Genomic DNA, 63940 nt, shown 5'->3' with positions numbered 1-63940 from the left:
AAAGGTAATTCTCTTGAATGCTGCCTTCAGGTACGGCATGGAAAGATGGCATTTTCATTTCTTTCACCATAGTGAAAACGGCATTCATGGTCTGGAGAGGGCACTTTTTACCGACTGTTAAAAGGGCAGGGGCTCAAGCCACCTTTGATGTCTGTGTGCACGTGCCTGTTCTTGTGTTTAGAGCTAAAGGTTCCTCCGATTCCTTTAATTTTCTTTAATGACCAAAGAAATCCTGAATTGCACCAGCTATAGATTGATACCTCAGGAACTGATATATGTTTTTAATGTCTATTTATATTTTTTAGACTATATGTACATTCCATTGCAAGCTGAGAATGTGGGCTGCCTTGAAATACTTGAACGATATTTACTTTGGTCAGGGTAACATGAATGTGCCACTATATTGTAATATCATCTTCAGGGATATTTGTTCCCAGCTGCTTTGTAATAATGGTCTTGTTTTTATAAAAGTGTTTTTCTTTTTTTTTTTGTAATGCGAAAAATTACAACTTGATACTTTTGAGCCTGTTTGCTTTGGTGGTTTAATACAAACATCCTGTAATGTTATTGTTATTTTTAGGGGTGAAACAGTTAATCGATCTAGTTGATTTATTCGATTATAAAACATGAAATATTTGAATAAAATAACATTATTGTTTTCTTTTCTTTTCTTTTAAATACAGTAGCACAACACCAGAAAGACCAAATCTGCAAGCTCACGCCTTATATTATGATTTGATATTTTTGCGTGACACTGTTGTACGAGGCTCTTTAAAATTTGGTGGTTTATCAGACAAAAAAATATAAATACCTTTTTTGTATTTATTTTGAACATTAAAATAAGTAAGGAAAGACAAAGGAAATAGATGGAAGTGGAATTCGATTTTTTTTATATATTTTATATTTACAAATATAATTATATTTGGTTGATTCGTTAATATATGAAAAAATGTAAATACATTATATATATTTATGTTTTAAAAAACGTCTCAATTACTTGATTCATTGAAAATGTTATGCAGTAATGGTCTTTTTGCGTTGGTCTTAAAAGTCCTTACATTTCACTTCACTGTAGGGGTGTAACGATACATTTTAATAGCGATTCAATACATATCATGATACATGGTTAACGATACGATACAAAGACGATATTGGTTCATTCATGGCGAAACGATACGATTCAGTGATTTAAAATCGATATAGTAACTATTTAGCAAAGAAATGAAATCTGCGTGCAGGTTTTTAAGGGAAAACCAGTGTAGCTATATGGAAAGGAAAAGCAATTAAACCCCTCCTTTTCATTTTTTCTTCTTAAAAATGCTAAATACAATGCACAAGTAGGTAGCATCGATACAATCGATTCTTTGCACTGCCGATTCGATACAATTCGATTTTGGCTGTTTTCATTTCGATATACTTCAATTTTCTAAGTTAAAAATGATATTTCCCCACCCCCAAAAAATCATGTGCCCTGGGTGTCCTGACCCACAGGTTAAGAACCACTGCTTCATAAAAACTCAAGGGTGAAGCTGTGCACACTTGTTTCAGTGCACACTTGTTTCAGTGAACAGATCACAACGCAAAACATCATCGTTTTTATCCAATTTATTACAAAAAGAGCACATACAAAAGGATAATATTACAAGCCATGAAAAAAAAAATTCAAACATAACAGTTTGGGTTTAGCAATGCAAATTTTAAAATCATTATTATTAGTAGTAATAAATAAAGTACAAAATTCCACCAAATGTGAATCTAACATTTACCCATAATAATATGCTCATCCAGTTCTTCAACATCACACGCATAATCATTAACGAGCTATTGCTTTAATATTAATGATAAATAGTTCTATTTCGAGATAAAATATCCTATATTGAAAACCATCGCGCAGTCACAACTAAACAGCAGAGTTTCATACGAAGAAGACGGTGGCAGCCCTGTCACTGGCACTTTTTGGGATATTTTCTCTTCCATTCGGTTGTTTTTTTTTCAGATTCAAGCAGCAGCGAAAGTGAATAATCTTCTGATTTGTTATATTCTTTGTATAATATTTTCACCATATACTTATATACCATTGCGACTATATTGACACCTGAGAGAAAACATGCATTTTTAGAAAGTTTGTGCTTTAAAGATCCTCTCGTCTGCCCTTTGCTTTCGGTAGAGGATTGTGTGAAGAAGCAATGGATGGAGTCTTCATGAATGGACGGTTAAAATCAAATTCTAATTAAAGCCTGAGGTATGGGGCTTTTAAGCCGTGACATCATTTTGTAGTCAGACCTCCAAGCAGATTTATTATCAATATATGTCCCTCGCTATTTCAACAGATCCGAGACAAAAATAACGACTAAAGTATAATTCTACCACTTTCCTTTCAACAACAAAGAGAAGAAAAATTTGTAAATAGTAAAACTTGTAAAAAGATTCACAGGTTTTGGGGCCAGTTGGCCCCAAAAGTTCTCCTCTGCCTACAAAATGATGTCAGACTTAACAGCCCCATAGCTCGTCATAAGGCGGTGTCTTGCGTCGATAATAGCAAACCTACAACTACAAGCTGACACGATGTGGCACGTGATCTTGTACATTAGCTATTTTCGGCGCTTGACCCCGCCATACAACTGATTATAAATGAGTTATATGTTCAGAGACACAAACAGAAACAGAAGGAGAATATGGGTCATGGAAATATAGACGTGGTGGATAAAGAAAACAAAGAACTGATATAAAGTAATTATGTAGCCTACTACACACGACACGTGAAAAATGCCTCTTTGTAGTCAGAAATATTTCCACAATATTAACATTTTTGATCCAAGTATTAGCAAAACAACCGTGTGTGACAAATGCATTATCCCAATTTAGTTTGATTTGTAACCATGATTATAAAATATAATAGGCCTATATAAAGAAAAATGATGCATCACGCTTTTTTAGTTGAAAATATTTTTTTGGTGAGCAACGCAGACTAAGAATATGGCTTAAGGATGCTACCTTTGATTCAACAATTCTCAAGATTTCTATCATCGTTTCTGTCGGGTGGAAACAGATGTACAAGCTCTAAACGCGTCGCTTCCCGCTGAGTTTCGAGCTTGTCGATCTGCTACAGTAGTACTTTTGATGCTTTTGTGTGACACTGTAGTGTGATCAAGAAGGGCATAATAGGTTTCTGTTCAACAGCAACGCTATGTTAATGGTTTAATAAATATGGAAATATCTCTTGACACATGGGGCTCTATTTTGATTGTCTTAGGCCTAAGTACCAGCTCTTATGCCTTAACTTAAAGGCCTGTCCATACTGTCTCCGACCACCAAACTTTTCATCGGAAATGTCCGGATCAACTACAAAATGACTTCTAAAAAGCATTACCCCGAATTAGAGTTCGGAAAGCTGCACGTCAAAAAGTCGGAACTCTCAGGCGGAAATGTTCGGCGGTCGGAGACAGTATGGACAGGCCTTCAAGTTAAGGCATAAGAGCTGGGTACTTAAGACAATCAAAATACAGCCCTAGACGTGAGGCACTTATTATACGAGATATATCACGCAGGAAATGTTGATGGTGAAAGCAGAAAACAACTTCACAGACAGAGGGAGAGAGAGAGAGAGAGAGAGAGAGAGAGAGAGAAGGAACATCCTTCAGATTCTTTGCGATGGTGGTGATGATAATAAATATCGACTGTTTAACTGCGTTATGCCAGTGAGAGGGTTCCCTTATTAAATCTATGAGTGCAAAAAAACACGGAAGAACCGATGAAAAACTAAGCTAAAAGCAACAAACTTTTTCGCCGTAGTTTGTTCACTAATAGATCACAGCATAGAGGAGGAGGGGATTGGAGGAATTGCATTCAAAGGAATGTAACCAATATCCACAACAGCACCAGAGAGGAAGAGAGAGAGAGAGAGAGAGAGAGAGAGAGAGAGAGAGAACTAACTAACTACTGTACTAGTAGGGAGTAGAGTAGGGATGGGACGATATGAACATTTCATATCACGATTATTGTGACAAAAGAAATCTACGATTTACGATATTATCACGATAATCAAAATCCATTATCCTGGGGCGGAACATTTGCCAACAAAATAGCAGATCTACAAGCTCACAACGCGTCACAACGTGACGCGTTGTGAGCTTGTAGATCGGTTTGGCAAAGACACTTGATAGAGCGTGAAAAAAGACTGCATCAATTACGTATATCATAAGTACCTTTTATCAATTATAGAGGGTTTAAGTGGTACCGGATATGCAGCTCGGCAAATAAAAGGTGAACTGATCCCAGTGCATGACTGGAGGACGATATCACGATAAATTAAATCTCCACGATACGATTATCGTGATAAACGATAATATGGTGTATCGTCCCACCCCTAGTAGTGAGACAGACAAAGAGAGGGAGACAGAGATAGCAGGCTCAGTATCATAGCCCAGGACAGTAAAGCGTGATTTATCCTTAGTTACAGTACCCTGGTGTGGCGCACCGAAAATAGCAGATCATCAAGTTCACACTGTGTCGTACCGCGTTGCATTGTGAGCTGTTAGATCTGCCATTTTTTTTGGCACGCAACACAACCACCGACACTCAACTGAGAATGAATCAGGACAGTAAACATCACACAGCCGGCTCAGGCAGATCAAACAGCAGGTTTTTGTTTTTCGTTTTCTCAACATTAGTCTTCTGAAAAATACAACTGCATGCAAAGCATTCCCATTTAAAACAATGCAAAAATGAGGTAATAGTTTGTTTTTTCCCCCAAATCACTTTGTGTTATTTCTAAATAAATAAATATGATTCAATTGCAAAAAAAAGAAAACTAATATAAAATTAAATATGCACCCACAATATCTACAGTTAGTAATAAATTATGATTGTTAAATACTTAAGGCATCTCAACTGACAACACCCTGTGTAAACTATCAAAACGTTCCCACAAACAACTCCACTAACAGCAGGAGGCAGTGTCAACACTGGCAGTGCACAAGACAGCAAGATGGTCTGTCTTAATTCGTCCTTATTAATTGATCCCTATTGGCCCTCAAGGCTATCAGTGTCTTTGGACTTAGTCCCAATCTATTTATTCCTTTATTTATGTATTTATTCAGTGCGTAGGACAGTCAGAGTCCTAAAGGAATCTCTCAACACAAATCTGTGACATTGAAAAGATGGAAAACAGGGCATAAAAGATCAAACAATTTGCAAGAAAGAGCAAATGTTGTTACTGAAACATCAAGGAAATCAGGTTGTTAGCGGTCTAAAAGTGGCTTTCCTGGCATAACGATTGCGTGCCATCGAGTCTATATACACTGTGAGAGAGATACTGCCTCCGTCAAACAACATTCTACATTGTTGATCTATCAATACAGCATAGCAACCAGCATAGCAACCACGGGGGAGAGATCCGTCACACATGAACAAACACTAGGTGAATACGCAAGCGTCTCGCTCTTGATTCAAACACTGCGCGTTTCTATACATAAACATACTGGAAACCAACGCAAATGCAATACCAAAGGGAAGAAAAGAAAAAAAACGCTTGTTGCTATATCTATCATCACATGTGCTTAATTGTTCTTTAGGCAATAAGGTAAACATCACAACAGGACTCGTCATCGGTGGCGCCACCAAGAGGACACAAGGATGAACACGCGCGCTACGGGTCAGCGATACGATACAGCCGCCAACATCGTGCTCCAATTTAGTTTGCTCGTCAGCGTCGAGGAGATAGTCACAGGCGTAGATCAAAGCCTAATTTAAACTGTGTCCGTACGTCAGTTTCGCGTTGCATTTTTCATTGTCGTTTTCAGATAGCGACATTATTGTCGACAAGTAAGTTAAAAACGTGTACGTACGTAATATAAATTAGGCTTAATTAACTCATGCACAGACAACCGTGCACCTTCCTCGTTTTAAAGGAATGGTACAGAAGCCAACAACAGCCCATGTCTACGATGAAACATGCATTTACTACGTTTATCAGCCAGAGCACTTCTTTATATCAGTCGGGACGGCATCGAAATCCTCCTTTATCCTTACCGTACCCTGTTACTGTAGTGAATGATGGGAATGGGCCCTTAAAATGGTTCATACTGTATAATACATTTTCCTTTTTTTTAAGTCCTTATTTGGCTTTGGATTATTATAAGCTCTCGGGTGGTCATGTAATTAATCTGGCCACAAAAACCTCTAGATGACGCCTTGAAACACACTTAAATTCATACTTCAGGATTTGTTTTGCGCGCACAACCACGCTTTAGTTAGACATACAGTACACGCACACACACACACACACACACACGTCAGGCCAGGCTACGCTATGGTGAAATGGTATTTTGTTAAAACACTTTTTACCTGCAGCGTATTTTAACTTTGAGCGCGGAAACTCGATCCCTGGCCCTCACAGCACAGCAGTGACGGAGACCTTCTCTGCGTGACACCAGCACTAGTTCAAATGTGAACAACGACTTTTCAAAAATAGAAGATCTACAAGCTCGCAGTGAGCTTGTATTATCTCCTATTTTTCAATAGGTAAAGTATCAAATAATTCCGGGGCTAGTGCTCTCCTCTACAATGTGACAGGACCACTGAATATCACTTGTTTGGGACACTGCTACTGTTGCTAACGACTACTGCTATACCACCAGGGATGATCTGGAGACAAATATGGCAGCAGGCCATTTACTGTAAGATCCTATCAAACACATTAACCCTGGTGGTGTCCCTATTTTGGGCATGTCGTTGTACAGGCAACAATTCTCAAAAAAGTAGCCTGTGCTTATTATGCATACGCATCCAACATAGCAGATCAGCGAGTTCGCTTCGTGCCGCAACGCAACGCTCTTCGAGCTCGTATGGGTTATTTTCGTCGCATGCCGGTGCCTGGCTTAAAATACACAACGCTTGTGTGTGTGTGTGTGTGTGTGTGTGTGTGTGTGTGTGTGTGTGTGTGTGGGGAGAGAGAGAGAGAGGGTGAGAGAAGGTTTCTCGCCGGAGGTGTGGGTCACGCACGCGTTCTCTGCGCTCAAAGAGTTTTGAAATCATGGCTTTTTTTAAGAACATGCTACACTGCCCAGGCTGCCAACACAGTACAACACTACACAAACAACACCCCACTTATAACAAGCAAGCTACGAGTTAAGCCCAGTGCACATGAAAGTGAGTGTGTGTGTGAGTGTGTGTGTGTGTGTGTGTGCGTGCGTGCGTGCGTGCGTACAGTACACTGTATGTACGTATCAGAGCCTTGTATACAGAGAGAGTCGCGTCACTCCCGTTCACTTCATGGGCCAGGTCGCATAGAGGGTATGCGCATGCATCAAGTGAATGGCAAATCGAGTGGCAAAATGAGTGGCAAAGTGAGTTCAACGTCGTTTAATGCAATCAGATAGGACATTTCTGTTTGGATGTATGGGCTGTCAAGGCCAGAAAGTAGTTTTTTTTTGCCATTCAGTAGGCGTTCCCACATAACTTCCAGCTATGATGATGATGTCACGCGCATACCCTCAGTGTTTCTCAACCACTGTGCCAGGGGACCTTTGGTGTGCCCCTGAGAAGGGTCAAGTGTGCCCCTTGAAACTGCTTGAAAGCCAGTATTGTATTTATCATTTTAAAAATGATTTAAACTAGTGAAAACAGCCGATCTACAAGTACACAACGCCTCGCGGTGCGAGGCATTGTGTGCTTGTAGATCTGCTGTTTTCACTACTGTTGTGAGACAGCCTTGTATGATGAAGCAGAGCTTTAGTTTGCGAAGAAACGTACACATTTGAAACTTGGAGATACGAGGTTTCTTCCTGACAGTGACGATATCTACACCCCCGTATTGTGTTGGTGTGCCCATAGATTCTTGGGACATGAAAAGTGTGCCCATGCAGAAAAAAGGTTGAGAAACATTGCTCTATAGTGACAAAGTGTGAACCGGAAGTTTACAGAATGCATTGGAGTCTATGGGGGGAAAAAGTGACTTTTCCGGCGTATACACGAACCATGTGACCAGCGCTGTTTCTGACCCCGCACTGGCGGAACTCTCTAAGTCTCTAAGGCTCTGGTACGTATGTTTGCATGTTTTTTTGTGTTTCGAGGGGATGCATGTGCTTCTATTATACCTCCAGCAGCCTCTTTAACATATTATTATAACGTTAACAATCCTGGCTTCATGGCTCAGTAAAGCGTGAGTCAGAGTGATAGTAGTGGTCATGGTCACATGTGGCATCTGGAGAGACGTTTTGGCAGCGGAGGACCCCCCGGCGAGGGGGAGGGGCCAGCCGACCACGTGGAACAGGGGGGAGGCCGGGAGGGGGTCGTCCATCAGCTGTCGGGGTTCAGCTGTGTCTCGATGTCAACCCGGCATATGGGACACTTCCTGCTGGTCACCAGCCACTGGTCCACGCAGCCCTGGTGGAAGAGGTGCATGCAGGGAAGTCTCCTGAAAGGGAGGGGGGAGAGAGAGAGAGAGAGAGAGAGACCATATCGTTGTTGTGGGGTGGAAACCTTGTATGTCCAAAACCGTTAATTTTGTATTTATTTATTCACTAGTTTTGTGAGAAGCAGGGCTTTACTTTACTTTAGGCGGCAGTGGCTCAGGGGTAGAGAAACCGTCATTAGAACACCTGAGGGTTCCCAAAGGGTTCCCAGTTTGATCCTGGGCTCCCCCAGAGTTACTGCAGTGTTGAAGACACCTTGAGCAAGACTCTGAACCCCTAGTTGCTCCCGGTGAGCAGGTTTGTGCCTTGCATGGTTTCCTCCGCCATCAGTGTATGAATGTGTGTGTGTGTGTGTGTGTGTGTGTGTGTGTGTGTGTGTGTGTGTGTGTGTGTGTGTGTGTGTGTGTGTGTGTGTGTGAATGAGTGAATGTAATGCACAATCTCTTGGATAAAGGCGCTATATAAATGCACCATTTACCATTTACTTTACAAAAAAAACATACAAATTTTAAACTTGGAGATACAAGGTTTATCATGTTTATTCATCTTGGAATTTCTGGCCCTCGGACCAAAGCCCTTGTAACGTAAGAGGGAGACCTCTAGTCTCAGCTGTCTTGAGGGGGTCCGGGAATGCTGACGTTAATCAGCTGTCTGAGGAGGGGTCTCTCTCCACATTTTAAATGCTTGTGTTGGACTACATCAACTTACATTTCGGCATAGGGGCGGCATAGCTCAGGGGTAGAGAAACTGGTATTAGAGCACGAAGGGTATAAATCCCGAAGGGTTCCCAGTTCGAATCCGGGCTCCCCCTGAGTCAATGTCGAAGGGTCCTTGGGCAAGACTCTGAACCCCTAATTGCCTCCGGTGAGTAGGTTGGTGCCTTGCATGGCTTCCTCCGCCACCGGTGTATGAATGTGTGTGTGAATGGGTGAATGTAATGCACAATCTATGTAAAGCGCTTTGGATTAAAAGCGCTATATAAATGCACCATTTACCATTTACCATTTACATTTCACTTATAAGCAAATAAATAAAAAACTAAAACAGAGACAATAAAAATCTAAAAGAAATATTTGTTTTTTTAAAGAAAAAAAATGTAAAGGTAAATAAAATCTGGACACATTGGGTGCATAATTGCTATACCGATTTCGTCAACAAAGTCAGATATTTTGCGATATGTATCGACCAAACCGATATATCGGCCGGGCTCTAGACTAGCCTAGGCCTATATGCAGTGCCTACACTCAGGGGCGTCACAAGGGGTAGGAAAGTGGGACTGAGTTACCAGGGCCCAAGGTGGAGGGGCCCTAATAACTTTATCTATTGAAAAATAGCAGATATACAAGCTCACAGAGCGGCACCGAGTGCCGTGCTGCGAGCTTGTAGATCTGCTATTTTTGAAAAGTTGTGAAAATGTGTGAAAATCTTTGAATATGTATTTTTTAAGCGAACATTTCTAACTCAAATTTTGCTTCTGGGGTCCCTGGAACTAAATATTTTGAGATCGGGGTCCGTGGGCCAAATACATATCATCTTGGGGGTCCTTGACATAGGTTTCTTGCACACATTTTCACGATTTTTCAAAAATAGCAGATATACAAGCTCGCAGCGCGGCACTCGGTGCCGCGCTGTGAGCTTGTATATCTGCTATTTTTCAATAGTTAACATTCATGGGGGGCCCGCAGTGAATCCTTGTACCCAGGGCCCAGAATTTGGTGTGACGCCCCTGCACACCAGTGGTGGCAAGCTGACACAGACAGGCTCATTGGAGGCAATGTGGGGCTCAGTGTCTTGCCCAAGGACACTTCGACGTGTGGATGGGTCGTCCAATGACCCACGGATCACTGGACGACCTGCTCTACCTCCTGAGCCGCCCATAAATTATATTATATAAATAGCATACTGGTGTTGTAGTCAAGTCCACTTAAACTAAAGCGAGTCCAAGTCAAGATCAAGTCCGAGGTGAGGGCGGTGTTGATTTCGTCGACTAAAACTAAACTTTGTCGACTGCGTTTGTTTCACTGACGAAAAACGAAATAAAAACTAATCTGTGTGACTAAATATATTGACAATTTCGTCAACAAAATAAAAACCAGACTAAAACGTTAAGGAGGGACTAGTGGAGAAGAGAGTCATTTTATGTGTGGTTGCTCTCAGGTGTTGCTCTCAGGTGTTGCTCACAACGCGCCACGCTGCGACGCGTTGTGAGCTTGTAGATCTTCTATTTTCAGCACACAACCAAGTTGTAAAATCAGTCATTACGATGCCATCAAGGCCCGCCAAAATACGTTTCAGTTGACTAAATCAACCGTAGATTTAGTCGCCTAAAATCTTATGATATTTAGTCGACTAAAATTAGACTAAAACTAGTACTTTTCAGGTGACTAAATTATGACTAAAACTAAATGACATTTTATTCAAAAGACCATGACTAAAACTAAATCAAAATTTGCTGTCAAAAGCAACGCTGGGTGAGGGAATAGAAAATCCTCATTTGATAGGTACTGAGGTGTGGTCAGTGCTCAGTGGGTACTATCCCTTTTCATTGCATTCATAAGTTAAATGTATTGCTCTGGTGCACGTTGAGAGCAAAATGAAGAAGATAGATCTATGTATAACGTCTCAGGACATAATTTAACATCTTGACAATTTTATAGTTCCTGCTATTATTTGCACCTTTTGACTCATTTTCCAGACTATGGGTTTTCTTACTAAACCATTTACACACATCATCTTGTAATTCATCAGTGAAAAGCACCAGACAGCTCTCTTATAATGTTAATGTGAATGGGCTCCTCTTAATATACAATTATTTCATTGCTTTGTTTTGACTCTCAAGGGGACTCGGTGGGGGAAGAGTCCCGAGTCCTTTAGTCTGAGTCAATGAAAATTTGAACTCGAGTCCTGACTCGGGACGAGTGATTGACTACAGAGTACTACAACACTATAGGATACGGGGAGAAAGAGTCAGAGACAGTATAGCCTCGGAAACCCAGGCTTATTTTGCCGATCGGAAAGGAAAATAAAGCCTGGGCAAGCTGTGCTGGTTCATGACATTTTAATTGTATATAAAATAAATGTAGCCGTTCAGATATCTTATTTTACATCAGTATTGTTCACGTGAACTGTTTTGTTTAGGCTTATCCATTACAATGGCTATGATTTATCACTCGTTTTCCACCGCGGATCACTTCCTCATTTACTCAAAGCGGAACAGCAGCAGGAGTCATGTCCCCCTCCGCGTCATTTCGAGACGCCGGAGGACCCGGTGAGATCTGCCGGGCCGCATAGAATGTCTGCGTTAGGTTAGACTAGAGACGGTATAACCTCGCCTACCAGGCTTTCTGAGAAAAAGCCTGGTGTTTGTTCACAACAGCCCGTTTGGTTTCCGCCTAGAGCGCGGAAACCACTAGAAGAAGCGGCGTCGATTTGATTTGGTTCCCTCCGTTTGTTTCCCCAATACCATTAAAATGCTCGAGTGGCCTAGTGTAGTCTTGCCAGTCGCTAAAAGTTGGACTAAAAGATGCATATAGCAAACGAATTTTTCAAAAGCAAAACTACTCCGCATCAAGGAGTTTATTAGGTAGGCCCTAAAAGTATGTCCTTGAGCGCAGGGGAATATTTTGGGTTAAAACTGAATCCGGTTTGATCTTTCCGGCAAATTGTAGTCCTTTGAGTACTACAACGTGACGTTTTGGGGTTTCCGCTCCAGACCGGTTACAAACCCGAAAAGTGAAGTGATCCCAGACTAGAGACGGTATATTCCAGTGAAAACGTGGTCTCACCTGACGTCCTCTCCGTCCTCCAGCATGGACAGGCAGATGGTGCACTTCTCATCCACGTCCGTCTCCTCCTCGTCCTCCCTGATCTTCAGCTCCAGGGGCTTCCTCTGAGGGCCAATCAGAAGGAGACAATCGTTGTTGTCGGGCGGAAAAACCTTGAATGTCCAAAACCGTTCGTTTTGTATTTATCATGAATGATGATGAATGATTGAAACTAGTGAAAATAGCCGATCTACAAGCACACAATGCCGCGCGGTGCGCGGCATTGTGTGCTTGTAGATCTGCTGTTTTCACTACTTTTGTGCCGGCCTTGTATGATGAAGCAGAGCTTTACTTTGACAGAAAAAAAAGAAAAACATACAAATTTGAAACTTGGAGATACAAGGTTTCTGCCCGACAGTGATGATATGGAGGTCAAACAGCGTTTTTTATTTTATTTTTTAGAGCAGCTGGTTCTCAATGTGAGGTTTCAGGGGAACCCCAGGGGGTCCTCTGAGGGCTTTCCAGGGGGTCCCCAGCTAAATGATGAATAGTTACGAACAGAAACCAAGTGGACCCTTACTGGGTCTGTTACTCATAGAGTGTACAAATGTTTTGCAACATAAAGTAGCATGAAGCATTGGAGAACATTTTCAAACAACTAATGAAAATAGTTATCGACAAGCTCTCGCTTAGTGACGCGTTGAGAGCTTGTAGCTCAACTATTTTTGCTATTTTAGAAATGGGGCTATTATGTGTAACTTATTTTTTGCCACCCCCCATTTCTTTCTGAAATCACGCCTCTGCTTACGGGTCCATTTGGTTCAATTTGTACACTCAGAGTTAAATGTTTACCTTTTTATATTTGTGCGGAAAGGTGAATCTTTCTATGGTCGTCTGGACGGCGCCTCTGCTGACACTTCCCAGACGGTCTTCAAGTTGCAGCAGCTCCTGGGCCAACAAAAACATCAAAACACAAAGAAATGCAGTACAGCACAAGTACAGTCAAAACAACCTGTCAAAACACCCTCCCCAAAAAGTCCTTGGTATTCAATTCATCAACATATAAAGCCTATGGGAGAAGTGATAACTACCTCTGCCTTTGGCTTCCTGAAAGATTAATTCTCAGGGCAGTTTTGAAGGAAGCCAGTGAACTACATGTTTTAAAGGACCATTTCACCTCTGCACCAACCAGATCTTATTTTATTGTTGTTTGGGACACGATCAACACAATCCTGAGTTCAATTTGAAATACAAAAATATCGAAAAACACAGATAGAACACAAAAAATAACTGTGTTGATCGTGTCCCAAACAACAATAAAATAAGATCTGGTTGTCCCAGAGGTGAAATGGTCCTTTAAGGGAAGGGGTCAAGGAATTCCACATTCTGGTGGCAGTGCTGTAGAGGGAGAATATTGTGGCTGTGCGTGTTGCTAATTTTTTGGAGGTGTTTAGTCAGAGATGCAGGTATTGAGGGAATTGAGGGCAGAGTCGCATTGACTATTTTGAAAGCCAATCCCCATTTTTTTGTTGTTTAACCCTGTCCTCTACCCTGAGCCATCTTAGGCTAGAAAATGCGTGGGGAGAAAAGGTGGGTCATCATGGCCCCAGGTCGAGAAGTAGTCGAATCAGTTTGTTTTGGGAGGTTTGGAGCTTAGTCTTTAGTGACATTTTGATGTTGGAGTACCAGGAGGTGCTAGCATAGTCAAAGAGGGGCTGAATGAGGGCCCCGCCAAGAGTCCTGAGGGTGGAGATCCTGCCCAAATATCTTGTTCTTGATTAACTTTTTTGATTGGCATGCTATCACCAGACAGACAGCATATACTAAATGTATTATAGACACTAGAGCATTAATAACAGGTCTTCAGAAACAACTTTGTGTTATTGGAGCCAAATGAACAACTTTGAGTCACCATATCAGTGGTTCTCACTGTGGTGTCCGGGGACCCCCAGGGGTCCTTTAGGAGGGGCTCCGGGGAGCCCCCAGCTAAATGTGTCGCATCACAATCATTTGAACCTCTTTATCCATATTTGATACGTTGGCTCACAGCCAACGTATTCTGTACATCTGCTATTTTTGAACATCTTTGAAAATGTTGAATATATAGGCTATATATTCTTCCCCCAGGGGGGTGCCTGGCACAACATTTTCAGATGTCGGTCCGCGGCAAAATACATACCAATTTAGGGCTCCTTGACATGAAAACGTTTTGAGATCCACTGATCTAAATTAGGGGTGTAACGATGCATTTTAATAGCGATTCGATACATATTGCGATACATGGTTGACGATACGATACATGGACGATATTGGTTCATTCATGGCGATACGATACGATTCGATTCAATGATTTAAAATCGATATAGTAACTATTTAGCAAAGAAATTAAATCTGTTTGAAAGGTGTGGATAGTGCAGGTTTTTAAGGGAAACATGTATTATTATGGATATAAATAAGTAAACACTGTGATTATCTGCCAAATACATGGTCATTTTATATTGACAAACCTGCACCTTGACATGAACCCAGAGATTACACACATTTATCGATAGACCAATGTAGCTATATGGAATGGAAAAGTAATTAAACCCCTCCTTTTCATTGTTTCTTCTTTAAAATGCTAAATACAATGCACAAGTAAAGTATCGATACAATCGATTCTTTGCCCTGCCGATTCGATACGATACAAAATAAAACGATATGATTCGATTTTAGCTGTTTTCATTTCGATATACTTCGATTTCTTAAGTTAAAAACGATATTTCGATACAGTTACTATATTGTTACACCCCTAATCTAAATGGATCAAACTACAACGGGTTGGTCTGATACCTACCTCATAGGTTTCCCGGACTGCAGTGGCGTGCCGTGACGGGTTTATGCCCTGTAGTGCCAGCAGGTGGAGCTGTGGATACGGGTAGTTTCTGATCTCATGTACAACCTGGCAAAGACAGGAGAATGAAGACACATTATTCTTTAGTCTAATGTTAATCAAGTAATTAACCACTTAAAGGGCTAGTTCGCCCCCAATTACTCCACAAAAAGCCTTGAATAGGCTTCATGGGGTAATTGGGGGTGAACCAGCCAGAAGTGCATTTCGGAGAGAAATTGGCAGTAGCTTCACATTGCAGCGCACCGTTCTTGAGAACGCATCAAGCGGACTCGAGACTACCTCCGGAGGTGGTCTCGTGGCTGCCGTTTCTGAGGAAAACCGCAGGATTCATACTGTCAAAACATCTGCCAAGCAGTCTCGAGAACGCACTGGAGACTGCAGTGTGAATCCGCCCAAGGTCTCTTCTCACTTCCTTCACAGGTGTTACCAATGATACTAATGAAGGCTCTGTTCCATTCTGGTCAAACAGAGTCAGGGTGCTGATACTGTGCATGTTGGCTCACTGGAAACACAAAAGGAACCAAAAGGATCCATAAGGGTCCATTTGGTTCCATTTGTACAGTCTCTGAGTTATGGGGGTCCTTGAAATAAAAGGTTCGATAACCACTGTTCAATATCAAAAGGAACATAGCCTTCATTCGCATCATTGGTAACACCTTTGAAGGAAGTGAGAAGAGACCCAACTTTCCTCCAATATGGCTGCTGTGCATATAGCCTATTTGTCTTTGCCTGGCTCCAGCCCATAGACCCTCCCACTCTCTGAGTGGCGCAGAGTCTGAAATCAGGCTATATTTGTCTTCCAACATACATACCACTTGTGTGGACGAGGTGTTCCTGGGGAAGTGGTGCAGTCGAGGAGAGGCCAGGTAGTGTTGGTAGTGCTGTGGAAGCTGCTGTAGTTGGTGGTACTGGTGGTGAGGGAGGTTGGTGTCCACACTGAGGTCCCTGCATGGGACACACATCACAACGGGCACCAAGTCAACACCAACACCAGACACACATCACAACGGGCACCAAATCAACACCAACACCATGGGACACATCACAACGGGAACCACGTCAACACCAACACCAGACACACATCACAACGGGCACCAAGTCAACACCAACACCATGGGACGCACATCACAACGGGCACCAAATCAACACCAACACCAGACACACATTACAACAGGCACCAAATCAACACCAACACCAGTGGTGGAAAGTACTCAAAGTAGTTGAGTGCATTTACTTAAGTACTGTACTGTAAGTACAATTTTGAGGTATTTGTACTTTACGTGAGTGTTTCCAATTTCCAATATTCTATCTCGGATCCAAACATTGTATTTGGGGGGTCCCCAGATGATTAACATAATGTGCAACGTTGTTTTCAGTAAACAAACCAACATAAAGTTTAAATGTATAGAGAGTATGTACGCATTTCTAAAGTGACAATTTAAGGACTTTTTAAAACCTCTAAAATGACAAATTAAACATTGGCCAAATTGTCAAATATTAGAGGCAGAAATTGTGAAAATAGCCGATCTACATGCTCACAATGCCTCGCAATGCTCACTGTGAGCATGTAGATTTCCACAATAGAACCGTGTTATACAAAATGTATTGCCTCTTGGGGGTCACAACCTGAAAAGGTTGAGAACCGCTGGTCTAGATTGCCAGACAGACAGGTAGAGGTGATGTGGAGGGTGGGACGACCCTCTAATCTGTTAACAGGTGAGGATCCAAGGGCCTGGGATCGCTTCCAATTTTGTGTTTTTGACCCGGTCGGGAGTGGAAGCAGCCTACGTCATTTTGTAGTCAAAACGGACTACACTTTGGCCGGAACTACCAATCCGGAAACAGTTTTAACCCAAAACAATTCCCCGCACTCAAGGACATCATTTTAGGACCTACCCAATAAAACCCTCGATGTAGCGTAGTTTTGCTTATCTTTTTAGTTAGTTAGTTTGTTATATCCATCTTTTAGTCCAACTTGCAGTGACTATATGCCTCCAAAAAGAACATTTCGATCTGGTGCAACAGATTATTTTAGGTGGCCCCTCACTAACGGATGTGCGCGTACGCGCGCATCCGTTAGTGAGGGTCCACCTAAAATAATCTTGCATAGGGCCACTTGAGTCCTAGAACCGGCACTGCTGGCAAGACCACACTTCTCTAGCATTTAAACAGGGAATTTGGGAAACAAACAGATGGGGGACCAAAACAAAGCGACGCCGCTTCTTCTGCTTGTTTCCAGTTTAGGCCACGCCTAGGCCGGATCAGTACTGCCCGTTGTAAACGAATACCAGGCTTTCCTCCGAGGTGGTGGAAAGGTGATGCCAGGTTATGTTAACAGTGACTGACCAGTCTGTGCCTTCAGCCAGGTAGCGGGGCTGCTGCTGCTGGGTCAGCGGCTGGGGGACATGGAGCGCAGCTGGAGAGAACTCGTAGCCTGAGCGTAGCCGGTGAGGATTCAGGGGAACGCGCTCCTGGGTTCTCCTGTGTGCAGAGCAAAGCAATACATGAACACCCATTAAGACCTGGAACGCATCTGTGTCACATAAGCACTTTAACAATTTATTTTGTATATACTTATATACAGTATATACTTATGTAGGGCCTTTTGGTGAAAATAGCCGACTTCCAAGCTCACAGCGCGCCACAGCACGACACGTTGTGAGCTTGGAAGTCGGCTATTTCCCGGTACCTGATACCACACTAAACTAAGCATAATCAAGTCAATATGGAGATGTAGTGTACGGCAGGGGTTCCCAAACTTTTTAAGCACCCCCCCCCCCCCCCCCCATATATATATTTTTATTATTATTATTCTTTTAAATATTTTTTATTATAATTATTATTACCCTTATATATTTGTTTTGCTGTTGCGCAGCCTCCACGACCACCGCTCAGTTCACACGGGTGTGATTTTTTTTTATCCGAGGCACCCCTAAATTATATTCGTAATCTTTACTCCCAGCACCTTATATTTATAGCATATTTTATCGATTATGTTATGAGGAAAACGTTGAGATAATAGCCATTTTGGTTAGAACTGACAGAAAATAACTTTGTACTTCAAGATTAAAATGATACTAAATATTTTTTTAACTGTCCAAATAAATTCCAAATATTTCCAAATCATCTCGCGGCACCCCTGGACTGCCGTCACGGCACCCCAGGGTGCCCTGTCACCACAAACCCCTGGTGTACGGTATGGACAATTCTCTTGAACGCTGCCTTCAGGTATGGCATGGAAAGGGAGGGCATTTGCATTTCTTTCACCATAGTAAAAACTGCATTCATGGTCAGGAGAGGGCACTACTTTTTACAGACGGGTAAAAGGGCAGGGGCTCAAGGAAGCCCCCTTTGATGTCTAAGTGTGCACATGCCTGCCACCTACCTAAACTGCATTTCATGTCATAAAAATAACGTTTTATTACTGGCCCTATTCACGGTCCGCCCACTCAGCAAATTTCTCAGCAACTTCCTGGTGCTGACGTCAGTTTTGCAGGGGAAATTAATACAGAAATAGCTGGACATAAAGCCAACAAATCATTATTTCGAACTGTAAAGTAAATTATAATGCTTTGTGCCTTTTACTATCTTGTGTTCTTGATCATGGTAGCCGTATTTTATACTTTACTACTTTACTAATCGGAAATTGCATTACATTTGCGATTTCTGTGTTAACTCTATGGGCTTTTAGCAGGGTTTTACCCTTCAAAACGTGACTTCAGCACCAGGGGGATGCTGAGTGGGCGGGCCGTGAATAGGGCTAATTATTATTACTTATTATTACCTGGACTGCGGGAGGATCCTGCGCTGCTGCGCCTCCAGCAGCTGCTGCTGGATGAGGTATTGCTGGTGTAAGGCCTGAGGTAGGAATGGAGGAGGAGGCCCCCCGGCCGGCACCCCGTCCTGGAACTGGGAGGCGGCGCCGGCGGGGGCCGGCAGGGCAGTGAGGGATGGGTGGTGCGCTGCTGGTGGCAGGTGGGGGGGCAGGGCCTGGGTCTGGGCGGGAGGAGGCTGGCTGGCGGCGGCGGCGTGGCCCAGGGAGAAGTCGGCGGCCGAGATGGCGGATGCTTGCTGCGGAGCCCCGTGCAGGTGAAAGTGTCGGCAGGAGGTAGCATGGCTGTGTTGGTGCCTGGTGAAGTGAGCCCCTTAATTCACAGGACATGATGAACACGACCGGTGAGAATTCAGACCAACACGGACAACTATGCAATATATAAGTGAACCATTTCATTCATATAATATACAGTAAACCCAGGGGTCTTCAATGTTTTCAGGCCAATGACCCCTTAGTTGAGAGAGAGATGAAGCAGGCCAGGGACCCCCACAACCTTTTCATAGATTCCATATAGTTTCATTGTTTGACAGCACACTCATCAGTGTATTTCGGTTTCATGTCAGTTTGTGTTTTCAGATATTTAACCACTTGCGTCATCATTACCTAATAAACTTGACCTTTTACTCTACTCTTTTTTCCCCTTTACACCAAACCTCTTTGCCAAAAATAGCCGATCTTGTAGATCTGCTATTTTTGGCTAAAGTTCTCAGAATATGGAGACCAGTGTACAAGTTGTTAATATAAAAAGGATTGGAAGATTTGGAGGACCCCTTGCGGTAACTCTGAGGACCCCCTAGGGTCCCGGACCCCCTGTTGAAGACCCCTGATATACTGTAAACCAGTGGTTCTCAACCTTTTTACACCAATAAGTACCACCTCAGAAAATATCTGTCTCTCCAAGTACCACCGTAATAACTGATGTTAAAATACAGGTTCGTAGTCCTATTCAGCTATGCACAGTTAACACCGGAGGCCAATTTATTCCTTGAATTCATGGAGATTATTTCGTTTTTGTGGCATTTCTAAGCCAATAATTTGCTGACCGGGTCATCAAATTAGCTACTACATTTGTGAACTTCCCTTGCAAACTGATGATATTTCTAAATGTGATTAATGTTCTCAAATCCTCCATCAATGGCCCTCATGCTCATTCCAGCACGGCTGGAGAGCCTATTTGAACAAATTGCTTGGTCAGAAGAACTACCTGTAGCCTATTATAATGTAAATATTCCACTCCACTTATGTCTTTTTTCAGTATTTTTGGGAAACTCCTCTGAGTACCACCAGAGGGTGGCTCGACAAGAGAACCACTGCTGTTAACAATGCAGACAAAACTAAGCAAAAGATGATTTCACATTACTGTGCTCTCTCACGCGCACACGCACACGCACACACACACACACACACACACACACACACACACACACACACACACACACACACACACACACACACACACACACACACACAATGACAAAAAGGAAATACAAACCATTAACCACTTTCATCCAGGGCGTCCCTATTTTGGGCATGTCATTATAGGTGAAATATTGTTCGCCAATCGCCGCACATTAAATTAAAGTGTAGACCATAGGGCTTAAGTGGTTATAATAACTTATTAATCACCATGCAATCGTGTATTCACATAATACTGTACACTGTATATCCCTAGTGTATATCGCACAATAGAATACACAACAGAAAGAGGGGTGACCTCGATCAGGAATTGGGTGCACAAGACAGATGAAACGGCAGATGGAAAAGAAATCACAAAGACCCCTGTGGGGCAACACTAAATGCCAAGATGGTCTTCCTCATGGGTCAGTAGACAAGACACAGACAGATCCTCCGCTAGACGCAGCATGATAGATATCCAACAAGATCTCCACAGCACAAAGGATTGGCTTGTTTTGTCTACGGCTGGTCAATCGAATGGATTTTGTTACTGTATAGTTAGTAGGCAACACACATATTTTTTACTCTGGCGTTTTAACTGTTCTACTGAAATAAATGCTGTTGGTGTACTTACGATATACCAAGCTCATGTGCACGTCGTACATGTTTTCTTTTTTTCTTTTTTACATTTTATAATTTAAAAATGTATTATATTTATCTTTTCTTTATTTTTTCTTTAATTTTTTCTCCTTTATGACAGTTTTCCCCCCTTTTGTTATTGATGATATCCTATGCATAGTAGTACTGTGTTGTATCTGTCATTCAATGTTATATAAAGGGTTCCTGTGTAAATACGACGAAAAGCTCATTTAAGTTGACCTTGTACCAGTGATTTGCACGGTCATGAAACTGTACACTTTCCTATGCAACCTTCTAATAAAGTCTTCATTATCCCATCAGTATAAAACTACTGGCTGCTCTTTTTGTTTACTCTTTCTTTTTTGTTCTTCACTCATTATTATTATATTAGTGTGTTTGCCCAACTGGGCAACACATTATAGTCCTGGGGAAACTTTATTTATTACTAGGGTAACCTTTCCGCTGCCATTGGAAATTGACAGACAGACAGACATCTGTCCGACAGGGATAGGGAATCAATAGGGAATCAATTGGTCGAGATTCACATGACAGTTAGCTTACTGCAGAATATAGTCACGTCACCAACCGTCAGCAACCACACTTGCAATTTCCATCTTTTCTAGTTATTATCATCATCATCATCATCATCATCAATGCTGCTGCATTGTCTGAAGGAAGCCGAATAAAAACAGGTTTTACTCTTATGTACTGTACCTGTACACAAGATGTAACAATAGAACACAACCTTTCTCTAAGAATTGAGTACAAAAGGACCCCAATATAAACAAGCTATTGTGCGTTCTTCGGTTACAAATCTTGTTATTAGACCTTGTATCTGAACTGTACTGTCCTGTCCTGTGCTTTTCTTATGCAAACTGCTAATAAAGTATTCAAACAAAATCAATCAAACCTTGAACCTTGAACTTTGTTGCTTGGCCCTCAGCACTTGTGCTGCCCGGATTATGCGTGTTGTGCATATATAAATGTAGTCAAAGTGCACCGACGGTATATCAACAGTATTAAAAGTGATATTAACAGGTATAAATGTAGGCTCGTTGGTGATAAAGTCACGTTATCAAATCATGTGTATTAACCAGAAAGATATTGTTTATCCCAGTGGTTCTCAAAGTGGATTTCAGGGACTCTGTTGGTTCCTTTAGGGGAGTCTAAATTGACCCATACAAGTCTGTAACTCTGACAGTGTACAAATGGAACCAAATGAACCCGTCAGGGTTCATTTGGTTCCATCTGTACACTGCCAGAGTTAAAGAGAGACCTTGAAATGTATAATATTGAGAAACACTGGTTTATCCAACGCTGCGGACCGGGTGAGGACAGGTCTGTCTCGTTGCCCTCTCTCCAAAGAACAGAAGACTACAATGGTGATCTCGCTGAATCAGCACACTGCTGGCTCACAGCCAACCAATCAATATCCATTTTAAGCCCGGGAGAGAACACGGAAGACTGGAAGAAATGAGGAGAAGAGCTGTGTCGGAGAAAAGCAGCCGCTTCCTTATAGTGTATAAGCCTTATAGTGTATACTTTGTCGTATATTATTCACATAATAATATGTGAGCTATATTTGAATGAGAAAGAGGGTGCCACTCTCAGTCTGGTGTCGCTAATTTGGGAAAGTCATTATAGGCAAAAAAGCAAAAGAAAGTAAAAGAAAGAGTTCACAAATTGACAGAAAATTGGAAGACAAGTGTAGGATCCCATGGACCATGGATGGCAAAGGCAAGACCTAGATTAGAGCCTACCAATAATGGCCTGGGTACAGGTTTTCGTCATTGTCTCTGCCCGTCCGAAAGCTCGTGGTGGCGCTATAACATGACCGATTTGTTCTTTTACCTATGGAGCAATACAGTGGTGGCCATTTTGTGGTGCCACAGATAGAAAACCCCATACATTCTTCCTATATTGATTTCCGAAAAAAAATTCTACAAATGGGCCAAGCCATCTCAGGCTCCTGGTGAATCATGACCACAGAACATTTGATTCTGTGTCAAACATTAAAAAAGGGTATTTATTAACACCTTCTAAGCCAAGGGGAGCCCCTTAATGTTAAAACCGTACTATATCGCACATCCCCCCAGGGACTCTCAGCCACGTCGTACATTCCCGGACTTTGTCTTTAAAACCGGAATAAAAGCTTTTGATCCGAAAATCGGCGATCGTCTAACCTTCCCTAGTCACCACTCGTGCACTGATAGCTCATGCAGACCGTGCATGAAGCAGAGGTGACGTCAGCGCCTCTCCTTCTCCAAGGCACCTTCCACCCATCCGTTTACTGTCTACACACTCGAGCTCCTCCTGCAGCCATGCTTGGGGCTATGCTAGCGAAACTTTTCAGTTCTGTTCTTCAGTCACACATGGACTATTTGCGGGGACATTTACGTGAAAGGATCGCGCACGCGAAACGCACGGGGACATCGACGATCGGCCAAAACCCCCATTCTATCCCAACGGAAATCGAGAAAATCATGGTGAGTTACTGGCCTGGGGGAAAAAAAAAAAGAAAAAACAGCGGCGCTGTTCAAGATGGAGGGGCTGCGGGGTCATCTATCTATAAATGCGAGAAATCTCTGTCTGTCTGTCTGTTTGTTTGTAATCCGCGTATCTCGAGAACCGTTCGTCCCACCGGCTTCAGATTCGGCACGCGCGTTCCCCGCCGCAGCGCGGAGTGCAGTGCCGGGCCTCGACCCGACTCGCGGTTTTCCGAAACCGGCGCGAAACGTTCGGAATCTCCTTATGCGGAGCTGATTGTTGACATCAGGCTGTTCCGGAGGAAATCGGCGCAAGCGCTGAGTCATTGTGACATCACTTCATAAAAGGCTCTGACATCACGTACGCCACATGAGTCAACACAAAATCTCTGTGAATGTGTATGTATGTATGTAATCCGCGTATCTCGAGAACCCTTCTTCCCACCGGCACGCGCGTTCTCCAGATATGGGCATAAAGTCTGACATCAGAGTTTTCTGCAACCGGTACTGTGTGTGCAGAGATCTTCATATATGGGCATAAGTGGACAAAGACAAACAGATGGTCAAAACGGGTCCTATGACAACAGGTATATTGGGGTTTGCATTAAAGGGTGGGGCATTCATGGGGTTTGCATTAAAGGGTGGGGCATTCATTCCCTATTTCAAATTCGGCACGTGCGTTCCCCACCACAGCAGGTAGTGCAGTGCTCGGCCTCGACCCGACCCGACCCGATACACGATTTTCTGGAACCAGCACGAAAGGTTCGGATTCTGATGTCTGCATAGATCTCCATTTATGGGTATAAAATGGATGCAGACAGACAAATACAGATATCTCCATATATGAGCATAAATGGACACAGGCAAACAGATGGTCAAAGATCTCCATATATGGGCATAAAGTGGACGCAGACAGACAGATACAGATATCTCCATATATGGGCATAAATGGACACAGGCAAACAGATGGTCAAAACGGGTCCTATGACAACAGGTATAATGGGGTTTGCATTAAGTTTGTCTCCTCCTCCATCTGTTTGTCTGTGTCCCTTTATTCCCATTATGGAGATCTCTGTATCTGTCTGTGCCTCCGACTGTGTTGCAGACACAGTGCCGGTTCCCCCTTTAATGCAAACCCCATTATACCTGTTGTCATAGGACCCGTTTTGACCATCTGTTTGAAAAAGCGACAGAAATCTCATATATGGGCATAAAATGGACGCAGATAAACAGATATCTCCATATATGGCATATATGGGCATACAATGGATGCAGAATCACAAAGATCTCCATATACGGGCATAAAAGGGACACAGACAGACAGATACAGAGATCTCCATATATGGGCATAAAATGGACGCAGATAGACAGATATCTCCATATATGGGCATATATGGGCATAAAATGGACCCAGAACTATAACTGCAGTGATCTCCATATATGGACATAAAATGGACACCGACAGACAGACAGATACAGATATCTCCATATATGGGCATAAATGGACACAGGCAGACAAATGGTCAAAACGGGTCCTATGAAAACAGGTATAATGGGGTTTGCATTAAAGGGCGGGGCATTCATTCCCTATTTACATTGTTCCGAGTTGGCCAGGTCGCCGACTAGACGCTGGGCCGCCCAGCTTCTAGTGTTTATAAACATAATATTATGTCTCAGATCACAATACAATAATAGAAATGTCACGGCTAATCTACCAACCACCATTCTATTTCGGACGTCAAGGTGTTAAATATTGTAATTAAATATTCAAACACTTTTTTTTTTACACAGAATCATATCGTCATTGTCGGGTGGAAACCTTGTATGTCCAAAACCGTTTGTTTTGTATTTATAATTTTTAAAATAATTTAAACTAGTGAAAACAGCCGATCTACAAGCGTAGATCTGCTTTTTCAATACTTTTGTGCGACGGCCTTGTGTGATGAAGCAGGGCTTTGCTTTGCAAAAGAAATGTACACTTGAAACTTGGAGATACAAGGTTGCTGCCAGACAGTGACGCTATATACTGTACATAATTAGAGAGAGAGAGAGAGAGAGAGAGAGAGAGAGAGAGAGAGAGAGAGAGAGAGAGAGAGAGAGAGAGAGAGAGAGAGAGAATCATATACTATGGGAAATGGTTTTCCATAAAGCTGTTGAATGTACATGTACATGGTTGGAGCTTCCACGTGCACAATAACTTTAGAAAAGTAATTGCATTGATATTTGTGTAGTCTACCACATCGTTTAATCCTCATTGTTCACAAACAATAACTTGTGATTCTCTCTCCTCCACTCTGAGCCACTTGAGGCTAATAAGATGAGCTTGTTGAAGATGTGGTCTGTGAGTTTAAGGCTCAACCTTGCCAACTATGTTTAAAGATTTTAGGGAGAGTGTTCCAGGATGTGCAGGCGTATTCCAAAAATCATTTGAACAATATAGATCCTGCCAATATTTCAAGAGCACAAGTGGATAATCTGTCAAGACATTGTTCTTTTTGATTAACCTTTGACAGTTTGAGATAACCCATAATCTCTCCACTGTCTCCAGATAGTTGACTAGGGCTGTCACAATTATTACATAATCGTCTAATCGTAATTATTTGACATAATCGCAAATATTTGTTCATAATCGTCATAATCGTGAATGTTGAAAAATGTTCATACATTGATAAATATTTTCAGAAATAGTGGAAATAGCAGATCTACAAGCTCACAACGCGTCGCAATGCGACGCGTTGTGAGCTTGTAGATCGGCTATTTCCACTACCATTGTTATTTTTTAAGTAGAAAGTTGTCAAATATGTCAGTCATTTCTTTGTATATTTAGGTTATGCTTCATATCTGCCATGTGAAACTTCAAAGCCTAAAAGCCGAACAGAAATGTAATTTTTCAACAACAAAAACACAATTAAATCGTTAATCGCAATTATTTGAGTGACAATTAATCGTCGTGTAAAATGTCATATCGTGACAGCCCTATAGTTGACTGTCTAATAAGCAGTCTGAGTAAGTAACTGCTTCATTGGTTCACACTTCACAGTCATCCATTAGCACTCTGAACCCAGCAGACTTCTTTAGTTTGGCATTCGACCCGAAGAATATCGACAAGATGGAGACAACTTGTTGTCTGATAACCAGATGTTGACTTCGCGGAGTTGACTTTTCCGATCACAGGTCGATCGCGAGGCATTCTGCGGTCTGGTATTCCCATATAACTTGGGCCTGGGCAAGGATGAATATCTACCGATAATAAAAGACGAAGGGAGATGATAAGAAAATGCCCGCTTGGCAGTGACTCAACATTATGGGTTGGCTTGGGGTTGAGTCCCTGTGACATACTACACTACTAGGCCATGTCCAGAGGGTGTAATTGTACATCCAGCTGCCTCAGTCTACAGAAACAGAGGATAGACCTTTCGCCCAAAAGGCCCGGGAACCATTGTCTCCCAAGGTTACTTATACCAGGGCTTTTCAACGTGGATGACGGTGTGTGGCAGTCCAGGGGTGCCGCGAGATCATTTGATAATATTTGGAATTTATTTGGACACTTGTAGTACAAAGTTATTTTAAGTCAGTTCTAACCAAAATGGCGATTATCTCAACGTTTTCTTCGAAACATAATCACTAAAATATCGTCACTGTCGGGCAGAAACCTCGTATCTCCAAGTTTCAAATGTGTACGTCTTTTGATAAAGCAAAGCCCTGCTTCATCATACAAGACTGTCGCACAAAAGTAGTGAAAACAGCCAATCTACAAGCACACAATGCTTGTAGATCTGCTGTTTTCACTAGTTTAGTACATGTTATAGATGATATACAAAACGAACGGTTTTGGACATGCAAGGTTTCCACCCGACAACAACGATAAATATAAGGTTCTGGGAGTGAAAATTATAATGTAGGGGTGCCTCCGATTAAAAAAATATTTATGGGGTGCCCTGAGACAAAAAACGTTTGGGAACCCCTGACTTATAGAGTACTCAAATATATGTACATTTTTTTACTGTCCACCACAAGAAGCACTTCCGGGGGCAGACCGCGGCTACCACCTCAAGGGGGACCACAGAGTAGCCCCTCAACACAGACGGGACCAGTGAAGCGAGTGATCTGTCCTCCTCTCAGTGGAGGTGAGATCCTGGTTCCAAAAATCCACAGCTCGTGTCATCATGCATGAAGATGCCATGTGCCATCTACTTTAGCTACGTCCAAGACTGAAGCAAAAGCGCCTTCATACTGTGTATTACTGAGGTTAAGAAATAGGGAAATATAATATATAAATATATGATGATTAAAACGTCACAATTTTTGTAACATTCCAACAACGGAAATTGCTTACACTTTGAGGTAATACTTGAATATACTGGGAGTTATTAATGTAACCTTAAATTCTCACTTTATACATTATCCCATTCACTAAGCCGGTCGATACAGTACGTCTTAAAATGTTATATTTATGGACCAAGAAAATCAATAGTTGACATGTGCCGACATTGTCATGTTTTCTCTAACGTTTGCCTTTATTTACTGAAACAATATGTGAATATAGCCTACTTGGCTATATTCACAACTGAATAACATAAGTCTGAAGAGTAAGCAAGTGGATGGTTAATTATTTTCTTTTAACCCATTAAGACCTGGAATTATTCTATGCTTTAGTTATTGAAAAATAGCAGATGTGCAAGCTCAGAGCGCTATTTTTTTTAAATCGTAAACATGTTTGCAAATCTTTGGATGTATATTTTTCAAAGCAAACTTTTTGTAACTCAAATCTCTGCTTCTGGGTGGTCCCTGGAACAACATATTTTGAGATGGGGGTTTCCGGGGCCAAATACATGTAATTTTGGGGATCCTTGACATGAAAAGGTTTGAGAACCACTGATTTAGAAGAAGGATTTAGAGGACATTTCGGGTCAGTATATTCAATAGCAGATCTACAAGCTCGCAGCGCATAATTCATAATTACTAGCCAGTCTCGCTGCCAAGTGCCAGCATATTAATGCCGTCATTGTTGTTCACTGGCAGGGGCGTCACAAGGGGTAGGAAAGTGGGACTGAGTTACCAGGGCCCAAGGTGGAGGGGCCCTAGTAACTTTAGCTATTGAAAAATAGCAGATATACAAGCTCACAGCGCAAATGTGCGCAAATCTTTGAATATATGTATTTTTTAAGTGAACATTTGTAACTCAAATTTTGCTTCTGGGGGGGGGGGGGGGGTCCTTCACATGAAAAAGTTTGAGCATCACTGACATGAAAACATAGGTTTCTTGGCACACATTTTCACGATTTTTCAAAAATAGCAGATCTACAAGCTCGCAGCGCGGCACCGTGAGCTTGTATGTCTGCTATTTTTCAATAGTTAACATTCATGGGGGGCCCCCAGTGAATCCTTGTACCCAGGGCCCAGAATTTAGTGTGACGCCCCTGTTCACTGGACACAGCCCTGGGGAACATAAACCCAGCGACACTTGGAGCGCTGGAGTGAACCCACAATGATGTTTGGCTGAACAAGTAGAGCAGAAATGGCAGATTTATGGCTTGGATGGTCCAGAGGGAAATAATTTCAAAGCACATTCACCCACTTCTGAGGGCAGATTAAATGTCACCGTTGTATTAAAGCAGTCAGAGTGAGTGAACCCAATACGGGCGAGCGTAAGGCAGATAATATATAGATATCAAATGAAGATTCCCGGGGAAATGGCCTGTCCCATAACTTGTACATGATTTAAAATATTAATATTGCATAACACTGCAGTAGTGCTCCTGGCAGCAGCCAGCAGCCATGACATGGTTACTAACTAGACCTCTGCCTTGAGTGTGAGTTAACGGAGCATAGCAGATCTACAACGCGTTGTAGAGCTTTAGATCTGCTGTTTTTACAGTGGTGTAAAGTAACTACTGTAGGTACATTTACTTAAAGGAGCTATAGTCAACTTTTTCTTGAAAAACAGATGCTAAAATAAAAAGAATGTTTCGAAAATATTTTATAAAAAAATAAGATTCATATATGTGTTTCTATTCAAAAATGACCACAAAAAGCGTAACATAATGATAAAATAATCATTTTGGCCATTGTCAGACCGACACTTTGTTTACATTCTAGTCTATAGACTAGGATGTAAACAAAGTGTCGGCCCCACAATGAAAAAGTTGACTATAGCTCCTTTAAGTACTATACTTAAGTACAGTTTTGAGGTATTTGGTATTTACTTGAGTATTTCCAGTTTTCCGTACTTTTACTTCTAATCCACTACATCTCGGTTCCAAATTTTGTACTTTTACTCCACTACATTTATTTGAAAACTTTCGTTACTAGTTACTTTGCAGATATAAATGATTATATTATAAAACATACATTAATGCACTTTCGCCCTATTCTATACCTTGGCTATTTGAAAATAGCCGATCAACAAGTTCACCTATTTTCAAACATTTAGTACTTTTAACTTTTGGTACTTTTAAGTACATTTTGATGCCAATACTTTAACACTTTTACTCAAGACAAGTACATTTAGAATTCTGGACATTTACTTTACTATTGATACCTTTACGTGAGTACTTTTTCCACCTCTGGGGGTAGGGCTGGGCGACAACTAATCAGGCTTAGCGCTCAGTCCTGACTGGTGCACATCTGTCCACATGCACGTGCCTCTTCACGGCCCCTCCCCCACTATGTGGCTGCAGATGACTGACAGCTCCACGAGTCCCTCCCACCCGTGAGACTGCACCAATCTGTGTTCTTTAACCCATTTAGACCTAAAATTATTGAATGCTTTAACCAGTGAAAAATAGCAGATATACAAGCTCACAGCGCGGCACCGAGTGCCGCGCTGCGAGCTTGTAGATCTGCTATTTTTGAAAAAGTCGTGAAAAATGTGTGCAAATCTTTGAATATATGTATTTTCAAAGCAAACGTTTGTAACTCAAATTTTGCTTCTGGGTGGTCCCTGGAGCTAAATATTTTGAGACGGGGGTCCGTGTCCAAATACATACCATTTTGGGGGTCCATCACATGAAAAGGTTTGAGAACCACTGACATAGTAGTCTCTCAAGAACAGACTAACTGAGCTCCAGTTAAGTGAAAAGGACCTTTTCTTTGACGATGGCTGGCCAGATTGCTGACATATAAACATGGGTTTTTCAAAAAATCTTAGAAGGATTCAAAAGACACTTATAGAATCTGGTCAAAATTCTAATTTTCACGATTTTTCTAAAATAGCAGATCTACAAGCTTGCAGCGCGGCACTCGGTGCCGCGCTGTGAGCTTGTATATCTGCTATTTTTCAATAGTTAAAGCATAAAATAATGATACACAATATAGTGTACCCGTTCTGAATGGGTTTACACCCAACTCTCCTCTCTCTCCTGCTTATAATATAGAGCATCGCAGCGGAAGTGGTTTACTGGGGTCACTTAAAAATCACCCATTCATTTTCCCCATAGACTTTTACAAAAATATGTATAACAATTATGTTAAGCCTCCAACCAAGCCATCCAGGATGGCAGTGAATCATGACCATACAACCTTTGATCCTATGAGAAAACATATTTTAATATTACATTATTTGATATACTACATTTAATAAAACGTTCTTTTCATAGAAACAAAGGAAAGGTCTCATGTTCATGATTCACTGCTATCCTGGATGGCTTTGTTCGAGGCTTAACATAATTGTTATAAATGTTTTTGTAAAAGTCTATGGCGAAAATGAATGGGCGATTTTTAATACAGTTTAATACATAGTTTTTATACAGTAGTATACTGTATCGACTAAATCAAGAGTCTGATTAACCACTTAATATTTTATGATGTCGTCGTGCAACAATATCGACAATAGCTGATCGTTGTGAGCTTGTAGATCTGTGATTTTCCTGCTTTTTTTCCTTTCTTTCTTTTTACATTTTCACCTACAATTGCATATGGCCAAATGGAGGTAAAAGTTTGAGTTAAAAAGTAACTTAAATGGTGCTTCTAGGACCAACGGGAAACAAAACTTGACAAAGAGGAAAGATCCAAGCACTCAAAAAATAGCGTAGGAAAAGTACTTTAATCAACAATATTTTGAAGACTATCTATACTATAATTTTGCGAATGTCTGTCTGAGTGTCTGTCTGAAACAGCGTTTCTCCTCAGTGGCTGGAGCAATTGATCTGAAATCGCATCACCATAAGCATATGAACACACCTGACATAACTGTGAAGCCCGTTTGTCACTTTCACAAATCGTATGCTGTATATTAGCATTTTTATGGTGTATCTACTATCTATTCTGCATCTAGCTTGAGGCACATCTATTCTGCATCTAGCATGAGGCAAAATGTTTAACCAGCTCTGTGTGTGTGTGTGTGTGTGTGTGTGTGTGTGTGTGCAGGCGGGTGGGCGGGCGGGCTGGGGGGGGGGACAGTATCTCTGTAGCCATTAAACGAAACGGGTATTTCTTACATTGATGCTCCTACATATTATCATGCAAGCACCAGTTAAAGTTACTTTCCATCCCTCATATACTGTATGCACAGTGCACATCCCATAACCCACACACTGCACATCATTTTGGAGCTCATATCTTTGAACGGGTAAGGGCTAGTTTAAATTGATTAGTTTGATTAACTGTAGCACCCTATACTACATTATTGTAATGCAGCAAATTGCTTGCACGCTCCTGTGTGTGAAACAAGGTGCTCTGGTTTTGCAGCATCCATGGGACCTTGCATGCCTTCAATGGGGGTTTCTCTCTTCAAACAATCTGATGTAACCATTTGCAATGTTCTCTGCAGTATATGGTGATTCCTGTAGGTTTGTGAGCAGTGATTTGAGTTTCAATATAGACCCATTAAGACCGGGAATTATTTAAAACTTTAGCTATTGAAAAATAGCAGATGTACAAGCTCACAGCGAAGCACCGTGTGCCACACTGCCACTGTTGTGAAAATGTGTGCGAATCTTTGAATATATGTATTTTTAAAGCGAACACGTATAACTCAAATGTTGCTTCTGGGGGTCCCTGGAACGAAATATTTTGAGATGGGGGTCTGTGGCCAAATACTTGTAGAATCTGGTCAAAATATTCAAAGAATTGCACAAATGTTCAAGATTTTTCTAAAATAGCAGATCTTGTGAGCCACATCCTGTGATACAACATAAGCCACAATACATATTTCGCCCTTAAACTCTTTATTTCATTTTGAAAGTATAGTGAGTATAATAACATTGAATGTATCTATTAATATTATTCATTACATGACAATCTGCATAGCTAATTTAGCATTTATTTTAATTAAAAGTAAATTATATCAGTTTTAATAGTAGGGACTACTGGATTGAATTGTGTTCATTACATTAAGCTTATTGCAAGACAAATGTCAATATTCTGAGGACACAGGTTGTGTCATCTTGTGGGTGGAAACCTTGCCCAAAACATGGAAAAAACTAACCTGTGATCCAATGGATCAAATGTAGATATTTATATTATTTATAAAGCCAAGTTCTATTGCGAGCTTGTAGATCACTATTTATAGCAATGTTTGCGGTAAAATGTTGTACAATGTACAACAAAGTAGGGCATTCATTTATGAAGGACAAAAGAAAACAACAACATAATAGATGCTGTACAAGGTTTTTTGCCTGACAGTGACAATATAGTATAAATCAAGACTGCCCCCAGAGCAGGTGTCCTACTTTCAAACGTGTACATTACTGGTACATTAATTACTTGCAAATGAGTAGCAGACAATAACACCAACACAAAGACTAGTCTAGGGTTTGTCTGATTATCCACTTTTGCACATGAAATATTGGCAGGAGCGATTGTTCAAATGACATTTGGAATACGCCTGCACGTGAACACTCTCCCTAAAATCTTTAAACATAGTTGGCTAGGTTGATCCTTAAACTCTTATCACAGACCACATCTTCAACAACCTCAACGTATTAGCCTCAAGTGGCTCAGAGTGGAGGAGAGAGTTAAGTTAATTTTGTTTGTGAAAAATGAGGATTGTAAACTATGCGGTAGACTACACAAATATCAACGCAATTACTTTTCTAAAGTTATTGCACAAGTGGAAGCTCCAATATGTACATTCAAAAGCTTTATGGGAAAGCATTTCCCACAATCTGATTGACTGTTTCCTTGCATCCCTGTATTTTGCGGAAATAAATCCAAAACATAAACATTTTTTCCAGGTTTCTAAATAAAGAAATATATGCCGAGGGTGCCCAAAACCCAGTAGTAGGTTGGTTGGGGACACTGCCTTCAGTGTGTATGCTCCACACATATGGAACCAATGTCAAGAAAAGCTCAAGTTGAATGTCCCTGTTCCACTTGTTGCTATTTATTTTACCTTTTTTTAGCTGACCTTATATTGGAACAAAGCCTATATAAACATGTTTAGTGTAACATTTGTATTCTTGTTGTATTTGTGTGTACCTTGTTGTGCATGCCAGTGGACAACAAAATGGATTCCAGGGGGTCTAAATTGACCCATACAAGTCTGCAACTCTGATAGTGTACAATGGAACCAAATGAACCTGTTAGGGTTCATTTGACCAAATCATTTGGTTCCATTTGTACACAGTCAGAGTTAATGGGAGACCGTGTCTATTGTCATGTCTGTGAAATCATTGCACAACAATGATTTCAGACTTGACATTAACAGCAAGGTCTATGCATGACAAGGTGTTCCTTGTGTACAACAAGGAACATTTACTAAATGTACACAGGTCAGGGCACCTTTGAAGAAGAGACCCTGGCCTCAATGGATTACCCTGAAATAAAAGGTTTCAATGAAAAGGATATAATTCTATTTAAGAATATTAGAATATCATAGAAAACAGAACCAATTTTACCTCTACAAAGGATGTCTCAGAGTAATGTACTTCAAAGTACTATTTGAATATGATATAAATACCAAAACGTTCACACCAACAGCCATGTCTGCTGACTGTTGTGGGCTTGTAGATCTGCTATTTTTGGTCAATGTTCCCCCAATCAGAATATGTATTCAAGTGGTTAAGTGTAACTAGTAGGGTGGAGCGGAGTTAAACAAGAAAAAAATAAAGGAATGAGAAAGAGAGGAAAGGATTTGATAGTATGTACTGATTGGGAAGGAATGTTAATAATGACAAATGATGAACAGTACATATTAAATTGTGCTTTTCTTTCTGGTAAGGGCAATTCTTTCAGCTGCAACAGAGCCAAGACAGCTAAGAGATGATGACAGCACATACAGTATCAGTGGTGTAAAGTAACTAAGTACATTTACTTAAGTACTGTACAATTTTGAGGTATTTGTACTTTAACTTGAGTATTTTCAATACTTTTACTTCTACACAACTACATCTCGGATTCCAAATATTGTACTTTTACTCCACTGCAACTATTCAAGCACTTTAGTTACTAGTTACTTTGCAGATTGTGATTATCATTACTAAACATACATTAACCACTTTAGCCCCAGGCCTATGTAGGCCTACAGTACGTTTCGGCTATTTGAAAATAGCAGATCTACAAGCTTGTAGATTATGTGCCACAAGGCAAGAAGTGGAAAGGTAGCAGCCAGGTAACATTTTGAATACAGGAGTCCACTTGTATATTGCAGTATTGATACTTTTACTTAAGTAAAAACATGCAGTACTTTTTCCACCACTGGACGGAGACTATTTTAACCACTTAAACCCCCATGGAATACGCTGTTGTTGAGCGGAGTCCTCCAGGGATCTATACTAGTGTTTTTGAAGTTTTCGATCGACAAGCTCCCAACGTGACGCGCTGCAGCGCGTTGGGAGCTTGTTGGTCTGCTATAGGTTTTCAGAAAACGGATGCTGGCTTTTAAGTGTTTATGATGGGCTCATTTAAGTCCGATTTATACTTTGTCGTACGATGAAAGTCTACACGCTCACTGGAGCTTGTAGATCAGTGCCATTCCCTCACGTCAATGTATTTTCAACTGAAAAAGAGCGTAGATGACGCATTTCACGTCTACACTAGGGATGGGACGATATCATGTCACGATTACTGTGACCAAATTCAAAATTAATCTCCAACATCCATTATCCTGGGCAGAACCGGATAATATGCAGCTCGACAAAATTAAAAGTGCATGACGGAGGCCGATTTAACAATGAATTTAAATCTCCATGATACGATTATCGTGGAGTGTTTTTTTATCACAATAAACGATAATAACGACTACCGTTTCATCCCTAGTCGTCCACACTATATATATTTTGTTTACCTTTTCAGTTGCAAACATGTCATTTTTGGCGTACGACAACGTGGCCATTCAACAACAAAGCATAAATGAGTCTCGGTGAGAAGACAGAGTCGGGGAGGGGAGGGGGGGTGAGGGGGGAGGGATGGGGTCACACATGGAAATCAGCAGAGAGCACACTGAGGTTAGGAAAGATACTACAGTCTTTATTGGAAAATATTAGTGTGTGTGGCAATGTGTGATAAAAGTAATAATAATAATTAATATACCCTATAACCATAATAATTTCATGCAAATAAAGACAAAAGGCAAGGCCCAGTCATGCTTTTTTCTGTAGGGTTAACAGAAACAGAAGCAGCATCCAATGAGTAGATGTGAATTTGCTAAACAGCACACATTTTGGTACAGCAAAGGGACGTCTAAAGCTACACAAAGATTACATTAGAATCTGCTGTTGTTTAGGGCTGTCACGATTATTACATAATCGTCTTTTTTTCATAAGCGTACATAGTCGTTTCCATGTTGAAAAATGTTCATATGTTTAGAAAAAAAAAAGTCAAAAATAGCGGAAATAGCAAGCTCACAAGCTCACAACACGTCGCGATGCGTTGTGAGCTTGTAGATCGGCTATTTCCACTATCAATGTTCTTTTTTAAGTATAAAGTTGTCAAATATGTCAGTAATTTCTTTGTATATTTAGGTTATGTGTCATATCTACCATGTGCAACTTCAAAGCCTAAAAGCCAAACAGAAATGTAATTGTCAACGACAGAAACACGATTAAATCGTTAATCGCAATTATTTGTGTGACAATTAATCGTCGTGTAAAATGTCATAATCGTGACAGCCCTACGGTTGTTCAATATGGGAAAAAGAAAACAATATAAAGAAAAGATCATGCATTAGGGCCTAAATACAGTAACATAAGGTAGAAGAAAACCATAACAAAACAAAAAAAAAAGAATAAAGACATTTTGTTTTTCTCTAGGAGTTCTACAGCAGTGCAGGATATATTCACATCCCTGTAAAATGGATAGCATTTCGTAGGTGTTTGAAGAAGAAGAAAAAGGCTTTTATAGGGCAGGGGTTCGAGACCCAAAAGAGCTCGAGACCCAAAAGAGAAATTTCAATGTCTCTCCCTGGAACCCCAACTAGTGAAAATGGCAGATTTTTTCTTAGATTTTCATTATGAAAGTCTTAAAAAAAAGTTTCAATTTTGAAATAATAATTTAAAGCAGTGTTTCTCAACATTTAACTGGGGACGCCCCTCCCCCTGACGAGCACTAAGAGTTGAGGAATTACATTTTGTATAACACAGTTCTATTGTGAAAATAGCAGATCTACTATCTAGACAGCATATTGTCACAGTTTCTGTCTCTGATATTTGGCAATTTGGCCAATGTTTAATTCGTCGTTTTAGAGGTATTAAGAAGTCCTTAAATTGTCACTTCAGAAATGTGCAGATACCCTCTATACACTTTATGTTGGTTTGTTTACTGTTGAGTGAGAAAACCCACAGGTTGAGAAGATGAGAACCACTGATTTAAAGGATAAAAATGTACGAGATGGAAGACAAATTATATTTAACCCCAAGATGGATCCCGACCCGCAGTTTGGGAAAGACTGTTAATGGTGGGGGGGTGGGAGCAAGCATGACAGTGGCTCAGAAGGGACATTTTAAAGCGGCGGGATACGTTAGGCCTGCAGTCTCGCCAATTTACTGTGACCACAAGCTGAATGGCCACATTCTACTAGTGGGAACAAAGACTGTCACACATGGAGGGGATTAGGACTGTCTGACAGGTGCACTGTGCCATCAGAGGTGACAATTTATAATGGAAAACACACACAAAAAATAGCAGATCACCTTTGTGAGCTTGTAGATCAGCTATTTTTTGGCAAATGTTCCGCCCCTGGATAATGGATGTAGGGGATATTTCAATTATCGCGATAATATTGTAAATCACGGTTTCTTTGGTCACAAATTAATAATCGTAAAAGAAAAAACATTAACCGTAACTATGTTTCAAAAACAGCGACAACAGCAGATCTACTATACAAGCTCGAACCTGAGCTTGTAGATCTGCTATTGTCACCGTTTTGTGAAGTTTTCCCTCCTAGAATGACATGCCCAAAATTGGGAAGCCAGGTTAAAAGTTGTTAACAGAACACACATCAGTGTGCTGTTTATTTGCAGATTATGTTTTTATGAAAAATATCATGTATAACTATGAACGGAACGATATGAAAATGTGCCAATTGATGATGAAAGCTGGCAAAATGCACCTTTTAAAGGGAATGGAGAGAGACAAAGTTATATCCAAAGAGTTCGATCAAGCCCGGCTGTAATCGAATCAGGGGGGTCCAAAATGTATCCACTTTACAGAGATTTACAGCAGAAATGTAGGAAATGGAAGAATCACAATGACATTTTTGTCGTCAAATCTAAAAAAGCTACAATGGGTTATTTCTTTTTTTTTTTAACTAAAGAGCAACATGACAGTTTAAAAAACAAAACAAAACGAAAAGACAAACTGTTTTCTACAGAAAAGGTGTTATTCTTTAGTTTGGTTACACAGAAGGATACGGTTATGAGTGGGAACTCGGGTTTTTTTTATTTTAAATGCCAATGTCGTCTTCAGATGGAAAAGAGGAGGAAGTATGGAAGAAGGAGGAGGGGGTCACAATAACAGCTAGATGCAGAGAACAGGCAGAGGCTACGGCGGGAGGAAGAGGAGCACAGCAGCAGATGATCGTTAGCTACACAATGGAGGGGGACAAAGGTCTGAGAAAGGCGGAATGTGGCGAGCCAGCCTCCATACTATGGAACAAGGAAAAAAGAACACAAATAAAAGCACAATGAAATCATTGGTGCTACTTGCATGTATTTGGTTTTTTAAGTGCATGTCATGTTATTATTATTATCATTATTATTATTATTACTACAATCAGCCCAGTGTGAAGTGAATTTCTGCTTGCATTGACAAAATTATAATGTGTGTGTGAGCATGTGAGCGTGCGCGCGCGCGTGTGTGAGAGAGAGAGAGAGAGAGAGAGAGAGAGAGAGAGAGAGAGAGAGAGAGAGAGAGAGAGAGAGAGAGAGAGAGAGAGAGAGAGAGAGAGTGTGTGTGTGTGTGTGTGTGTGTGTGTGTGTGTGAGCGTGTGTGTGAGCGTGTGTGTGTGTGTGTGTGGGGAGGGAGAGGGGTCAGTTCAGTTGTGATCATGCATTCACAGTTTGAGCACGTCCACACAGTACCTATGAAGAGACGTAAATCACATGTTCCCCCTGTCACCAGGGATGTCGCACCAAATCCTGGGCATTGGGTACTTTAACTATTGAAAAATAGCAGATATACAAGCTCAAAGCATGGCTGCGAGCTTGTAGATCTGCTATAAAAAAAATCGTGAAAATGTGTTGAATATTTCAAATCCTTCTGAGGTTTTTGAAAAACCAATGTTACTATGTCAGTGGTGCTCAAACCTTTTCACGTGAAGGACCCCCAAAATGATATGTATTTGGCCGCGCTGTGAGCTTGTATATCTGCTATTTTTCAATAGCTAAAGTATATAAAACAATTAGGGCCCCTCCACCTTGGGCCCTAGTAACTCAGTCCCACTCCCCCCACCCCCTTGTGACACCCCTGCCTGTCACACAAAGCCATAATGTAGGGGTCTTTTTGAAACACAGTAAGACACCATGTACAGTATGTAGCCTAATTATGAACCTAGTTTAGAAGAAAACAGCTCACACGTGACATCTGGAGATACAACCACAGAAGCGCTTTGAAAACCTTGTTGTTGACTGTACTTTAAATGAACTGAGGGTAATCACAAGTGAAATAGTAAAAAGGGCTAAATGGGAACACAGATTGCACTGCCGATCATGCAGGTGAACCCCTTATGGTTGTCAATATCGTCTATAGGCCAGTGGTTCAAATCTCAATCTGTGGGTCGGAGGGAGGGGGTTCCAGGGGGTCCCCATCTTAATGATTGATACTTGGAATCCAAATTGACACTGATATGTACAAATGAAACCAAAAAGACCCTTACAGGTTCATTTGCTTCTATTTGAAGACCCTCAGGTTTGATTGGTTGATTGAAGAGTTTATTAGCAGTTTGCAATAGAGAAAAGTAGTTTCATGACAGCAGAAATCACTGGTACAAGGTCAACTAAAAGGAGATCCTAGAAAGCCTTACAGCTTATTTACACAGGAACCACTTTACATCAACATAGGACTTTAGTAGAGATTGGGGTCTCAGTCAAGAGATAAACATATGAAATGGAAAAATGGTTTAATCATAAAATGCATATGAAACTAGGGATCTTTGAAGGGGAAAAAGAGAAAAATAAATAAGGTTGAGCTTGTCCAAATTGCAGAACATGACCAAGGTGAGTAATGTGTGAGGCTAGATTTGATTGTGAGCAGATCAAATCAATATAATAGACCTAACCGTTTCATTTAAATATAAACACACCGCATAAATTAATAGGTCTCCACCAAAACAAACCGCTGGCACGATGAGCCATTGTGCACAGTACACACACACACACACACACACACACACAGCTGACAGACGGCTAGCATCAACAACACTGCTATATTATGTGGTCAATGACAGCTGAGCTACAGGCCCGATTATAATCTACTAAAAAGCTAAATGATATTTAAAAACGGAGCTTCAAATAATCTTAAGGGAAAAAAACGCACGATTGTTTGATCGCTTGGTTTCTCGATCAATTAAAACCGCGGCGGTCATCATATTAGCAGCATAGCTTCATGCTGGCTGGCTGGCTGCTGACTGCTGCTGCCTGATTGGGGCTAGCAGGTGCCAAATACTATGTTTATATTTACATCATTGGTGTGTGCGCGATCGGCGTTGGAATACGATGGAAAGACGGCTGAGAACATGGTAACACAGGGGATAATAATGTAATACAAAACAATAGAGAAACCATACCTCTGTTTCTAACTGAACCGAAGACGGGGAGAACCAGATATCCGACATGTACCAACACCATCCTGGCTGGATCCTTTGTTGTGTCTGTGTGGAGGGGAGCCTGGCTGTGTGGAGCAGCCTAGCGGGACAGATGGTCCAGCCAGACACACTGCTGACTGCTCTGCTCTGATGGGACGTTCGCCAACGAGTCGAGTCTTTTGAACGGCTCTTTGAAATGAACGATCCGGTTCGCAGTATTGGAACAGTTCTTTATTTATTTATTTTTGACGAGGCCGTCGAGGGGGAGTAAATTCTTTACTTAAAGGAGTAGTTCACCACCAAAATGACTTTTTTTTTCATGTTATGGAGACTTGAGTTCAAATAAGACAATTAATGATAATTATTTTAGTAAATGTGTAGGCTCCGGGGTAGCGCGTTGGTCACTTGCCAACGAGCTCAGCTCTTTGGCCGACTGGTTAACGTATGCACCCTGTTAAGTAGCGGCCCGGGTTCGCCTCCCGGTTGTTGCCTTGCGGTCACGCTACATTGGTGGCAGTGGTCCCTGCGGTCGCCGGGCAGTGCCGTTAAAGACTGGACGGAGTCGTGGTAGGAGGAGGTGTCGATTCTCCATCCCTGGTTGCTTTTGGACCCCCCCCCCCCCGGTTTCAAAGTCGATCTTAGATCCTGGCCGGCGCGCGTGGTTGCGCTTATAGGTATAGGGGACGACTGTAGGCTCTGGGGTAGCGTGCTGGTCACTCGCCAACGAGCTCAGCTCTTTGGCTGACTGGTTAACGTATGCGCCCTGTTAAGTAGTGGCCCGGGTTCGCCCCGGTTGTTGCCTCGCGGTCACGCTACAAATGTACCCTCTCCTCCTCGGGCCCACCTTACCGATCTTCACCACGAAAGCGTGGGGTGGCTCGAAGTAGCTGACAGAGTACAGAACCTACCTGACAAACTTCCTAAAGGTCAAGGATGTTCACTGATGGAAATAGAAGTAATATTCCATATGGATAAACAGTTTTCCCCAACCATAATAAAATACTCCACACAAGAAATGATGAATGTCCACACCAGCGTAATTCCGTTTTTCTATTAGATGTATTGAAGTATAGTCAGAGTTCAAATTGTACTGTACAAGTACAGTAGAGCATTTTCACCCATAGTTTCTCTGAGTACAAAGCATAATGATTTCACAGATATATGGAGTTACAGAATACATTAGTCACATTCTGATTGGACAATTAAGCATAACAGTGGACATCAGATGTTTTCGTGTTGTTGGCCCCAGTAGCAAGGCCAGATATCATGGCTTGGTAATATCATTTTGTTATCCGGTATCCTGGGCATTGTGACCTGCAGCGGACAGATCTCATTGCGAGGATTACTCATTTGTCCTAACACAGTATGGCATTGACGTTTAACACTGAAAATGATATCTATACCGTGTTAATCATAATAACAGGAACATTTTAATCAATTATCTTAACAAATCCCCCCTGAAATCCCCGGAGAAAGGAACATAAACAACAAGGGAAGAAGACATGGGTTAAACTTTTTAAAAGTATTTGAAACAGAACATAATAATTGAACAATTTAAGTCAAAAACATTTCGATAGCTTTACGTTTTAAAGAGGAGAGTCAAAAGAACTGTATATTTCCAAAGGTATTTAAATCAGAATATCATAATTGAACAACAATAAGTAAAACTGTATAATTTGGAATCAGTATTCCTGAGATTAAACCAAGGATATTTTCTCAAATAGGCCTGTTTAATTTGGGGCCTGTTTAAGTTTAGTTAACATGAGTTAGAATATTTTTATGAGAGTGAGGAGAAAATCACACGTTCCTTAAAATATATTGATAGAAAAAGGAAACCTTTGATCCATCAATAACAAACATTGTCCTGTCGCACCATGACAAACTTTATCACTAAATTTAGAATCTTTCCAAAGTTTCTTCACAGCCTCAGCTGGGTTGATGGTGGGGTGCACTACAAAGAGTGCCTTTAATGAAAGAGAAGAATATATATATATATTTTTTTTTTAAAGTTTTGATTTGTTTGGTGAAGTCGCCTCACCTGAGATTGACGAATGTAGAATTTTGAAAATTTGATTAGTGTGGTGGAGCGGTCATGGTCCATTCCTTGCTTGACCTATGACCTTCGCCAGGGTGTCCCAGCCAGGGTGGACTTTTTGACTCCACAACAGTAAGGTAGGACCTCTGTCCTCATCATTTCAGTAAGGTTTTATAACCAATATGACATTTCAGTATTTAACATTTCCAGGACGAGGCTATGAGATCTTATCAAAATAAGAGAGTTGTATGTTGTGACAAGACAGCTGTAAATATTAACAAAAATGATATAGGAACTCATGTGACTTGAATCCTCGTACTCACGAAAAAATGATCCTTCGTCACAGATCATGGGAGGAGATATGGACCGTCTGTCATAGATAAGTCAATTAATCTGAAAAATAAAATAAACATCAGAATTACTTGGAAGTTAAGACCATTGTGTGTATTTATGTATAGACATGTTTGATTTGTTTTAGATATACATCACCAGGGGACACGATTTGTGTCTAATTGTTCTGTAAGGGGTAAACAGATTTAAACATGGTTAACTCATACAGGGCCAGATTTCCAAAATATGAATATGAATGTGCGCTTATAACGCCAGGAAATAGCTATTTTGTATCCCCCCAGACCACCTTAACCAGACCACCTTAACGAATGCACGTTCATCATACCATACCACCAGATGACCACTAGAGACCACCATACACCATACACTGACATGGTCCCATGTTAAGCCTGTTTAAATCCACATAACAGGATGAGACGCTGACTTGGTCCTCATTGACTTAACATGGACGGGCCGCCGGTCACCATTTCAGCTCAATACTGTTCAATTCGTGCTTGATCGTCTCAAACCACCATTGGTATGGGCATCGGGACGTATATAGATGCCACACAGAAAGTTTCAGAATCAAAATCCGACCTAGTGAAGCTACGTGAGGGTCGGATGGTTGCATTGAGGCTAACGCTAGCAGAGGCCTGTTGTCAACAGGAAGCCCTGGTTTAAAGGTGACGTCATAATCGTATCCTTTTTTTTCACGGTTTACGTGTGGACATTAGCTGAGGTAAGCTAACCATTTCGCTCCGTCTATAAACACATATTAAAATCTTAAACAATGCTTTTATATAAAAGTCGCTCCGAGTCGCTCGGCACCAAACGCCATAGTGAACTAGTCGCTCGTAAAGTCGCCCGGCGCTAACTGAGTTAAGCAAAATGAAATATATATATTCTGGAATAAAATGAGATGAAAACAAAGTGGAATATGTAAATATGAAATCAGAAAATGAAATATGTAAATATGAAATCAGAAAATGAAAATATGAAAGAAATAAATTAAAATGAAAAAATATTAATTCTAAATATTAATTCTCCAAACACAACACATTCCCTCCCGTTTGGCACATATTGGGTGTGACAAAATTTGTTTTGTTGATGTTTGGAGTAATTTGTTAAAATATGGTCAAGGTGGTCATTTACTGTACGGAAGTACAGTAAATTAGGACATGACAGTGATTCTGCTCACTGTCAGACTAGAGTTAGAGTGAGCTTGTGGGACGAGGTGTACCATAACAAGATAAGCATTTCCAAAACAATAGTTGGCCTATTGAAGGCCTCTCTATTAAAAGGGTTAGAAAACCAGAGAGAAATTTTAAAGAAATAAAATAAGAAAAGTTAAATAGAAACACATAACATGCTCATAATGTCATTTTTTTTTCATATGTGTAATACCGTAGGGTTGTAATAATTGTGGAATTTGACTGAAAAGGTTTGAATGGAGCCCAGCTATCTAAATTGTTTTTGGAACGGTCTCAGCCTGCTGGGGGAGTAATCAAAGTACTTTTACTCAAGTAAAGAGGATAAAGGATTACCCAAAATAAACCAAGAAAGATAAATTAAAGGTCGAATAAAACAGGGCAAGGTTGAAAATAGAAATAATAATAATATTGATAATAATGATTATGGACATGATTCTGATAAGCCTCTCTCCCTCTTTAACCCATAACTGCAGTTTATGTGTTAAAGATGGATTTTGGCAAATATTGGTGAAAGTAAACGTTTTTGGTTCATGTCCATAAGATGTGGTTTAAAAGAACAGGATTACTAAATAATTCTTAACATGATAATTGAGGATCTGGGTTAGAATGTTGAGTTGAGTATTTGGCTGAAGCGGAGACTCTGTGAGGCTATCAGTTTTTTTTTTTTTTTTATGTTCTGAAAGGAATGGAAACAATCTCAACAAGTCAGCCAGCGTTCAGTTGTTACAGGAAATAGTGTTTTTCACGACAAAACAGGAGGACAGGAGAAAACTGGTTAAAATAAAATAAACAGTCATAAAATTAAACTGGTTAAAATAAAATTGAAATAAAACAGTCAGTCAGTCAGTCACCTGATCTGCCAGAAGTGGTAGCGAGTGTCTGATAATCAGTCAGTTAGTCAAGTTGGTAGCGAGTTAGTGGAGTTCCACCATACCTGTTCTGCCAGTCAGTCAAATCCGTCCTGTCCCATAAAATGAAATAAATAAAGTAAAAATAATCCCTACCATCTGTCATGGATGAAAAATAATTAAGGCAGAGGGAGAAAAACCAAAAACATTAGGAGAATTACATGGGGACAGATTCAAATATAACCCCAGCGTTCAGTTGTTATCAAGTCCTGAATTGGAATGTAAACAAGTAGATTATACAGAACAAGAGCGAATGAAACCCCTTTTGAGAGAGAGAGAGAGAGAGAGAGAGGGAGAAATCAGAAACCAAGACCAAAGGTCATATGTGTGTACAGTATGTAACCACCTGTCATTGATGGAAAAGCATTAGGAGCATCACATAGACCCATTCAAATAAACACAAGCGTTGGTTGTTATCAGTACAAGGCATGTGGAGTCATATCAAGAGAGTAAAAATAGGCACCCTGAGACTGAGAAGCGGCTCGTGGCCTCTCAAAGTAAAATCCCCTCATAGTTTTTTCAAAATAGAACAATAATAAACCATAAACCAAAATGTAAGCATCGGTCAAGCGAGCGTGGGCCAGCGTAAGCGCAAGCAAGCCAGCAGCATCAGTAAGATAAGCAGACTTTATCTGTATAGTACAGAACACATGGATTCCGTAGCACCTCTCACTTCACCTTGGTCTGATTCTTTTTCCTTCTTTCATAATAGATAGACCAAAATGTAACCAGGGGAGGAAAATGGGATTAGAGATGATTAGATAGACAATATATCATACATTTAACACATACTTAGTCAAAAGTAGACAAAATATAGTACCATCTGGACGTCCCCAAGGTCAAAAGAGTGTTTGTTCTTTTCGGGACATTGTAATCCAGTAAGTCACATAGCAGATCTACAAGCTCACAACGCGTCCCATCGCGCTGTGATTTTGAAAGGCAGTGTCAGCCAGGTTCGGCTGGGGGGGCATTGTCAAGCCCCTCTGGTCCGGTGTTCAGCATCTGAAGACATTGTTTGTGTTTTCTGTTCCTTCCTAATGAGGTTTGAGTGGCATCCAGTGTCCAATTTCTCCGTAGCTCCGCACACATCCATTGAAATGCTCCGGGAAAGGTTTTAGGCAGTGTTGATAAATGGGAGTCCCCGATGATCTTCCAGAGTGACTTGAGGTCCGGGTTAAAAGGAGGTTCTGGGTTTAGATTGTAACCTCTCATCCGTGTGGGTCCAAGTTTTCGAGTGGTAGGCCTTGACTTGCCTGATGGACTGGCCATGTTTAATTAAATGTTCTTGGAAGCGCTCACAGAGTTATGGGGTGGATAGAGAGTCTCTGAGATAAAAAGCTCCTTTTTTTCAACATCTCAGCTGGCCTGAGACGGAAATTAAAAAATAAAATAAAATAAGACAGACTAAAGACGAAACAAGACAAGCGACTCCAAAGACAGGAAAAACCTCTGTCTTTCACCTTACAATAACCACAGCTTTTCTTATGTGATTAATGAGTGTTGGGTTAAATAACACCGGTCAAAAGATTTCCATCCGATACAGGCAAAACCTCTGTACTGGGAATCCTCCAAAGACAGGAAAAACCTCTGTCTGGGTCAAAATAAGTCCACTTCTCCTCCAAAGACAGGAAAAACCTCTGTCTTTTACCCTTTTTTTTTTTTTAGAAACAGGAACAACATCTGAATCTGTGGACTTAATGAAATCTTCTGTTAATAACACCAACTTGGGACTAGCATCAACCGTGACCACCGGCGGCTATGTCCAAATTCTTCAGAACCAGGCAAACCCTCTGATTCTGGTAAACGTGCAACACAAAAACGACAAAACAATAGAATAAAAAACATTAAACAATAAAAACGCAGCTTGGGCTAAAGATAGCTAGTCTCTAACTTAGCAGGTACAAACGTCTGAACCCCGGATTGTGGTGAATTAGGACTTAGTGTGTGAGAATGGAGCATGCCTCTCCAGTCTCTGTGCGGAGAGATCTGGGGAGAGAGAAACTGTCTGTGTCCGGCCCCTGGTGTGGCACGGTGTGCAGCCGCCCAGCGCAGCTGTGCCAGAGCCAAACCTGGCCACCTCCATTTCGGCTTTCTTCAGACGTGTGGGAGAGAGTCATTTCAGTGATAATCCGTGGGAGTCAAGGGAAACATCTGATAATATCCTCGGCTGGTTGTTAACTGGTTCTAGCAGCGGAGGAGACAAAATGAGTCCAACAAAGTTGAGTCCCCAATATCTCCTCGGAGCTAATCCGGCATCGAGTAGGGCCATTTGATGGAAATAGAAGTAATATTCCATATGGATAAACAGTTTTCCCCAACCATAATAAAATACTCCACACAAGAAATGATGAATGTCCACACCAGCGTAATTCCGTTTTTCTATTAGATGTATTGAAGTATAGTCAGAGTTCAAATTGTACTGTACAAGTACAGTAGAGCATTTTCACCCATAGTTTCTCTGAGTACAAAGCATAATGATTTCACAGATATATGGAGTTACAGAATACATTAGTCACATTCTGATTGGACAATTAAGCATAACAGTGGACATCAGATGTTTTCGTGTTGTTGGCCCCAGTAGCAAGGCCAGATATCATGGCTTGGTAATATCATTTTGTTATCCGGTATCCTGGGCATTGTGACCTGCAGCGGACAGATCTCATTGCGAGGATTACTCATTTGTCCTAACACAGTATGGCATTGACGTTTAACACTGAAAATGATATCTATACCGTGTTAATCATAATAACAGGAACATTTTAATCAATTATCTTAACATTCACGAGCACAACTCCAGAGGCAGCTCCACTAATCATCATCAACGTAGATTTAACACTAAACAAGGCTCTAATTCGTTCTCCTGCTATACCACCAACATGTGGAACGCCCTTCCGCAAGCCTTAAAGGAGAGTAAATCCCTAGCCTCCTTCAAAATTGGTATGAAACGTCACCTTCAGGCGGCTGCTACCCGTGACTTGTAATTAGTCTAAGCCCCCATGCTCCCACCCTAAGGCTCTAACAGAGTCCAGGGTGAAGAGCAATTCACTTCACCGCGTTGTAGTTTCCTAGCTATCACCTAGGCTTTTTTAAGTATTTTTAGGTGATAGCTAGAAAACTACACCGCGGTGAAGTGAATAGCTCTTCACCCTAGACTCTGATAGAGGCTTTATGCTGCCCTTGTGTGGTGGAGAGAGTCGTAGCCCTGGCCTTGAAGCCTCAAAAGTCTAGTATCTCCCTCGTTGCATAGGGGTATCCCTTTGAGGTGATGGGGGTGATGGTTAAGATATTGGACTTTCACGCGGCAGGCCCGGGTTCGAAGCCTGAGTGGGGAGGTTCGGATCACCTCCGTTACACTTGTCTTTGATGTTATGCTTTTTCTGCTTTTGAAATTGATGTTATCCTAGATAAAGTACTATGTTCTATCCGTCTGTCTTTCAGTTTCAACGTTATATGAGATACTTAAAGTGTGGTTAGTTTTGGGTGTGAACTGCGAAAAGTATAAATACTGCAATGTGGAAATACTCTGCCACAAGTAGAAGTGAGGAATTAAAATGTACTGAGTAGTAAAGCTGGTTGCACACTGCTGCGTTTTTCGGGCCGAATATCGGACTGAATTTCGGAGCACGCAAATAAAAAAATCAAACTCACGTTATGTCAGTCACGTTTTCACACTGCCGCCCGTTTCGCGCACCACTCTGTCCCTTGCTCTCTCTATCTCTCTCTCTCTCCTTGCCCTGAAAAACGCATTTCGCAACGAAAAACGCAGCAGTGTGCAACCAGCTTAACTCTTCTAGTGCCAAAACCGAATAAATTCGGTTTATTAAAACGTATTAAGGAGTGCCAAAACCGAATAAATTCGGGTTTTTTTTTTTTTTTGAAAAACATTTTTTTTTTAAATTTTTTTTTTTTTTTTTGGACCCCATCAAAACTAGTGAACATGATTTCAATCGCGATTTTGCATGTTCCAACCCCATACAACCCCATCTAACATACAGGGCAGCCATTTTTGTTTACATAACATAACATAATGGCTATTATCTCAAGAATGCCTGAACGGATTTCCAATCGGATTTTTTTGTTTGAAAGCTGTGAACAAACTGCACAAAACCACAACAATGCAATCCAGGATTGCATTGGATTTTTTAGAGCTCATTCTTCTCTGTTTTTTTCCCATGCATGAGGTGTGCAAGGTTTAATCGTGGCTAAATTGCCGAAAATAGATCTTCTAAAATGCTTGGTAGCCAATAGCTAACTTCAAGCTAACTTCATCCTCTTCCTGTAAATGCACAAAGGAAAGTGTTCTGGCAAGTCATGGCTCCAGGGCTTGGGCATGCATTACCAGCATATCTCTATTATTCTCTGGCCACTGGGATGCCCTCTAGTGGTGATAGGCTGGCAAGCTCAAAAGTATTGGTATCAAAATGTAGACCTACTTAAAAGTAACAATAGTGAATAGTAGTACTTCACAAGTTTTCCAATGAATACAATGTAGAAAAATCATTTGCACGGCTATTTTCAAAGGGCAGAAATGTACATAGGGTTAAGTGATTTGTAATTATAATCATAATCTACAAAGTAACTAAATGAGCCAGTCTTTTGAACGGCTCTCTGAAAAGAACGGATCCCAGAGATCCAGCTCACTTCAAAGAGCCATAAATCCCATCTCTTGTTCTGCTGTACCCCCCCCCCCCCCCCTCTCGACAAAAGCCGCTCTATGACCTCGTCGTACGACGGTGTCGCGCGCTCGATCTACAAGCTCACGACGCGTCGTTTTAGATAAACCGATGGGCTTTTATATCGGCTATTTTCACAAAAGCAGCAGCAGCACGCAGCACACACACCGACAGACAGACAGATAGTCGCGGGACCAATCCGGTGACACCTCTGCTAAAAACAATGAGATCACCATGTGGGGACTTGGAGGGGGGGGGGGCGCATGTGAATTACTACACAGTAATAAAGTCAGTGGTGATAGAAGTACTCAGATTTGTATGTATGTAGGCTATGTATTTAAGTAAATGTAACAATGTAGAAATACTCTAGTCTAAGTCAAAATCTTTGAATGCATTAAAAATATATAGGCCTATTATGTTTTTTGTCATTTGTAAAATACTTAATATTTATAAGTATTTTTTATTTAAATGCATGTACTTTTGAATACTTTGCATTTTAAAAGCAAGTAGCCTACTTTAATGACTGTGCTGTACAAACTCTCACTCGGGCTGAGTATCCTACTTTGTCCACCACTAGTTATAGCCCTACTTCAAGTTATTATAGCGAAACGTGCAGATTTATTACAAGCTCGTTGGTGGAGTCGGACTCGGAGAGACTGGATGGAAGGAACAGATGGGATGGGGATGGATGACCACCCCCTACCATAAGCCCATGGGCACACAAAATGTAAATGAAACCTATCTGTCTCCCACTAAATGAAAATTGGGGGGTGGTGGGTCACTTCTGCGAGTAAATGATGTTGTCTCTTTCATTTGCAGTCATAATGAAAATAATTAGCCTACCACAAGATCACAATAAATGCCAGATTTTGTTAAGGGGAAATCAGAGATTTTATAGAAATGAAGCAAGACTACTACAATATTTGATAAATTGAAAGGAGTTCGTTATGTATTACGTAATACAAACAATTCTAAAAGGACATTGGGGTCAATAAATGTCCTACTTGCCAAACATTGTGTTAATTTACTTGGAGATGTGCCTTCTTTAGTACAATTTATGTTACAGCAACGCCCTCTGGTGGTGGTGGTGGTTGTAGCAACTGTACATGCAAAGAGCAGTGAGGGGTCTGAAAGACAATGCAGTCATTCATGTGAAGACATAAATATAATCTATAATTAAATATGATATAACACTGAATTCTGTGTTGTAAGTATCAGTCATACTGACATGATTTGTCAGAATGAAAAGAAACATTTAAACATCGGGGATTAAAGCAGAACAATAACAGATAATTAGCATACAGCTGACCTCAGGATAGGCACAGTTGTCAAAAGGGCTTTTGGGGCATCGTGTCTTTTCAAAAGTTTAAATAGTGCTCGCGTTTTGTTGAGCTTGTGGGGAACTTGCCATTTGTAGGTCTACTATTCCGCACATGGCAAAGTATAATAGAGTCAAGTTTGGGATAGACTAGAGGCTCCTCATCTTTTGTAGGCTATACTCAACCTCCCCCTCCCTAGTAGCAGTAGCAGATGCCAGAACATGAGGTCTGACCCACAATGCCTTTAGGGCAGTGGTTCTCCACCTGTGGTCACTGGGTCGGGACCGCCAGGGGGGTCACCAAATTATTTTGAGGGGTCCCCAGATGATTATCTTTAATGTGCAACATTGTTTTCTCACTCAACAGTAAACAAAGCAACATACAGTTTTAAGTGCATAGAGGGTTTTTATGCACATTTCTTAAGTGACAATTTGAGACTTTTTAATACCTCTAAAATGACAAATTAAACATTGGCCAAATTGTCAAATATTAGTGGCAGAAATTGTGAAAATGCGAGGCGTTGTTGTGAGCATGTATATCTGCTATTTTCACAATAGAACCGTGCTATACAACATGTAATTCCTCAACTAACGCAGTTAAAATGTGATTATTTTGGGGGTTGCAGCTTGAAAAGAACCTCTGCCTTAGGGTGAGGTGAGGTTCTATGTTTATAGGGAGGCAGGCAGTTGTCTGCTCTAGACTAGAGCAGGGGTTTTCAACTGATTTTGACCCAGGGACCACCATCCTGACTAAGAGCAACCTGAGGACCGCCACTATATTGTGGGGTGGGTCCATCATAAACCCACCTGACACAATAGTGTCAGCTTTCAAAGTATTTTATTACCAGTAAAAAGCAGGCAGGGACGTGCTGGCCATTGGGGAAAGCGGGACAACTCCCGAACGGCCGGTTCATTCCTGGCCGGTCCAGGCCGGCCATTTGGAAAAAAAAATAAAATAAAATGTCGGCCTTCGTTCCATTTTGGGGGCAAGGCGGCCAACAAAGTAAATCGTCACTATCGGGCAGAACCTCGTATCTCCAAGTTTCACATTTGTAATTTTTTCCGCAAAGCAAAGCCCTGCTTCATCATACAAGGCCATCGCACAAAAGTAGTGAAAACAGCAGATCTACAAGCACACCTTCTACTTCTCAATTTCATGGAATTTCTTAGATGTGTGTTTTGTTAATGCGTTTGTTTCAAAATGTATCAATATAAAATAAAAATCCTTCGATATTTTAAATGTAGGAAAATAAAATGGTATTTATACTCTGGTCATTGTGACCCGTAGAAATTGGTCTGTGACCCACAAATGAGTCCTGACCCACTGTTTGGGTTACCACTAGTCTAATATACATGGACACTGTACTTATTTCGGTGTACAACTATTGGCCTTTTAGGATGCATGCTGTAATTTGTGAATTGTATCTATTCTGCTCTATGCATGACAATGATATTCATTAGCGAACAGATTTTAATGTGTAGCCATTACTACTGGATAATTTAATTAACCCATTCAGAACGGGTACACATTATGGTGTATTATTATTTTATGCTTTATCTATTAAAAAATAGCAGATATACAAGCTCACAGCGCGGCACCGAGCGCCGCGCTGCGAGCTTGTAGATCTGCTATTTTTTTTTAGCGTGAAAATTCGAATTTTGACCCGATTCTATGTCTTTTGAATCCTTCTAAGGTTTTTTGAAAAACCTATATGTTTCTTTGTCAGCAATCTGGCCAGCCATCGTCAAAGAAAAGGTCCTTTTCACTTAACTGGAGCTCAGTCAGTATGTTCTTGAGAGACTACTATGTCAGTGGTGCTCAAACCTTTTCATGTCAAGGACCCCCAAAATGATATGTATTTGGCCACGGACCCCCATCTCAAAATATTTCGTTCCAGGGACCCCCCAGAAGCAACATTTGAGTTACAAACGTTCACTTTAAAAATACATATATTCAAAGATTTGCACATATTTTCACAACTTTTCAAAAATAGCAGATCTACAAGCTCGCAGCGCGGCACTCGGTGCCGCGCTGTGAGCTTGTAGATCTGCTATTTTTGAATAGTTAAAGCATCCAATAATTTTAGGCCTAAATGGGTTGTGTGGCCATTACTACTGGATAATTTAATTAAAGTGTTAAATTACAAAGATTGATCCCAAGAAGTACTTTAAACATTAATCCTGTTTTTACCATTATGTACAGCAAAATACATCACTCAAGATGATTTGTAACGTTGTAAGGATCCACGTACCCATCCTGTATATCTGGGACAAGACAATGAACTACAAATCAGTAATTAAATAATAATCTATTTATTTAATTTTAAAATAGGTTCCTTTTGTTCTACAGACTAGTTCAAGGAAGTCAAGGATTTGCAGAAGCAACAAAAAAAGAATTAACACTTTGTGTTGTTAACTTAAAATACTGACAGTAAAAGTGAAAAGAACAAATATTGGTAAATTACTCGTAATGGGGTTGATATTTCAGTTGAGGATAACATGTGGCAAAAACAACCATATATATAAATATCACTGTCTTAGTAAATCATTATCCCTTATATGAGCAATGTCTTAATCACTTTCAACCTCCCTATTTTAGGCATTTCCTTATACGTTAACATTTTCAAACGCTTTTTTTAAATATTCGTCGTATGACGAAATATATAAGGTTAGCTGATGTGCGAGGAACAGCAAATTGGATCAATCCATTAAATATGGAAGAAAGGTTTGGTAAAAGTCATTATCAATATAATGATAGCTTGTAGCTGCATACAGAGGATGGAACTGGCCAATTGGAAAGAAAAAAAAAAGTAAAAAAGTAACCATCATCTCAGACGATTTCACATTGGCTCAGATAACTGAAGGTTCAACATGAAATCATATTGCAATATCATAATTATATCATATTACATCATAATATCGATACTTAAGCAAATTCAGGTTTAAACGACAAAGCTGAAAAGAAAATGCAAAAGTGAACATATTGGGGATTTTTAAATATCAAGTTTTGTTTGTCAATACAAGTTTCCATCTAAACTTTGATACAGTTCCCGTGTGTATAGCATGTTCCCTTTCTGGACTGGCAGGAAAAAGACAAATCATACAATTAAATAACTCGGATTTGAGAGAATTTGTTATGCTATACCATTAAAATAGTGCTTCAGTGGTAAAATGTGACATTGGATTGTTGAAGTTAAATAGCTCGTCTGCAGTCACAATAGGGTTGCAGTACTGCATAAGACCACAGGGGTAAAAACAGTTCATAGTACATTACATAATGTCTACTATAAGCCCCACAAATGGGCACAAGCTCATCGCCACTTAAACTCTAAATAACTATGTACTAAATTCACACCTATTATTAAAATATTTGTAGATAGCAAAATCTGCTGCTTTTTTTTTTAAAGGTAAAAGAATAGGCTCTATATGATTCTGAAAGAAAATAGTGCACATTTCAAGGCATTCAGGCCATCTTGCTTTGAAATACTCAAATGGAAGATACATTTCATTAGGCCTGATTTATACTTGGTATGCTGCGATGTGTTGCACCATGTTGTGAGCTTGTAGATCGGGGGAAATCTTCGGCGAGTGACACCGGCATGCAAATAAGTATAAGTCAGGCTTTAGTTGTAGTAAAGGGGTCCAGGAGAAGGAGAAAATAAAAAGAGAACCTCTCAAACAACACAAGATGAGCAAACAAACTATAAGTGCACAAGTCAGTAATGCAGGGTCATACATTCACCCACTATTAAATTACAATGGGGCACTTTCAGACTTTTCTCTAGCCACTTTCAACCCAATCTCTGGAGACAGCTAGAGACTACTGGCTCACACCATTTTCCGCCGAACAGTGCGTAATCTGCGTATAGCTGAAAAGCTGCAGAAATTGGAGCGTCCGCTTCCGTTTTGTCTTTGCAGTCACGTAAATAAGTCCTACTGGGAACCAAATTAGTCGAAGCCTAGCGATCTAGTAACCCGACTTCGCCAGATAGTGGCAGCATTGCTATGCAAGCTGCACCATCTGGATTCGCTTCCCATCTAACGGCTGTAAGAGGCGTGTCCATTTTTTCCAAGCTATTTAGCACGTGATTCGATGGGGATGCCCGTCTATCACAGGCACAGGCCAGTCTCAGCGCTACAGTGCCGATAGAGCCCGCCTGTTAGCTGCCGCTGATTGGTCCGGACTGGGACTTTACGGGATATCGACTCCCTTTCAGCGGCCCCAGATGTTTGGCAGGATGCTACGCATTGCTGCTACCATCTGGCGGAGTCAGGTTAGCGATCTAGCTGCTTGACAGAAATGGAAATTATTTACTTTTTGTGTATGGAAATGACTCAATTTGAAGACTTTCAACCTGAAAATGAAACAAATTGCAGATCTGCAAGCTCAAGTGTGTGTTGGCTAAGTGACACAGATTGCAGATTTTTGCAACTCAAGATGTAGTACAAGAAGTACAAGATAGGGCTTAAGTGGCTAGAGCACAAAGGTGGCTTCAACGTACAAGGTGTCAAAACAAAAGTACCCCTCATTTGCATTGCCATTATACATTAGAGGAAACACCAAAGTAGTGTAATGCAGTGGTCCTCAACCTTTTCAGGCCGTGACCCCCAAAATAATCATATTTTAACTGGGGAACCCCCCGCCCTGACGAGCACTAAGAGTTGAGGCATTACATTTTGTATAACAGTTCTATCGTGAAAATAGCAGATCTACATGCTCACAACGCCTCACAACTTGAGGCGTTGTGAGCATGCAGATCTGGTATTTTCACAATTTCTGCATCTAATATTTGACAATTTGGCAAATGTTTCATTTGTCAAATTTAGATGTATTAGAAAGGCCTTAAATTGTCACTATAGAAATGTGCATATTCCCCCTATACATCTAAACTTTGTCGGTTTGTTTACTGTTGAGTGAGAAAACAATGTTTCAGATTCCGATAATCATCTGGGGACCCCCCCAAAAAATGTCGGGAACCCCCTGCATGGGGGTCCCGACCCACAGGTTGAGAACCACTGGTGTAACGAATAGCCTTTGTGTGTGAGTGTGTTGGCCCTGAGGCAGATTTTGACCAGTGTTTTTTCTGCTTTCCGTCTCACAAAAAGGAAAATCATATTAATGTAGTTGACACCAACAAAAAACAAATACAGCGAACTTCAAATAAAACAAAGATACTTCCATGACTGCACCAAAAGCACAAAGCCTTATGCTAGGCATAAAAAAAAAAAAAAAAAAAGATAGAAGGAAATTCGTCAATTCAGACTGAACTAAGTTTTGAAACAGTGGTGAGACTTTAGAAAATAAAACAAAATTGGGCCTAGCCTAGCGTGACGGACAGTCAAACATCTATCTATTGTAAAACATCAACTGAAGAGCCGATGTATTTTGTCTCGACTCCAGATGGCTGTTGATTTAAAATAACACAACCCAGTCTGAATATAACATCAAAGTCTGTAGTGGAGCCGGACAGGTCATCTGGCCGGCTCCATCTAAAGCAGCAGCTAGGTTTATGCTTTATTTATACACCACTGTGTGACCGAGTCGCACACCAAAGACAGCCTTGTAGATCGGCTGTTTTAAGTGTGTGACTCCATCGTACGACAAAGTATAAAGTCCCTTGCAAACAGAGTCCGTTTTGTTCGCATGAGGAAAAAAGGAAAACGAAATGTTTCAATAAAACACGCTCTGCAGGAGACAAGCCATCATGAAGATGGCCTGTGTCTACAAAGCTAAAACTGCTGGAGCATTTATTTCATGTTTTATACTTTGAACAATTTAAATAATGTTCATTTAAATAACTGAAGTCATTGGGGCTTTGATCAGGCTGAAAACGTACCCATATTTGGAGTCAGAAGACGTCATAGATATGTCAAGACTACTCGCGTCACAGGCTGGCCACAGGAAGTCAGAGGAGGACCACATTGGAGCCGCGCCATTCTCAGGTGGAACCCTAGATCCACATGATTTGATTCTTTTCAATCAAACCCAGTTTTGATTCCTGAGTTCTTTCAGATGTTAAAAACGTAATGACCAATAAAAGTAAAAGTGCATCGACTCTGCGTGCAAGGACTATAACCACTTAAACCCTATACTTAGTTGATTTGAGTCCCTCAGGGATCTATAATATACTAGGCCCTCTCCTGTTTTCCTTCTGAATATCTTCCCCAAAAATAAGATTATCTACAACAGGGGTTCTCAAACCTTTTAGGCCGTGACGCCCAAAATAAACATGTTTGAACTGGGGACCCGCACCCTGACAAGCACTTGGAATTGTAGGCATTACATTTAGCTTTACTCTGTTCCACAGATACATATTGTGAAAACAGCCGAACTACAAGCTCACAACGCCTCGCATTGTGAGCTTGTAGTTGTGAGCTTGTAGATCGTCTATTTTCGTACTTAATATTTGCCAGTTTGGTATTAAAAAGGTCTTGAAAGACCTTATATTGTCACTTTATAAATGTGCAGCAGATACCCCATTTGGTTGGTCCCGACCCCAAGTTTGAGAACCACTGATCTACAAGCTCACAGAGCTTCTAGATGAGCTATTTTCACCCAATGTTCACCCCAGAACAGGGACACTAGGGTTCAAGTGGTTACATCAGGCTTTACTCTACAGCCAGCAAGTATTATATTAACCCATTTAGGCCTAAAATTATTGGATGCTTTAACTATTAAAAAATAGCAGATAATACAAGCTCACAGCGCGGCACAGAGTGCCGCGCTGCGAGCTTGTAGATCTGCTATTTTTGAAAAAGTCGTGAAAATGTGTGCAAATCTTTGAATATATGTATTTTCAAAGCGAACGTTTGTAACTCAAATTTTGCTCCTGGGTGGTCCCTGGAACTAGATATTTTGAGATGTGTGTCCGTGGCCAAATAAATATAATTTTGGGGGTCCTTCACATGAAAAGGTTTGAGAACCACTGACCTGGTAGTCTCTAAAGAACAGACTAACTGAGCTCCAGTTAAGTGAAAAGGACCTTTTCTCCTTTTCTTTGCCGATGGCTGGCCAGATTGCTGACATTGAATCCTTCTAAGTAAAGTGTCTTAGAAGGATTCAAAAGACACAGAATCGGGTCAAAATTCTTATTTTCACGATTTTTCAAAAATAGCAAATCTAGTAAATAGCAGATATAGTATATCTGCTATTTTTCAATAGTTAAAGCATAAAATAATGATACACTATAATGTAGGTTAACACACAATGCCTACTGCACCCACAGCCATCATCAGGGAAACATGAGGTACTAGGAAAAACCTTGGGGAACATATTGCTAGTCCATTAAAGTTGATTTCCTGTTGCATTTCTACCTGAACTCGATGTGCCTCACCTCGGTTTCAGCGAACTCCGTTCTCAAATTATTTTGTTGTAAAAACGAGGATCAGGGAATCACTTCAGTAGAACGGTGTCGCTGTCGGGCAGAAACCTTGTATCTCCACATTTCATTTTTTTTTATATATATAAATTAATGCCCTGCTTCATTATACTACAGTGTCAAACAAAAGTAGCAAAAATAGCCGATCCGCAAGCTCAAGCTTGTAGATGTTATTATAGCTATAAAGAAGAGATAAAAAATAAATTGTGAAAGTGGTAAAGTGTGTCTGTTGGTTTTATAAATATTGAACCAATGAAAAGTATTAAAATGAGCTTGTGACTAAAATAATAACTACATTGGATCCATTTTAACAGGTTCTTTTTCCCCTCCATTTTCTAAAAAGGTAACAGTTCTGGACATGCCAAGGTTTCCAATCGACAGCGACGATGGCTTTGATATACAAGATTGTTCAACAACAGCAGGTTGACAACAAAACAAAACAGCACTCTTGAACAGGACCATTCCGCCACTCGAGCCGCAAACCCGAGGGGAGGATTTCCACCGTCACGAAGAACAGACCAGGTTTGGAGGTCGGGAGGAGGGGTGTCACAAGGGGGGGCTGGGGAGTGGGACTGAGTTACTAGGGCCCAAGGTGGAGGGGCCTTAATTATTTGATACTTTAGCTATTGAAAAATAGCAGATATATAAGCTCACCGTGCTGTGAGCTTGTAGATCTGCTATTTTTGAAAAGTCTTGAAAATGTGTGCGAATCTTTGAAAATATGTATTTTTTTAAGCGAACATTTGTAACTCTAACTTTGCTTATGGGGGGTCCCTGGAACGAAATATTTTGAGATGGGTGTCCGTGGTCAAATACATATCATTTTGGGGGTCCTTCACATGAAAAGGTTTGAGCACCACTGACATAGAAAACAAACAAAAAAAATAAAATACTTAAAAGACTTGCACACATTTTCAAGATTTTTCTGAAAAAAGCAGATATACAAGCTCGCAGCGTGGCACTCGGTGCCGCGCTGTGAGCTTGTATATTCTGCTATTTTTCAATAGTTAAAGCACAAAACAACGCAGTGAATCCTTGTACCCCCAGGGCCCAGAATTTGGTGCGACACCCCTGGGAGGGAGGCGTGGGGATGGTACAAGTTTACTCAGAGCAGGTATTTGTGTCCGGCGTCCTCGTCCAGGGTGAGGTCGACCACCTCGGGAGGGGACACCCAGTTTGGCTGAGGTGAAATGCTAGTCCAGAGCTGTGGCCCAGGCTGCTGCCTCGTGCTGTTCAGCGGCTCTGCAGAGTTGGCCTTCCAGGAGGACAGACTCTTGATGACTCCGCCACAAGGATGGGCACAACTGCACAACACATTCAAGTGTTCAGTGTTAATTTTGTTGACTAAAGACTAAAAGACTACAAGATTTTGATGTTTTGTCGATAAGACTACCGGTAGACTAGACTAAAACAATTTCAGAAGACTAAGACTATTATTTGTGTTATTCAAAAGACTAAGACACTGGTATGTAACTGCAATGAAATTAAAGCCAAATACTTATCTTTTATGTATGGTTTAGTTTGACCAAGTAACAGGCAGTAGAAGACAATGACTTATTAGTTATTAGTTATGTGGTTACATTTAGCCCAAAAGACAAAGACTAAAAGACTTTGACTAAGCCCAAAAGACCAAGACTAAGACTAAAATATGTTGACTAAGACTAGACTAAAAAAAAAATCATAAGACTAAGACAGGACTATAACTAAATGGTGTCTTATTCAAAAGACTAAATCAAAATTTGCTGAAAAAATGAACACTGGTTTAGTTCACCACGTCTTAAGCCCTCTATTCTTAGACAATAGGACGACATGTGTTGCAACGGTACAGTACCGCTTTTCACAACACTCTACACCAAATGTATTTGCCAAAATTAGACAACCTACAAGCTCACAATGTGTCACAATGGACAGGACGCGTTCTGAGCTTGTAGATCTGTTGTTTTGAATACCTGGCCATTTAAGATTTAAGTACAAATATGGTTAGTTATTCTCATCTGGTGGTGTGCATATAGCAGACAGTACATAATACAGTATTTTCTGGACTATAAGGCGCACCTGACTATAAGGCGCACTGTCAATGAATGGTCTATTTTCAAACTGTTTTCATATATAAGGCGCACCTGACTATAAGGCGCACATAATAGACGCTACCGTTGCGTTATGCATCCAACAGATGGAGCTGTGCTAAAGGGAATGTCAATGTCAATGAATGATCCATATATAAGGCGCACTGGACTATAAGGCGCACTGTAGTTTTTTGAGAAAATTAAAGGCTTTTAAGTGCGCCTTATAGTCCGGAAAATACGGGTATATATATTTCTTTTAAAGGCTGTTACTTGGTTTCAAGCAATGTTTTCTATTCATTAACACAGATTTCAACCAGACGTCTCAACTTCAGGCATGAAATTATAGGTGAACATTTTCAAACAAGGTTAACACAACTAAAAGGTCAATTAAAGTTCCGCAACTAGAATCACAACCAAAACTTGGGTTTAGCACATATTTGGAAGACAATAATTGTCATAGGAAAAAGGTGGAAGAGACCATCTTTACCGTGTGTTTTCCTGCACTCCTACTATTTCCACTTCACTATCTGAGGAGGCAACGTTAATGGGGCCCTTGTGCTGAGAACTCTCCCTGTGGGACAGCTCTGCCTCCATGTGGCCTGAAACACACAGAGGAAAAACAATCACACACTTTCAATAGGACCGGGAGCCACGGAGAGCCACAGGTGTTCGCCGACACAAAAGACAAAAGCAAGTGCTTTGACACAGACAGGGAGGACAAATCGGTTAAATGGATTTCTGGACTATTTCCATGGCCGACTGGATTGGGTGGAGTTTAACGCTCAACAAATGACTAGTAAATACATTCGTTCACAAAGTCAACTTCATCAATTTCCTGTGCTGAAGCAGAGCTGGAAAAATGGTCGGTGCTAAAAAAGCAAGACAGCCAAGAACGGGAAGATAAGACAGGAGACAGTACTTCAAAAAGACGTCTTGCTGAGATTGGTAAAAGGCTGAAAGTCAGAACCTTTTCCCCCCACATGGTATGTTGCATATTGGTGACACCGAGAGTCTAAAACTGTCTGGTCTTCATTCAGAGGAGTGGATATTTTCAGTTGGATACACCGGGTTTGTAACTGACCTGAGAAAGTGCTCCTCAGAGCTCTTATACACCCAGAGTGAGCGGCCATATCCTGGTCTCTGTGTGTTTTTAGCTCATGCTTTATCACCGTGGCGCGGACAGTCTCCATACTCATACTCTCCTGGTTAGAATCAGTGTCAGAAATATCATAGTGACCCACTACTGGAGGCCCGTCTGCAGAAAACAAAGAAAACACTTGTTCATAACAATTATTCAGATGATGCCCGGCGAGGATTAGGATTGAGTTTGGAATAGACAGCCACGGTACAGTGTTCCAGTCTAAAAGAAATAAGACTATTCCATCTACAATAGTCTAAGGCTAAGCTGACAGCCCTGACAAAAGTATTAATCCAAATGCAAAAATTATGTACTATGCACTTATTGCAAATTTGGTAATTTGCTGTGTTGCAAACATCAAGGATTGCCAAATACTTCAACCATAAATGAAGACAAATGAAAAGTATGTAGTGATTCATAGGAGATGTGTTGACACTGAAGTTGATTTTTTATTCTATTTTACTAACCCTTAGTGCAGTAATGATAGGCCCTATACATTTGTGCGTGCAAGATTAGCAAATATTAACCACTTTAAACATGGCACCCCTATTTTGGGCATGTTATTATAGGCGGAAATGGTCGATAATTGGTTGTGTGTGTGCATGGCTTCTATAATGAACTAAAACATGCTGCAACAATTATTTTCGGTCTTTGTTTATTGCCCTTAAAATAATAAGCCATTCACAAAAACTACAACCAGGATGCAAAACCTCATATTCTGTGATGCCGAATAAAAGCAAAAAACTGTAACTAAAAACCAAAAACTGAGCCAAAAGAATGATTCCCTGCAGGAGAGTCAAAAGGTGTTGGGACACAGCACCACAAAACATTCACCAGCATCACCAGAACAAACTTGGCATTTATAAATGCAAAGCACTAGCAATGTAGACACTGGAGATGAAAAGGACCAATATAAAGTAAACCAGTCTAATCTCTTTGGTAAACACTAGACTGTCCTCAATTATGACACTGTTGAGTCACAGAGCCATTTGTACGGTGTCTGTGTGTGCTAACCTGTTCAGACAACTTATTGGGTCTACTTAAAACAAAATGGCAAATTCATCGTCATGTTCCAAAATCAAAGCAATATGAAAAGAGATTTAAAACAAAACCATAAAACCAAGAGAAACTAGATGAGAAAATGACATTACAGTTCTATCAACATTGCCAATGTTGTGTTCTTGCTCATAAAAACAAAAATGTATATTTGGTCTTGAACATTCTCAAAACAAATGTACATAACCACGTGAGGAATCACATGCAACAGGAAGGACAATACTTGGATGCACTCAGTCGAAATAATCGTAGAACTAATTGGCACAAGCCTACAAATACACATACATAAAATGCAACATTAATATGCTAACTAAATCGATAGGATTAGGCTGGGGGATCTCTTCAGTGTCCGTGATGATTAGGTAGTGTTTTTTGGAGTGTGAAGTTAACAGGCCTGTGACGCCATGGTCGTCTGTGTCTTGCAAAGTGTTTGGAAAAGAGGATCGAAGAGGAGAACATTCATAGTTCATCCAAAAGACCACAGGATGTGAACCCGGGAAGGACACTTCACCGTCAGCAGGATCAGTCCATTCTAGAGATTTTGGAAATCTGTAAACGTTGCCATGCAGCTGTATCAAATGCAGTAGATCTCCTAGTTTAACCACTTGCAGCCCTACATTGACTTTTCATTTATTTATGAGAAACTAGTCGATCTACAAGTAGATCTAGGTTGTAGATCTGCAATCGCCGGGTGTGGGGCGTATTGAAAAACCAACGCCAGGCTTAGGAGTGGTAAACATAGAGAGAACTACTAAAGTACAAACTGAAAAGAGAGGGAAAAAAAGGCAGCATTTTGGTAGAAACAGGCCAACCTGGCAGAAAGAATACCAGTGCATGTAAACCTAAACAGGGTGATATATGGATATTAGAGATTTGAGGCTATTCATATTGCAGCCATATACCTACAATGAAAGACCACATACCATATTCAAAGCTCATTGTCTATACATAGGCTAGTAAAAACAAACGTTGGGAGTCATTTCTCCCTCACTAGTTTCAGTTATTACTGCACAAGGGCAGTTTGGCAGCAAAGATGAACTAAAAACAACAATGTAAAAAGAAAAAAGAAAAAAGGTAAATCTAGTCTTCACTCCCTACAAAATACATTCTTAAAACAAATGTGAAAATGTGTGTTTGTTAGTCTATTGCATTAATAATATATTATAGGCAAATCATTTTTTTCTTTTGTTTGTTAGTAAAGCTACGCAACCAAAGCATCGG

The 63940-nt window shown here is 40.8% G+C and overlaps 2 protein-coding genes across 3 annotated transcripts in view; both read right to left on the bottom strand.

The window, feature by feature from the left end:
• Positions 1-8298: 8298 nt before the first annotated feature.
• ark2ca (arkadia (RNF111) C-terminal like ring finger ubiquitin ligase 2Ca) lies at positions 8299-40648 on the bottom strand (the record flags this gene model as incomplete). Of its 2 annotated transcripts, none has more annotated exons than XM_080743009.1 (8): positions 8299-8416; positions 12200-12303; positions 13031-13126; positions 15015-15119; positions 15884-16016; positions 17418-17552; positions 18856-19216; positions 40567-40648. In XM_080743009.1, the coding sequence occupies 8 exons, from the start codon at positions 40646-40648 to the stop codon at positions 8299-8301; spliced, it is 1134 nt and encodes a 377-aa protein (XP_080599135.1). The 2 variants fall into 2 exon arrangements, with proteins under 2 accessions (XP_080599135.1, XP_080599136.1); XM_080743010.1 differs by having other exon boundaries at positions 40588-40648.
• An 18828-nt stretch (positions 40649-59476) lies between these two features.
• The window catches only part of ark2n (arkadia (rnf111) N-terminal like PKA signaling regulator 2n), a 12517-nt gene continuing 8053 nt past the window's right edge, over positions 59477-63940 (bottom strand). Inside the window, exons 3-4 of the mRNA XM_080743040.1 lie at positions 61013-61124; positions 59477-59763 (exon numbers count right to left, since the gene is read on the bottom strand). Of these exons, the coding sequence (XP_080599166.1) occupies positions 59565-59763; positions 61013-61124 (311 nt within the window). The 3' untranslated portion in view covers positions 59477-59564. The remainder of the gene's footprint in view (positions 59764-61012; positions 61125-63940) is intronic.

The sequence above is a fragment of the Nannobrachium achirus genome, assembly GCF_963921795.1.
Source record: "Nannobrachium achirus genome assembly, chromosome: 15".
In the NCBI taxonomy this organism is placed as follows: Eukaryota; Metazoa; Chordata; class Actinopteri; order Myctophiformes; family Myctophidae; genus Nannobrachium; species Nannobrachium achirus.
This window is presented reverse-complemented; position numbering and strand designations above follow the sequence as displayed.